Source organism: Lygodium microphyllum, chromosome 20 (assembly GCF_053477565.2).
Source record: "Lygodium microphyllum isolate KBCC chromosome 20, Lygodium_microphyllum_v1.1.10, whole genome shotgun sequence".
In the NCBI taxonomy this organism is placed as follows: Eukaryota; Viridiplantae; Streptophyta; class Polypodiopsida; order Schizaeales; family Lygodiaceae; genus Lygodium; species Lygodium microphyllum.
Genome location: NC_141154.1, coordinates 136,621,810 through 136,682,757, shown reverse-complemented (window position 1 = coordinate 136,682,757; position 60,948 = coordinate 136,621,810). Strand labels below are relative to the sequence as shown.

Here is a 60,948-nt window from a genome sequence, read left to right as displayed (position 1 = left end):
AAGAACTCTGGTTTGGCTGTCCAAGAAACATCAGTCAATAAATCTACTGATGATGATACTTCAGCCAACTTTGTAGAGGAGGACTATGCATTTCTCAAATGCAGTTATGATTCTTCAATGACTGCTTCAGCATTTAATGTTGCTGAAACACAAGAAACATGGTATTTTGACGGTGGGGCATCAAAGCACATCACTTCTAGGAAGTGTTTGTTTACCTCTTTGCATTCAGCCCCTACTGGGAAGTGTGTTACATGTGCTTACAATAACAATTATGATGTATGTGGCATTACAAAGAACTTGTTGTCTATCTATGCTTTTAATAAGCATGGCTCATCTTTGAGGATGGCAAATGCATTATTAGAGATAGAGAGATGGATTATGCACTAAGGCTGCCAGACACCCTGCATAAGGGTTTATTTTTGTTGGATACATATGACAGACAGTCTCATGATGCTTTTGCAGTCAGTACTCTTTCACCTGTTATGTAAAATGTGGAGCTATGGCATGCCCGCTATGGACACATGAGCTTTGGGAGTTTGTTGACCCTTCAGAGGTGTCATATAGTAGATGCATTGCCTCTAGTGGAGACTCCGCCTCCTCATGCATGTGAGGGATGTATTTTGGGCAACATGCATAGGTTTGCCTTAAAAAAGGATGATGAAGTGCATGTTGTCCAAAAAATGTAGCTTATTCACTCTGATGTTTGTGGTCCCATGAGGACAGGTGCACTTGGAGGTCATTAATACTTTGTTACATTTATTAATGACTACTCTCGATATGCATGGGTGTATGGGCTGAAGGCAAAATCCGATGTGTTCATGCATTTCAAACATCTTGTTGCAAAGCTTAAAGCTGAAACTGACTTAAAAGTGTAGATACTTCGCACAGATAGAGGGGGGGAGGGGAGTACATGCCTCGTGCTTTTGAGACATATTTGCTTGATCATGGCATTATGCATCAATCCACTATTAGAATGACTCCTCAACAAAATGGTGTTGTTGAAAGGAAGAATTAGACTCTTATGGAGATGACTCATTGTATGCTAAAAAGCAAGGGGCTACCTCATAAATTTTGGCTAGAAGACCTTTAGTGTGCAAATCATGTGTTGAGTTGTGCAGCCACTAAGGCATTGAAGACGATCATACTGTTCGAAGCTTGGCATGGCAAGAAACACAAAGTAGACTACTTTTGGCTGTTTGGTTGCATAGCCTATGCACATGTTCTGAAAGAGCTTCATGGGAAGCTTGATGACAAGGCTATAAAATGCATATTTATTGGCTACAATTTAGAGAGCAAGGGCTATCGCTTGTATGACCCATGCACGAAGAAAGTCTTTGCCAGTAGGGATGTCCTATTTGTTGAAAATGTTGCATTTTCACATGATCAATTTTAAATGCCAGCCACCCATGACATTGGTGATGTCTTTGAGGGTCTTTTGCCACTTACTTTGGAGTCTATGCCTGCTGTAAATGGTAGGATAGACTTAATACAACAGGTTGTTGCTACACCATATGCTCTCAAACAGCAAGGTATCAATGATGGTTTGCCACATGCAATGGAAGAAGCGGTACATCATGAAAGGGCTATTGTAAATGCAACCAAAACAGTCCCTCGGGTAAGTTACTCACGACTATATTTGTGCATCACGTGGGCTCAAAATAAGGCAATTTTAAAATACCATTTTTATATATTTTTACATGCACAAGGGTGTAATATAAAGGGGTAACTTATAGATTGAATTGAAAAGGGTTATGCTTTATGCAAGAAAATTTTACAGATAAGGATATTTATAAATAGGCCTTGAACACATGTGATGTAGAGGATATACATATAGTAACTTCCTCGAGAATAGTCCCAAGATGGTTGCTACAAACTCTCCAAGAGAGTAAAATGGATGCTCCTATACCTCAATGCACTAGAAGGTTTGCCAAAAATGCAGCAAATGATGCAGGGGGCACATTTGATTGATTTTATGGAAGTAGATGATTGTGATGAGCATGTGTTTATGAGCTTACTATTGGATGATGATGAACCTACTTTCTTGGACGAAGCTTAGCAAGATGTACATTGGATGCAGGCCATGCAGGATAAGTTAGACTCTATTGCCACTAACTCTACATGGGATCTTGTGGATTTACCACCTCGCAAGAAGGCCATTGGCACAAAATGGATTTTTAAACTCAAACACAAGGCTGATGGTACAATTGATTAGTACAAAGCATGGTTGGTAGCAAAAGGCTATGCACAGAAGAAGGGCATAGATTATGAATGCTCCTACATCCCTAATGAGTACGGTGAGACGTGTGATTGCTATGGCTACAAATTATGGCTGAAAAGTACATCGGTTGTACATTAAGACATCATTCTTGAATGGGGATTTGCATGAGGATGTTTATGTGTCACAATCTCTAGGGTTTGTGGTTAAAGGGAAAGAGCACATGGTATGCAAGCTACATAAAGCTCTTTATGGTCTCAAACAGGCTTCTTGTGCATGGTACTCCATAATTGATGCTTATTTGGCTAGCAAAGGGTTCAAAAATAGTCCAACTGCTCCCATTGTATACATTAAGAATGAGGGGGGGAACTTGCTGATTATCATTCTTTATGTAGATGACATGTTGCTCACTGGACCTACAAAAGAAAAAATTGTAGATTTTAAGGCTAAATTAAAACATGCATTTGCTATGCCAGATATGGGCTGCCTACACTATTATTTGGGGATTCAATTCACCCAAAATTAGCATAGTATCATCATGTCATAGTCACAATATGTGGATAAGCTGTTACATAGGTTTAGTATGCAAGATCGCAAACCTATGTGGACTCCTATGGAGCCAGGCCTAAAGCTTTCTATGCATGATGGTGAAGAGATGTCTGATGTTGCATACATTGGTAAGCTATTAAGTGGATCTTTAGATATTTGCAAGGCACTCAGTCATACACATTATTATTTGCAAGGGGGGAGACTCGCACTTATAGGCTTACAGTGATTCACATTGGGTTGGTGATGCAGAAACTAGGCAGTCTACTAGTGGACATTTTTTCTTTCTAGGCCGTTCATGCATTTTATGGCTAAGCAAGAAACAACCTACAGTGACTACCTTGTCTTGTGAGGTTGAGTACAGGGCAGCCTTCACGGCAATAGTGGAATATGTATGGTTGCGCAAATTGTTGGCTGATCTACATTTACCTTTGGAGGGTCCTACACCCATTCTTTCTAATAGTCAGAGTGCTATTGCAGTAGCACAAAATCATAGATGCTATTCAAGATAGATCAACTTGATGTATGTACCCACATAGAAAAATGTTGCAGACATTTTCACCAAGGCACTATCACGTGAGAAGTTTGAGGCTTTTCGAAAGTCCTTAAACTTGTTACCCTTTGGTGATTGATCATCCTTGTACTTCATCACATTGGCATTGCAAGGGGGTGCTAGAATTTGCCGATTCTATGGGCAGTGCCCAATGTAATTTGTGTGGTGTGGACACTTATGAAAGTGTCAATGTAAGGTGTGTACACCTAGTGTCTTAGAAACTTAAAGTAGTGACACTAGGCTTAAAATAAACCTAACTCTAGTTAGTTGGTGGAAGGCTGGTTAGGTCAACCCTTGACCTAAACATAAGTTACACTTTCACTCTATCTTTCATTCTTGCAAGTACACTCTTCTCTTTTTGCTTCAGCTCACTCTCTTGCTATCATTATCTCTCCTCTCTCTCTCCATAGCTGGCTGCCATTTTCCAACAGTCTCGAATGGAGACTAAGGTTCTGGATGATGGATCTCGGATCCAAAGCAAAGATGGAAAGAGGGCTGTCCAGTTCATGACCTTTTGTATCAACCATCAGCAAAATAAGGATTCATTGAGGGATTCCCCATCTTCCAACAAGAGAGCCAGATTTTTGTTAGGTACCAGTGTATTGCGAGATGATGGCGGTACGAGACAAGGGAAGCTCTTGCCTCATGGTGGCAGTGGCAAATTTTCCTCATGTGTTTATGGTGTATCTACTAAAAGTACTTTGTGTTTTCAACATATTTATGATATGCCTAGAGCTGCCAGGTAGTATGTGAAGGGAAAAGAAAAAGAATTGAAGCTTGCAGGTGTTTTACAGGAAGAAGACAGGGTAGATGGTGATGGGCTTTCATGCTTAGATACTATGGAAGAACCTTTAGTATTGCTAAAAACTGACAATCAAGAGTTGTCATATGTCTTACAAGTCCATTCTCTGGCGATGTATTGCGAAATTGTTGATTTCATGCTTCAAGAAAATTTGGGTTGATTTCATGCTTCAAGAAAATTTGGGTGTTGAGAATTCTCAACAAAAAGAGTTGGATGTTGTTGTTTATACACAATAAAATTTGTGTTTACCAGGGTATTTACAACAAGGGCTAAAATTTGCAGGTTGTAGCAAAGAAGCCAAAGTATAGACAAAATATAAGACAGTTGATAAGAAGGTTAGACCAATTTGAGGACCACTACCTTTGGATAGTGATGAGATGATTAGGAGAGCCGCTATGCAACCTCCTTTATGAGATCCTGTAGGTATTGGACAAGTTTTCAGCTGAGACACTGAAAGAGATGAAGATTGGGACTGAAGATTTTCTGCTTTCAGAAGAGGTGAGATGTTTTGAAGAGATGTTGTGCAGACATGGGAAAGCTTTTGCTTTTTTCCCACATGAGATTGGATGCATTGATCCTAGGATTGTGACACCTATGGTTATTTTTACCATTTCGCATGTCCCTTGGAATATATGACCTATTCCTGTGCCTCGAGCTCACTTACCCAAATTGATGGAGCTTTTGAATGAGTGAATTAGGATGGGAATTCTAGAACCATCTTCAGCTCCATATTCTAATAGATGGTTCATAGTTCATAAGAAGAATGGGACACTCAATTTCATATAGGACTTACAGTCGATGAACCGGGTCACTATTCAAAATGTTGGAGCAGGACCTATTGTGGATGTGTTTGAGGCTTTTGCTAGACCTGCTATCTATTCACTTGGAGATCTTTATTCTAGATATGACCAGATTCAACTTGCCCTTGAGAGCAAAGATTTGACTACGAATAAAGACACCTTTAGGCCTTGTCTGAATGTATATGCTTCCGCAAGGAGCTACTAATTCGGTTGCTCATATGATGAATGGGATGAATAAGGTCTTATGGGATTTTATTCCTGAGCTTACCATGCCTTTCATTGATGATCTGCCTATCAAGGGTTGCTTAGAGAAAGAAAGGATGATAGTTTAGTCGATCATGGATGTAGGTTCTTTGTGGCTGCTCATATTATAGATGTTGAGAGGATTCTTTGTAGGCTAGAGGAAGTGAAGTTGAACTTGTCAGGGTTGAAGTTTATTTTTGGTGCTAGAGAGGTTTTGATTGTTGGACATATGTGTGGATATTACGGTAGGAAGCCTTTCCCTATGAAGGTTGATGCCATATAGAAGATTGCAGAGACTTACTCTTCTACTTTAGAGGTTCATAGGTTTCTTGGAGCTTGTGTGTTTTATCTTATTTGGATTCCTCATTTTACTCATATTGCGGATGATCTCTACTTGCTCTTGAGGAAAGGGTAGCGTTTTTCTTGGGAGATGAGACATACTAAAGCTATGCAGAAGCCGAAGAGATTCTTGAGAGCTGCTCCGACTCTTCAACGAGAAGTAAATTATGAGTGTGGGAGACCTATTGTTCTTACTATTGATATTAGTCCTATCGGAATTGGATGGGTTGTTGGCCAAGACAATGTAGATGGGAATAGGTATGCTATTCAGTTTGGGGAGAAAGTCCTAAACAAGAGGCATCACATGTATCCACAGATTGAGAGGGAGCTCTTGGGAGTTGTCATAGCTCTCAAGAATGATAAAGAATACTTCATTGGTGTTGCTATGGTGGTCGAGATTGATTGTTTGCCTCTTCTAGGTATGATCATGATTTGTTCTACTCCAGATATTGCCATGCTTAGGTGGATTGGGTACATAAGATCCACGAATCCTGAGTTTAGGCATATAGCACGTAAAGACAACCCAATAGTTGATATGCTTTCATGAGAGGGGTATGATTATATGGATTTTTCTTGCATTGATGATGTTGATGATGGGGCTAATCTTTCAGCCATGCATGCTGATCATATTTTTCATGTAACTGCTTTGGAAATCTTTGATGAGTCTTTGTATACAAGAGAGTATTTACAGATTGGTTGTTATTTGAGTACCATGTCTAGACAGGATGGATGGATTGATGCAAACTTCAAGAAGATCAGGAGAAAAGCTTATGGTTTCTTCTTGTGAGGTAGGCTACTTTGGAAGCATCCATGAAAGTGAGGAGGACAGTCATTGAGAGTTGTATGTGACAGAACTTCATAGGTGCGGATTATGAAAGAGTTTCAGGAAAGTCTTTGGGCTGGACATCGAGCTGTTTGGGTGACCTATGAGAAGATTAAAGAATGCTATTGGTGGAGAGACATGTACATAGATATCTCACAGTTTGTTGAGACATTCACTGATTGTCAGTTGTTTTCTTCAGTGAGACATAGATATGAGCTTCATCCTACCTACCCGCTATGTATTCACTATAAGTGGGTTCTTGATTTGATTACTATACATGTTGGATTATGGCAGATGCGTTACATTGTTTTGGCATGAGAAGATCTCACAAATCAAGTGGAAGGAAGAGCATTGAGGACGAAGACTACTTCAATGGTTTGTAAGTTTCTATTGGAGGATGTTATTTGTAGGTATGGATGTGGTATTGATGCATTGGGAAATTTACTGTAGATAGAGGTGAGTTGGATGCTGATGAGGCTAGGGAGTTTTTCTCTTGCCTTGGCATTAAACTTGATTTGACTTCGGCATATAATCCGAAGGGCAACAGAAAGAGCAAAAGAGGCCATCCACTGATTGTAAAAGCCTTGGCCAAAGCATGCGGTGGACGGATCAGAGAGTGGCCTAGGTTGTTGCCTTACGCCTTATGGGCTGATCGCACTACTCACAGTGTGACTACATGATATATACTAGTTGAGTTGATTTATGGGCAGAAGCTTGTCATGCCTGCAGAGACTTGCACACTTACTTGGAATGCTTTACCATGGCAGTAGGAAGAGATGACTAGAGAGGATCTTTTGGCTCTTCGTATTTGTCAATTGGAGAGAAGATCTGAAGATATTGAGAGAGCTATTCCAAAGCTCAAAGAGGCCAGAATTCGCAACAAATACCAATTTGACAGTAGTCACAGATTGAGACCTAGAGAGATTGAGGAGGGAGATTGGGTGTTGGTCTATGATAGTAGTCCAGACAATCAGTATAGTGCTATTTGCGCAAAGTTTCAAGATGATGGTTTGGACCTTATTTGGTATAGCATATCCATGACAATGCTACGTATTCCTTGGTAGAGCTTGATGGTACGGCCTTGCAGATTCCAATTGCAGGAAAGAGAGTCAAATTTTCAAGAGAAAATATGATGTAGCCTATGCAGTTGAGGAGTTGGATGATGAGTTTTGTGATGGACTTGAGCTAGGAGGTGATGTAGATGAGGATGTGGATATTGCATATGATTTTTCAGAAGATGAGGAGATCACATTGACCGTCGAGCTTGGCGATGATGAGGATGGGTAGTCGTGGCCCATTTGGAGGATGTGCAGGTTTGGAGGGGCCAGATGTGTGACACTGTGCATTTACCATTGTGGACCTGAGGGCGGAGTTTTTCGCCAAGAATTTTATCACATTAGTCAACATCATTAGGATTTTGTTACTCGTTGTGTGTGTCTTTTTGTTTGCATTTTGTATTATGCACGAGCACATGTAATTAGCTAGGCACATTCTTTTCAATGCATTCATAATTTTCGTGTGGAGCATTGTTTGATTGATTGCATCGTATGGATCCAACATTGCATAATTTCTCAAATCATGAGTGGATGAGCACAAAGTTCTATTTCAAAGCATATGTTCTTGTTAGGGCACAATGCATGAATCAAGGCAGGAAGTGATGACAGTGTAGCTTCTTTGGATACTGTTGTTCTTAGCATAGGCAGTGAAGGAAATAAATGGGAGAAACATTTGAATCTTGGATAACCCTACAACAGACTTGGACATTGGCTTGCAGCTTTTTGTTAAATGATTTTCCTTTTGGTTTATAAAAAGTGATTTATAATGTGATGGATGTTGTACCGCTTTCAAAGCAAGAGCAGAGTACGAACTTGGATACTTTTTTCAGTCAACAGCTGAATGTATCAATAGAGTCTGTTGGGGAACCACTACATTGTGTGGGAAGTCTTCAAGTTCAATGTCAATTGAAGCTAGAATTTCTATGTGATAGACTCCCGGTTACCACAAACAATGATGCTATAACTTGTGGGATCTCATCAAGCTCGCATGCAACAAATGTTTCTACAATAAGTCTCCAAAATGAGAGGAAACACTCTTCTCTTGTCATGGAAATGCATGGGAAATGATGTTTTGAAGAAAAGCAATGCCAGTGACTCAAGCAAAAGCTTGAATATAGGTAGAGGAGGTTCACAAAAAGATCATTATCATAGGTTTTTGAATTCTTTTTATCCCTCACTTTACAAGTCTAGTATGATTGGAAGAACAACGGAATAGGATAACAATGAAGGAAAATAACTTTGTTAAAGCCTTAGCTTTAATAAGAAGATAATATAATTGCTCTTCTTCTTTGTTTGTCTCTGTCAACGAGCCCTATCATGGCTTCTATGTTAAACCTTTCGCTTTTCCTGCTCTTACATCTGAGGCTATTCTGAACCTGTTCGAAGGCTTTTATAGCCTGATCAAAGGATTATCAGCCACACTGATTGAATTTATGGCCAAAGACCACCTGGACCACACCTCCATCCGATAACAACAAGCACAAGTTGATTCCGCCACTCTGAATTATCACACCCGTATGATCACCATGTATTATTAATCCTTCCCCCACAGATTGTTGTCACCCGAAAAAGTTTGGAGATGGCTGACTATCTTGCCTTTCTCCCCTTTGAATTCAAGGGGCATGCTTATGATATAGAGTTTTAAGGTTTCATGTGCAGGCTGTGATAAGAGATTCAACCTTGTTTCCTAGAATCTTCAACGTCCAAATAAGCAACCATTGAGATCAAGGAGTAGTCCCACCCTTCAGAGTGGACTAATGGGTCATGCCATAGCTTGGAATGCTGGAAGTGGTCTCGGAACAAGATCATCTATAACTCACATTCCTGCCGCCCTATGTTACCCTTTCATTCTATGGGATTTATTGGACTTGCAAATATCTCTATAGGTGACTTTGACTTGGTGATGATTAACACAGCTATGTTCAAATCAAATCAAATCGGGATCCTGAGTAAATGTTGCTAATGTTGCTATAATAAAATTTTTAAATGGTTTTGGAGAATAGGATTATTTGGATGAGACCTCCTCACCCTTTTGGAACCTTATTACTTGGAAATACCATATCTACATTGTCAAAAAACTTTCAAATCACTTCTCTTTTCATGCATATTCACGACAAATTATGCTCTCTTGTGACCAAATTTTGAACAACTCTTGTGAATTGATTCATTGAACTTCTTCTAATCTATCCTTTGCGTGCATCAATCAAGAAATCTATGTATGAGAACATGTGTTATGATGTATTGTGAAGATTGAAACCCTTGTATTCCCACTTCTTTTTCTTATTTGATCGAATATGAAACGCAAGCATTCTATTTTATTGATCTTGAGATGAGTACTCAACATCTTTTGCTCCCATCTTGCTAAGCGTCCCTGCGACGAGTGATTTTCACAAACCCCTGCACGAATCCCGTGTGTCAATGTGTGCATCCCCTTGACCCCAATTTCTATCTTACATGACATGACTCCATACAAGGCTTTCTTTGGTCAAAAGCCTTTTGTTTCTCACTTTCGGATCTTTGGATGTGATGCATTTGTCCATGTGCACAAGAAGAAGAGGAAGACAAAGCTTGACTCGAAGTCTAGGAAGCTCATCTTTGTAGGCTACAACACTACCATAAAGGGCTATCGTCTGAGGTGAGCAAGGATGTGAACTTTGATGAGGCTACGGCCTTTGAGGATCCTATTTATGGTTCTATTTCAAGTAATTCTTCATCATTGACTGACCCTTCCCCACCCTTAGTTCCTCTCCTTCCTTCCATTTTTCCTCTTAATACCCCTTCTTCATCTTTGGCTCCTCCCCCTCCTCCCCTCCTCCTTCTCCACCCTCTACCCCGACTTCCCTACCACCTTTGACAAATGAAATTACTTCTTCTTCTTCCAAGTTCTTCCACCCTTTCAACCTCCACTCTGAAGTCTTCCAGGGGTGCTCACCATCACAAGGGGAGCCTTATTTAGATGAGGAGGATTTACCTTGCCATGGTGAGGAGGAGTTCCTTCCATCCATAGGTGCAATGGAGGTATCGAAGGCTACTCAGTCTCATAGTAGGATGCACCTATTCAGATTTCTAATCGGTACGGATAGCTCATGCAGGATTCAGGTGTCTCTCACTTTCCTGCTTCTCCTATAAGTCCACCAAAATCATATTGCTTACATGCCCAACAAAACAGTTCTTTTTGTGTGAAATATGCTCTTATGTCATAGATTCTTCATGACAATGAGCCTTCTATAGTTGATGAGGCTCTTGCATAGGATATTTTGCATCAAGCCATATAGGAGGAACTCAATTCTATTGAGCACAATTAGACTTGGGAGTTGGTTCCACATTTGCTAAAACAAAAGGTGATAGGTGTGAAGTGGGTCTATAAGACCAAGTACCTTATAGATGGCTCCTTGGAAAAGCATAAATCTCAACTTGTTGCTGAGGGTTTTGCACAGAGAGAAAGTTTGGACTATTTGGAGACTTTTGCACCTACCACTTGGATATCTACAATTTGGGCTATCTTGGCTCTTGCAGCCCACCACCGCCACTAGCATGTTTACAAGATGGATGTAAAGTATGCCTTCTTGAATGGTATCCTTAAGGCGGAAATTTATGTTTCATAGCCTCCAAGTTTTCTTATACAGGGGAAGGAGGACTATGCCTATAGACTGTAGAAGGCCCTCTATGGCCTAAAGCAACCTCCTTGAGCTTGGTACTAGAGCATTGATCGATACTTTCTACAAAGTGGCTTCCATTGCTCTGCTCATGACCTCAATCTATACTACAAGGTTGAGGGTGATATATGTGTTTTACTCATATTGTATGTGGATGATCTTATCATCACAAGGAACTAAAGTCAAGAGGTTGATCATACTCGGGAGATTTTGAGACGAGTTTAACATGACAGATTTTGGGATCCTACACTTCTTCCTTGGATTGGGGATATGTAAGCAATGCTTTTTTATTTTCCAACACATGTACATTTCTAAGCTTCTTTTGGAGTTTAGTATGGCATATAATTGGCCTATTTCATGCCCCATGGACCCAAAGTCCAAGCTTTTAACAGCAGGAGCTTCTCTTACATATGCCAACCATTATAGGTGTCTTGTTGGCTCCCTCATCTGGCTTATTCACACTTGGCTAGATATTTCTTTTGTTGTGGCTTTGTTGTCTTCTTTCATGAAGAATCACACTTAGGAGAATTGGAGAGCATCCTTGCCTGTTCTTTGTTATATTTACATGGGACTCGATTTTATGGGATCATGTATGGAGAGGGGTTACTCTCTAGTTGAAGTGATTCTTGGCTGGGCAGGTGATATGGATTCAAGACACAGTCCACTGCAGGTCATGCCTTCTCCCTTTGATTGGCTCCTAGGATCTATAAGAGGGGGTACTAGTGTACTTATGTTAGTCATGTCAATCTATCATCTCCCAGTTATGAGACATAGGAGCTTTGGTAGTTTTAGGTGCATTTTCTTTAGTTGTGAGCTTACTATGTGCATTCCTAGGCCAATTTTTGCTTTCCACAATTCGCCTCTACTTGTCGGAAATTGTCCTTGCTATTTGACATTTTATCTTGGCCTTTCCCTATTTTTTTGCCATTTTCTTCAAAGTGACCATAATTAAATGTTGGTCAGCCAACTTTTTGGGCACTTACTAGTGTAGATTGGCCATATTTGGGAATTTATGGCTATTTATAGCTAGCTCCCCACTTGGAAGACACACACTCTTCAGTTTTCAGTCTTTCATTTGCAAGTGCACACTCCAATACTTTGTGTTTGGTGTTCCTATCATCATCAACTTGATTTGGTCCCCTAATTAGCATTGTGGGCTATATGCAGGGACTAATCGGTCTATCCCCATTGATTTGTATTCTTCTTTAGTCAGTGTAGTATTCTTCCTTCATCTTCTACTTCCTCTCTTTCTCACTCTCTCTATTTCTCTTTGTGTTTGTATTTATCTTCCATTGTGCACACTCACAAAAATATGAAAAAATAGAAGTGTCACTTAAGAGAACCCATTGATTTGCATTCTTCTTTAGTCAGTGTAGTATTCTTCCTTCATCTTCTACTTCCTCTCTTTCTCACTCTCTCTATTTCTCTTTGTGTTCGTATTTCTCTTCCATTGTGCACACTCACAAAAATATGAAAAAATAGAAGTGTCACTTAAGAGAACCCATTGATTTGCATTCTTCTTTAGTCAGTGTAGTATTCTTCGTTCATCTTCTACTTCCTCTCTTTCTCACTCTCTCTATTTCTCTTTGTGTTCGTATTTCTCTTCCATTGTGCACACTCACAAAAATATGAAAAAATAGAAGTGTCACCTAAGAGAACCCACACAATACAAGGGGTCCTCCTAAATTAACATTCTGGGTGGAAAATTTGGCAAAATTGATGGTGACATTGCATCCAAAATGGCCCAAAACCTCCATTTAAGGTTGAAAAACACTCAAAACAAACACGTGAGTCCAAGATATGAGGGGGGAAAAAATCTTCCTCCCTGAGTGGCTTCTTCTTCCTTCATATCTTGGCCTCTCGGTGTCCATTTTAAGAGATTTGAAAGTCCTCCTTGAGTAACTTCTTTTTTTCTTCATATCTTAGCTTCCCAGTGTTTTAAGAAATTTTTGATCCTTGGCGGGAGTTTTGGATTGTTCCAGATGCAATGGCACCATTGGTTTTGCCAAATTGTCCACCTAAAATCTCAATTTGGGAGGACTAGCGCAACTTGAGGGGGCACACCACCAATTTCGGTTAGGGGGCCCCTCATGTTGTGTGGGTCCTAAGGATAATTCTATTTCTTTATATCTTGCCCTCCCGGTGTCCATTTTGAGCATTTCTAGATCCAAGATGGGTTTTTGGGCTGTTCAAAACATAATGGCATGTTCCATTTTACCAAATTATCTACCCAGAATATCAACATGGAAATTGGTGGGTCCCACCCTCTCGCGTTGTGTCAATCCTCTTGGATATATTTTCTAATTTCTCATGTCTTACTCTCTCGATGTCCATTTTGTGCATTTTTAAATCCCAAATGTGTGCTTTGAGCCGTTATGATGCAATAATGCTATTGATTTTACCTAATTCTTTATCCAAAATGTTATTTTTATATTATCAATTGATTTACATATCTAGAATGGCTCAAAATGAAGACCTTTTCAAACAAGATGATGGATGCCCTTTGCATTGTGTTGGTGGGCAAAACGTGAGAGGGGACCCTCCAACAATCTTGGGGACCCCTCTTTGCATTGTGCTAACTCATGTCCCCCCTCATGGAATCCATCTTTGGTCATCCATATATAAAATATATTCTCTTCATTGAAATAGAAAACAAAATAATTGAAAAAATTAAATTAAAAGTAGAATTAAGAAGGTCAAATCACATGCAAAATTTTAGGACGTGTGACACTTCATTTAATACTCGTCGAGAGTTTCAAGAAAAAGATAGGGGTACTAGAATTGAGGGAGAGTACTTTGATGTAATTTTTGAGAATTACAAGAAACTAATGGGAAGAATGGAAGGGTGTATGAGAGTGACAAAAAATTTCATTATCTAGCCTCTTAAATTGTTTGGGAGCCTCTTTATTTTTGTGCCTAAATGATGTTTTTCCTAAAAATACCTTAAATTTTTTGTGTCGGCAATTTTTAAGAATGAGCTAAGAGATTTTTTTAAAAATTCCTATTTTTACCATAACAGTAGCTCTCTCTTTATTGGTTGAGAGCCTTTCTCTCTCTAAAACTAAAAGGCCCAAACGTAAGTCTAAATCTCCCCTAATGTATGTGTCCTCTAACATTAATTTGATGCAAGCACATGAGTCCCATGTAGAAACATATGTCACCAACCCTATTTTTATAAAATCAGATTGAAAAGTAATGGCATACATAGACTCTAGAGTCTGAAGTAGACTTGGAAAACAAAGATAGTCATGTTTATAATAACTAAGGAGTCATAAGAACATGCCATGTTATGTTCACTTTACTGGCAAGAGTCCCACAAAGTCTAGTCTAAGCTAGGCATGGTAGGACCTTCATTGTATCCACATTTGATTTCCAAATCTAAACTATGATCCTGCATTAGATAGATGTTGTGCATGATGATTCATAAGTAAATGTGTGTTTAAAGTATAACCAATGTATTCACCATGATGAGTGTATATGTATATACATAACTCATGCACTCATCAAGTTCGACCCACACTCAAACTAAATTAGCTACCTCATAAGGGCATTAAATTGTCCTGGGAGACATCTCACCAAGGCTGGGGTTGGGATTGTCAAGGTTGGGGCTAAAAGGGGGATTCAAGGGCCCAAGGGCTTAGTATATTGTGTGGAGCCTATATGGTGGAGGTGTCTGCCTTTGAGCTTATAGTGGCTCATGCTTCTACTCATTTAGGAGTCATAGCATCTCTTTGATCGCATTGCCATGCTGATGAAGGGGTCCATCCTCATTATTTTCTTTGTTCTAGCAATTTTGTGGGGTTTTTAAATACATCAAGAAATCTTAATGCTAGTAACCTTTACTCGAACTTAAAAAATACGCATAAGAACTTCTAATGAAACTTTTACATTCATAGCACTACAAGCCAACATCAACCTTCCAACACCCTAGTAGATGGCTATTCCTAATGACTCTATTCTAACACACTCTTGCTCCAATTGACTCTCCTTGTCATTTTTTTCCTTTCTCACTTATCAAAGGTGCAAAAGCTAATTTTTAAAATGTGAACACAAAGAATTGGATCTAGTGATGGGTTTATTTCTTTGTACTTATTAGGAGGCTAGCTTGAGAGCCTCCCAATACCATGCTCTCCCAAGTAGGTATAACCTTCATCTTCTTTAGACTTGATAACTATTTCACATTCTTTCCTTGATGAACAACTTCATCCCATCAATTGGGATTAGAATTTCCTTCTTTTGTAATGGTATCAACCATATGGCCTATGGATGCATTGGTACCATGGTTCCAACCTTGCAAGCACTTTCTATCTTCTTTGAGTCCTCCTTAATACAACCCCATAATGGAGGTTCAAAGGGTATTAAAAAAAACACTTTCTTTACATTCTATAAGGCCATAAAATGATCCCTTTACTTTTCTAAACTTATGGATTTTTTTCAAATTGTAATCAAAAATCCCGTTTTGTAAATATAATCCTATAAATTTCACTAAATAAAATACCCTTTCTTTTGAACTCATGTGGTATCTTACATGTTCTATAAGGTACACCCCTCGAGCATAGAACTTAGAGGAGTCAATTTTGTTGTTTTTGAAAATATCTAGACTATATATTTTGCCCAACACCCATTTGAATGTTGCATGCCATGCTGGTCTCTTTTAAGCCCTAGAATACTTATAGCCACCACATATCTTTCTCTATTCATGTACTAAATTGCTCAATACATGGTCATCATGGGCATGCTTCGAATCTTTATCCATGGGTGTGATTCCCACTCACTCTTACAAGTGTCCTTTGATGAGTGATCTATCCATCTTTATTTATATTACACAACTAACTCATTAAATAACATGTAGGAAATAACAGATAAAAAATTATACAATACTATATATAGTATGCATTGCACTTTGTGGAAACCCACCATTGCCACTTCTGGTTGCTGCAACTCAAGGAATATGTTATTAAACTTCATAGAACAAATACACGCAACATTCCTAATCCCTTGATTAAGCACTACCTCTCTTTCGATGGAAGGCATCTATATAAATGTAGAATCTACTAGGTTTGTATTTGTGAACCTTTTTGAGATTTCCTGAGTGATAACTAAAAGTCGCACATATATATAGGTTGGATTCAATAAAGACGCATTCTACTATCCCCCACTAACTCAATTTTTGATAACCTTCGTGAAAAAACTCACCCTTAGTATTGGGAGATCCAATTTGCATTATTGTAGCAATGTGATTGACATGGATTTTTGTGAAACATAAATTCTAGTTCATGTCACAATATATAAGTATCAAAGAGGGGTATGCTTGTATGTATATATATGTGCTTACATACATAGTTGTGAGCAAGAGTGTATGCTTGTGCTCAACCTCTGCATTAGAGAAAAAGAGATTCCAACTCCACTAATCTAGTCTAGCAAAGATTGTACAAGATAACAGCTCTTTTAATAAATTTTGAACAATTTCACACAGAGAGAGAGAGAGAGAGAGAGAGAGAGAGAGAGAGAGAGAGAGAGAGAGAGAGAGAGAGAGAGAGAGAGAGAGAGAGAGAGAGAGAGAGAGATTTACTTGGCATGGTTCTTTGTAAAGCTCACATGAGTGATTGCCATTCATGTAAAGAAGGAATGCAAAGAGAGAAGCCCAACAACCCACACACACACACACACACACACACACACACACACACACACACATGTTTCTATATGTATGCATGTTTGTGAGTGAGTATTTTATAATTGTGTATCTATTCTCTCTCTCTCCATTTTTCCTCTCCCATATATGTTTATGTGTATATGAGCATATATGTATATGCATGCGTATATGTATGAATTCATGTGCATATGTGTTTGCACATATGTGCACCCATACATGTGTGTGTGTGTGTGTGTGTGTTATTCATGTGTTTTTATAGTCTATATATATTTGTGCATGGTTTAGAATATGTGTACATTGCATGAACATTTTCAACCAATAAAATTATTGTCTCATCTCATGAGTTCAATTAAAAAAGAAATTCAACTCTCTGTTTCTAATGTTTTTAGAGTATGTACACATTGCATGCACATATTCAACCATTAAAATATAACATCATTTCATATGTTTAACTAAAAAATAAATTCATCTCTCTTCTTCTTGGAAGAGAAAGAGAGAGAGAGAGCCACACACAATTTTGCAAAGGCTCACAAGTGATCTTCAACCTTTTCAACATCATATCATATGTTCAATTAAAAGGTGTGTGTGCGCACACGCGCGCGCGCGCGCACACACACACACACACACACACACACACACACACACACACACACACACACACACACACACACACACACACACACACACACACACACACACACACACACACACACACACACACACACACACACACACACACACACAGTGTGCGTGCGCATATTCAATTTTGTGTGTGAGCATAAAAATTAAATATAATCCCCACTCACCCTTCAAGACAAGCTATCTTTATTTATTGAATACCAAACTTCTCCTTCTATCACATAATCTTGGGCCTCTTCTGGTTGGTTCGAGATTCCCAAGGCAAAGCTCTAAATAATATGGAGAAGATAAAATATAAAATATAAAAGATGGTTGTGAATGTCAAGAAAATGTGATGTTTTCTCAAGTCATGAAACATTTACAAATGTCCAGCATTGATTTGATGTAAGCATAAACACAATGGGACTTTACATTTCCAAATTGGGCATAGACATATTAGTCTAGGAAAACCATAGAGGACTTGACTTTTAGGATAGGTCCCATGTAGAAAATTATGTGCCACCAACCCTAGTTCTATAGAATCAAAGGGAGTGCCACACATAAACTTTGAAGTCCCAACTAGACTTTAAAAGTCAAAATAGATGGGTACACTAACTAAGGAGGCAAGAGGACATGCCATGCCATGTTCACTTCACTTGAAAGAGTCCCACAAAGTCTAGTGTGAACAAGGTGTGGCAAGATGCTCCCAGTCTGATTTGCGAATAGATATTGTACATGGCTAATAAATAAATGTGTGCTTCAAGTGTAGCTAATGGATAATTACCAATGACTATTGTATGTGTGTGTACATAACTTATGCACTTGTCAAACTCAACCCACACTCAAACCAGTTGAGCTACCTCATCAAGACATCAAATTGTCCTAGCCATCTCACCAAAGCCATACATTCTTGAGGATAGGGTTTGTATTCTCAAGGTTAGGGTAGGTATTGTTAGGGTTGGGGCTAGCAGGGGGATTTCAGGGCCAGTATCTTGTGTGGAGCCTGTGTGGTGTAGGTGTTCGGCTTTGAGCTTTGAGGGCCTCATGCTTTCACTTATTCCCATAACACCTCTTGGGTCGCATTATCTTGTTGGGGAAGGGGCTCTTCCTCTTCATTTGCTTTGTTCTAGCAATGTTGTGGGTTGCTTAAATAGAGTAAGAAATGTTAATTTTACTAACTGTTACTCAAAATTAAACAATTTCATGTAAGAACTTCTAATAAAACATTTGCATTCGTAGCACTGCAAGCCAACATGAACCTTCTAGCACCCTAGTAGATGGCCATTCTTGATGATGCCATGCTACCATACCCTTCTTCCAATTCTTTCTCCTTGCTTTTTGTGCCTTCATCATTGCTCAAATGTGCAAAAGTTGGTTTTGTTAATGTCAACACAAAGATTTGGATTTAATGATGGTTCCATTTATTTGTACCTATTAAGATGTTAATCTTGAGGGCCTCCCAACACCTCGTTCTCCCAAGTAGCTATAGCCATTGTCTTCTTTTGACTTGATAAATTCTTTCACATTCTTTCCTTGGCGATCAACTTCATCCCATCGATTGGGATTAGAAATTCCTTCTTTTGCAATGGTATGAAGCATATGGCTTATAGATGTGAAGTATTGGCACCATGATTCCAACCTTGCAAACACTTTTTGTCCTCTCATCCCTCCCTAATACCACTCAATAATGGAATCAAATATACATAGGACATAAAGGAGTTGCACTTTGTTTTTGGACAATATATGGGATACTTATTTTGGCAAGTAGCCATTTGAGTGTTGTGTGGATCTCTTCTCAGCCCTCGAATACTTCTAGCCACCACATGTCTTGCTCTATTTATAGACAGAATTCCTCAATCGCATAGTCATCATGGGCATGCTCTAAATTCATTAGTGTGATTCCTATTTGCTTTTATGAGTGTCCCTTAATCAACTTGTGCTCATCCATCTTTATGATAGAAACCAACTCATCACCGATAATACACAAGCAAATCATTATATAAAATGTAGGAAATAACATATTAAAAATCATACAAGACTCTATATATGATGCATTGCACTTTGTAGAAACCCATCATCGCCACTTATGGTTGCTGGAACTCAAGAAATATGTCATTACATGTAATAGAGCAAATACAAGCAACATTAGTAATCCCTCAATTGAGAACTACCTCTCTTTCAAGGAATGGAAACTCTCCTATGAGCTTTGCCACTTTTCTACATGTAGAATATCTGACAATCCCTATGCTCCAAAGCGGTGGAAGGGTTGAGAGATGTATACATTTCTCCCCACACACAAGCTCGAACTTTTTAATAGTCCATAATATACTTGCTAGCCAATACCTAGGAAATCACAACCATTTTGTATTATTGAAGGGTTGACTATGTTTTCAATATCCTTAACCGCCTTATTTAGTACCTTTGATCGATCATGCCTTGGTTACTTGCTTAGCCCTTTAGTGTTTTCTGCATTGTACAAATACTCTTCCTTGAGCTTTGTAGCACAAGGTGAACATTTCCACCGATTGGGTTACTCATTGCATCCCTTGTAGCACACACACACGTCTTGAGTGCTCACCCTCCTTGCACCAAATTGTCCATGGGAGAGCTGCTTGTAATTTCTTCTATATCTCATGGGGACGATTCCTTTGGAGAGGGTAGTATCTTTCTTCAATCGATCTGTCTGCGCGATGCACTCCCAACCCCAATGATTGACATCCTGAAGGAGGTGTTAGACTAGAGCTGAAGATACTCACTCAGCGCTTTTCTTTGGATGCATGCAAATTTGTCATCTACGTACATGTGATTCCTCTCGTCACCCCAGTACGTCGTCAGAAAACTGGCCAGGTCCCGGATCAGACCCAGAAATGCATGTGTCTTTGGGTCGAGGGGAATAAGCTCCTTCGGCCTGTATGCTAATGTACTTATAGCCTTCTCTTCACAGCATGTCTGCATCCACAGCCTCAAAGGAACATGCATATAGACACAGACACAGACATCAAAATCATAGTTATTGTGACTGTTGTCACTTAAATGGTAAGAGGAGGCGTGGCCCTGAGAGAGGCTCAAAGAAAAGCAGGTAGAAGAGAGGAGCAGCAATGGTGGAGACTACAAAGAGAAGACTGTAGGCAATAACAAGGGAAGCCTGAATAAACCAAGATGGAGCCACAAAGGAGGTTGAGAAAGGGGGGAAGATTACTGGTGTGGCTTGGGGAGGCTACCAAGGCCAAGATGCTGGACAACTACCTCCAAACCCACTTTCCCCCCTTTAGAAAACAAAAGATTCCCCACCTAAGCCCACTCTTCCTTCTTCAGGAAACAAAAGTTCCTCCCCTCCTCCTGAAGACCCACTTTTGTCAAACTCTAGACATTATTAACAATTACTCAAAATTTCATTGCAATCTTTTAGTTCATTTCACCTATAATTCTGACAAAAATTCAGACCTTAGCCACATTCTTGGCAACAACACCTAAGCGTTTACCTAGGTGTTTATTGATGCTCAATAGCATTGCTAGTATCAATGCGTGCAAGTTCCTTACAAAGTATGGCTCCAACTTCCAAGCACATCCTCGACAGCACCACCACCTAGGCTAATTTCTCTATTCCTGTGTCTCCACTCAACCCGTATAGATGGATTCCCATGTATATATAGGTTAATATCAACACCCACTCTCAATGCTTTGTCAAGGATTGGGTCCTTGCCGATTGATGTTTGTGAGAAATTTGACCAGAGGGTTCCAATACAATTGATAAACACACCACTGAACCCTCTCCATCTTCCGGAGCTCACCCTCTGTTACCGAATGCCTCATGAATGCCTAGAGCTCACCCTTGGTCAGTGATAGATGCATATACTTCTTGGCAAGCATTGCCCCTTTTGATTTCCTATATGTAGCAAAATAATATGCAATGATGAGAGAGAGAGAGAGAGAGAGAGAGAGAGAGAGAGAGAGAGTCTGTGTTTGAAGCCTATCTGCCAAGATGACCTTTGACACCAAAATGGTGATTATAATTGATGCATAGCATGCTTCAAAACGTGGTCACATGCATGTACAAGAGTTCACCATGACTAGGAAAATGCTAGCATGGTTCAAAAGTAGTCACATACATGTACAAGTGTGTCACTATGGCTAGAAAATTTAGCTTTGGATTGTTATAGAGGGATTGTAATATAGCTGTGTAGTATCTCTGAGGTGAATTTCCCAGAGAAAGAGGGCACATATTATCTCTGAAAGGCACATATTATCTCTGAAAGGCCAATGTGAGCAATGAGACCAGACCAATACATACAATGAAGTGTATCTCTCATAAAAAAAGGTAAAACAAATGCCTACTAAACTAGATGTTAGGCAATATTCTATGGAAGTATAAGTCTATGGTATAAATATAAATGATGCTACTAAAAAAGAGAAGAAAAAAATAGAAAGCTGGCTCTTTCCCTCATTGAAGTATCTCCTTCGCACAGGCGTGTGTGTGCGTGTGCATGTAAGAGAGTGCATAGTCCTTCAAGGATTCATATTATACACAAAGCAGCAAGATGCATAAAGAAGATATTCTGAATAAAATGTCAAGAATTCCAATATGACCATGTTTGCATTTGGGGGAGAAAGTAGCCAAAGCATCTAAAGGAAGACCATAGCCCAGTTGACAGTCACATGGAAGATGTCACAGAAGACTTCAACACATAATGCCACACATAACAGTAAAGTATGGGATTCAATGCATTTTACAGTGGTGCAGTTTTTGAGTCTAGAGAGAGCACTGGTAAGTTGAAAGCTGTCTTTTTCAACACCTTGATTCTCACCAGGGGGTAGTCCTTACCCAAGCTTTTGTGATGACAAGTACCAGTGCTTAATACAAATATAAACAATTACCATTTACTCATTTCACCTTCCTTGAGGACGCATCAACTGAGAGAACACAGCACTGCCTGTGGCATCCTCTGAATCCTGCTCACTAACTGCTAAGCTGTGTTCCTCAACTACACTATCTTCCCAGCGCTCATGAACTGGAAGGACCACAGGTAAATTTGAAATTCTGTTTGTGCTATCATCATCGACAGAAGTAGCCATAGATGTCTCCTGCAACTGCAGACAATACTCCAGATTCCAAAGAACATCTCCGATTGTTGGTCGGTAGATGCCCTCCTCAGCTAAACATTTCTCTGCAGTTTCTCCAAACTTCATAAGAGACTGGAAATTGATTGAGCCGACCAGATGAGGATCGACAATTTCCTCCAGCTTTCCCTTCCTCTGGTAGAGCAATGCCCATTCAGCAATATTCACAGCTTCCCTCGGAAGGGCCGGATTTATGGCTGGCCGGGCACACAACACCTCCAAGAGTACCACTCCAAATGAGTAAACATCAGACTTTTCTGTAAGCTGTTGCCTACGGAAGTATTCGGGATCCAAATACCCAAAGCTGCCCTTGACTGCTGTCGTTACATGTGTGTGATCTAAGGTAGGCCCAGTCTTGGACAGGCCAAAATCAGAAACTTTTGCCACAAAGTTCTCATCCAGTAGGATGTTAGTTGTCTTGACGTCCCTGTGAATGATGCTTTGAGCTGCTCCTGTGTGTAGGTAATGCAGCCCTCTCGCAGCTCCAATGCATATCTCTAATCGTTGCATCCATGATAATGCTGGAAGATCGGAACCATAGAGATGGCTCCGCAAGGGTCCATTAGCCATATATTCATACACCAGGATCATCTCCCGCCGCTCTTCGCAATATCCAATCAGTGAAACAAGATGGCGATGCCGCAGCTTGGAGAGCATTTCAATCTCAGTTTGAAATTCTACAATACCTTGTCCAGACTGTGGGTTTGCTCTCTTTACTGCCACTTTTGTTCCATCATCAAGCTCCCCAAGGTAAACCTTTCCAAAACCACCTACGCCAAGCACCAAGGATTCATCAAAGTACTGAGTAGCTTCCGAAATTTCTGTGAATGTGAACATTCGGCCCAAACTCGAGGGTGCAGTGGACAGCTGGCTGCCAGTACCACTCTTGCGAGAGCTTATGCTCACAGAGTTACCGCCATGTATTGCCAGTGGTATCCATGCTGGATCAGCCTGTTTCTTGGGTGTCACTCGTCGTTGCCTACAGAAGAGGCATGCAACAATAAATACAATTGCCAATGCAGTCAGCCCTCCCAAAGTGGCACCCAATATCACTGCAAGTTTGCCCTTTGATGACGATTGTGCTGATGTCAATGCATTAGCTCCCGTCCCATCCAGATTTCCATTTGTATCATTCAGCTTCCATATCTCAATACCATTCAATATGGCTTTGGTGAAAGCCACATCATTTGTGTACGGAGGTGGTCCTGCCTGAACCCAAAGGTTTCCTTGTGCCTGAAGTGAAAAGTCTCTGTGATAAGCTGTATCCCGTCCAAACTGTCCACCCAAATCTATCTCCGCAGCAGCAGTTTGATTCTGCAGGTAAACATCGAAGTGCCGTTTACCTCCCGTGCCATACACTAACTCACAAAAGTGAAGCCTGACAACATATGTATAATCTGCACGTTCCACTGGAAACAGAAAGGAGATGTTCACGTTCTGAGGGTTAGCTGTCTGTTGTGAGCTCGCCTCGAGGGCAGTACTGTACACAGATGCGGGGGCAAATGACCTGTATGAGTTGGAGGGATACGTTATAGCGGTTATTGACGTATAGATGGGATTGACACCTGCTGAAGTGTAAATGAAGGATTCATTCGCAAGCCACGTCCGATAGAGGCCTGAACTGTCATTTGCAGGAGACACAAAAGGGCCTCCAACATTCACCCTGTACATGGTCTCTAATGCCATCTGGGGCAATCCAATTTCCTTGGGAGAGTTGAAACCTAGTGGGCTGGTATCATCAGTCATGTGATCAGGAGGTACAGACACCACCTCCAGGGCATTTATGAATGCATAGGAGCCTTGGGCTTCATCAGGGATGAACCGAACTTCCAACGGCGTACTGGTAGCATTGATGCAATACTCTTTGAAAAGGAAACCTGCACCGATCGTGCTGCCGGAGACTGCATCCGTGATGTTGGTGATATGGAGAAGGGTATGCTGACCTGCTGTGACAGAGAAGACTGCTGAGGAGTTGCTGAATTGCTGGTAACGAAAAGGATAAAAGTAGAGGCGGATCCAGTACCGGTCATTGGAGGCCACCGGGAAGGAGTACGCGGAGGCACTGGTGAAGATGCGGGCGGTGGAGAGGATGGGCCAGAGGTGAGAGAACAGGGGGCTAATGGTGGTATTGGTGGATTTGGGGGCCAAGGCTAAGATTGGGGGGGAGGTAGGTGTTTTTGTGTCAACAAGCAGATGGGAGCTGCTGCTCTCACCCATCCATTGCCTGCTATCAAGGGTGATGTTCCCCTCATCCCCACAGTTCACCAGGTAGCTGTATGGGGGCTCGTAATCTTGTGCATATACATGCTCTAGCACCATAGCCACAGCCAAGGAGCAGCATGCCAAGAGCAGGCAAGTCCTCTTCATGCTCTCTCTCTCTCTCTCTCTCTCTCTCTCTAAACAGACACAACCCTCCTTTCACAAACCCCCTCCCCTCCCCCCTCTCTAAACAGACACAACCCTCCTTTCACAACCCCCGCCGCCCCCCCCTCTCTCTCTCTCTCTCTCTCTCTACAACAGAGACACAACCCTCCTTTCACACTCACCCACCCCACCCCACCCCACCCCACCCCGCCCCCCCTTTCTCTCTCTCTCTCTCTCTCTCTCTCTCTCTCGCAGGCACACACCTTCAATTCTTCAATTGCTTAATAAAATTAATCTCTCGCTGCCCTCCGTCGGCCAAAGCCCAACAAGCTCAAATCCACCTGATCGATCATTGCTTCTTGATCATGTCTTTGTAGATCTTCCATAATCCATGATTTGTGCCATATCAGAATGCTACAGAAATAGAAGCGTAATCAAGAAAGCCACGAAACGTAGGTGATCGGGCGAGGAGGGGCGGGGCGGGGCGGGGCGGGGCGAGCCGAGGCGAGAGAGAGAGAGAGAGAGATGGAAAAAGATGGCGATACCTAGGACAAGCAAGGGAAATGCCTCCACGTGTGGGTTAGATACAGAGCTTGGAAGAGGCTTTGGGAGGAATGAATGCCAAATGAACTGGGAAAACAAAGCCAACCCAAGAATGCCCAAGAGAAAAAAGGTCAACTCACCCTTGGGTCCAATTATTGATGGTCAATATTGACTCTTGGGTCCAACCATAATGCTACTGCTGGTGGTGGTGGTGGTGGTGATGGTAGTGGTGGTGGTGGGAGGTCACTCGCCAAAGGTGGATGTTTAGAGGTGGAGTCCTAAACATCGATCAAGTGTTCACATAAATTCGTCTTTTAGCATGGCAAAAATTTCCAAATCTTTGTTCAACTTTTCACCTATTTGATTGAGAATTGGTTGAAATTTTTGTCCAAAAGTCCAAAAATATGAGCACATCGGTCCAAATCTTCGTTCTCCATTGGTTGGGAAAAACATTTTTCATGATCATACCAACACTTAGTGCTCGTGAACACTAGCATTTAATGTTCAACAAACTTTAAAACCCCTTTTCGTCAACACGAAAATCTCCAAAGATACAAAAATGCAACTAAAGTTTTTACCTATTTTAAGACACTGAAAAAATATCATAACCTTCAATGAAGTGACGAGGTAGGGTTTGTAGACAATATGTGTGTGAGCCAATAGATTTACATATTTGAACTCACATTAGAGTGGAACTTCAATGTCTATGAAAATGGAAGCAAACCATCTAAGTATCTTACCCATTGAGACAGTCACATAATTGACTGCATTATCTGCTCTATATTGTGATCTACATTTGTAAAGCCATTTGTGAACGCCCCAAACAACGTAGTATGCTTAGCAATTAGGATATTCGTTGATTTTCGAGACTCATTATTTCAAGAAATGGAGAAACTATACTTAAAGTTGAATGTGTTGCAATGGATTTACAAGTCTGTTGTCTTCTAAAATAGCAACGAAAGAATAGAAAATATGGAGGCATTCAAAGATGATGGAGCAAGAGGATCATGATGGAGATGGATGGAGCCAACTTAAGGTTATTTCTGTTGTATACGAGTTTATACTAGCCAAGAAAACTAATGTAGAATGAGGAAATACAAGCTCTCTTTATAGGAGAAAGGGGAGAGCTAGTGTAGAAAAGGGAAAGTGGAGTAACACTAGATAAGTTTCCAACCACATGTCATGAGGTGTGACTAGTGGTAGGATACTTGGAAGCTTGTGTGGCAAGTGTCCTACCACTTGTCTCTTCTCTATGGCCTTCCTTTTTGGACTCAATACTATCAAGAATAGAAGTTGTCAAATTTAGTAAACATTGTCAGAACACCAAACTGACTATTTTTAGAATGTCATCCCTGTTTTTAAGGCTAGCATTTTTAGGCCAATTTGAGGCTCTAATAAATAAAAATTTTATTATCATGCTATCTTACTAATTGTAATTGTATGTTCTAGCAAATCTATCCCACACTTTCATGCATTTATCCTTTCTATGTGTGAACCTAACCTTGATATGCTTGAGCTCTAGTCACATGGATGCCTAATTGGGTCATATAGGTGAAAGTATGTACTATCTTTTCTTTAATCCATTGTGTAGGTTCACCATAACCTGTGACCACTCATCATCAATAGTAGCTAGCTCTAATGCATTGTACTTTATACCTAGTTAGTGCAAAGGAAAAAAAAATAGTAAACAATTAAATATGCAATATAATAGAAAGGATACAAATTCTTTTTATATTGTGTTAAAGGCATAATTAGGGCCATCAAGTTATCAGGTTTCTTACCATTAGGTTGCAACCTACTTCAAATGTGAAAAAAAGCCTCTAGAATAACTTGCAAATTGAAGGTTTTGTGTAGGCTCCCAAAATTGTTTTTGTGGAATACTGTATGCACTTGGTAGCACTATGGTAAGATGCATGCCACAACAAACAACCATCGAGCGTGATGCCTTGGCTTCTCACATTATAGGACCATGGGGGATGTTCCTCCCTAACGGTTAATCACCATGAAAGGACATGCAAGGGACCTTGAGATTTTGTCTCCCACCTCAGCTTCACCCTAGACATATTGATTAGCCCATGACAATACAAAACATTATAGACGAACAAGACCAAAATAGAATGGTACCAACAATGACAACAATGGAAAATGACAACAAGAGCAACAATATCCTTTTAGGCATTCAAGTCAAGGAGGAGCTAACAAGATATAGTTTGATTAGCTTCAATCAAGGTTTAAAATATATACACCACATTGAAAGCATATTGTCATTGTAGTAAACGTATAAAGATACATTGTTGTATTAGTTATTCTTCCATCCATGCTTAGAGCTAAATCTCAACAAAGGTAGACAAGCACACAACAACAAAGAAAAGAGTGTATCCACTTTATCTACTTTTAACCTTTTCTATCAAATGGGTTCCCATTATCCAAGTGGCTATGCATCCAAGAATGCGACCTCTTACATTTTCCCATTATCCAAGTGGTTATGCATCCAAGAATGCTACCTCTTACATTTTCCCTGCAAGCCTCACCTATTGTTAACAAATTGTGTGTGAGAGTAGCCTTACATGGATAGATAAGGGCATTGTCAAGGTCAATCGAATGAATACTAAGACAAAGGGTGTAAAGGAGCTTTCATCGTAAAAGGGCATGACATATGTCACCCCTAGCATTACTCCACTTATAATACTATTTTGCCCTAGTTTAATATATTATGTGTGCTAAGGACAATGTTCTAAATATTTTAAGCATGGGCCATGTATATAATGCATCGACACAAAATGGTTATGCAAGTAAAAGAAAAATGTGAAAAGGTTCTTTCATATAAAAAAGAAGAAAGCAACTAAAGTAAAGACACTTGTTACAATCTTAAAGAATGTAAAAAGCCAAAATATCCTTTATGCAACTTTGCAACTTTTCCTAGAGAAATCCATCCAGTATTGAGAAAATTATTAATAATAAGATCCCTTGGGGATGTTAATCACATACATTGCAAGGTCCCTTGAGAATGTCAACCACATACATCATCAACAAAAAGGTATATCACTCAAATAAAGCATATCATACTCAAAGAACTATTGTCTCACATTAACATATATCTAAGGCATGAAGCTTATGGTTCACCTAATAGAGGAAGCAATTAAAGTTCACTAATTGTAACCAATACTAGCTCCCTAAAAAATAGGTTGATACAATTTGATATTACAAACACATTTAATGTATTTGGAACTAGCTTCCAAAATGTGATAGTTGGCACTATCTCTTCTTGTAGTATATGTGTCTTTGTAGTATTTAGCTTTGCTAAGGAAATTTTAATTCAAGATTTCTAGACACAATGAAGTATATATTGGCACTTTTAGACTCACTAATTGGAAATCATTCCACATGTTTAAGTTAATAAAGCTATTGCACCAATACATTCTTAAAGTACTACACCATCACATATTATGATCTACTAACTCTTGTCTATACCTATATGTTAACCCTCAAATGAACAAGGTGGAAAATCCGGAAAATCTAAAGCAGAAGACAAAGCCAAAGGAAAAGCGAAACAGAAGATGAAGGCTCTTCAAGAAAAATATGGAAACACAAGAAGTGCAGAAAAGTCCTAATTCAAGGAGAAAGGCACACAAGAAAAAGCGCAAGTCACTACTCTTGTAAAAGAGCACAAGGCGCACCATGATTTATTTTAAGAGCGTGTGGCAAATTGTAAAGGTAGATGGGTGGTAGAAAGGAAGCTAGGAAGATAGGAGGACAATGGGAAAAAGGGCCTAGGCCACAACCGGCCATGTAAAAAAGGGGATAAGGGGATGACCGCCCAAAAGGGATTTAGGGTTTTGTATATAAAGTTGAAAAGTGAATGAGAAGCTCATTCTTATGTGTGGTCAAAAGGAGCTCTCTTATTCTTATTCTTATTCTCTTGCTTGCTTGAGCTTGTGCTTGAGAGAGGGAGTGTAAGAGTGTGAGGGAGTGAGTGTGTGAGGGTGAGGGACCGTGGTGGAGAAGCTCTCTGTCTTCTCCTCTCTTCTTCTCTTCTCTTCTCTTCTCTTCTCTTGCTCGCAGCAATGGAGCTTGGAGCATGGAGCTTGAGGATGGAGCTCGCTTGAAGCTTGCACTTGGATCGTGGAGCTACTGGAATCTACAGTCAGTTTCATCGCGAACAGTCAATACGGGTGGATTCCTAGCGGTTAAGAACCTCTGTCTGTAGCCTCTGATCTCGCAAAGGACCGGCCTGAGGAGGCGGAGGACCACTTCTACATGTCCTTCTTCAACACGTTTCTTTTCCACTGTCAATAGTAAGCTCCATATCTTCTACAAGTTCCAAAGCTTAAGTAAGCTTAATAAGCTTATTACAAAGCTTAAGCCCCCCCCTAAAATCAACGAATTCTGTTATCGCGGCATGTTGACGCCGTAATTGGCGCAAAAAATGGCCCCCCTCCCCCCTCCCCCCTCAAAAATCAACGACACGCAGATCAATCATAAGCTTAGTTACATAAGCTTTAAAATTTTCAAGTCTACTAAGTTCTCCAAGTTAACTTACTCTGCAAGTCCTGCAAGTTCCCAGAAGTCAAAACAGACTAACTCCAATTACTTCCATAAAGACTGTTCCTGCGTAGAAGCACATAACTACAAAATTGCTCCCTGGAAGACTCTGTTCACATACGCAGACTTGCTGAACCAGTTTCAGCAAACGCAGAAGTTCATACGCAGTTTCTACGAAGACTACGAATCCCGCAACCGCAAAAGACAAAGACCGTAAAAGCCAAACAAAAATCTATAAGCCTTGTATACCTGACTTTGAGCTACGCTCATCCCGCTAATCAGATTTCGAGAGTGTGAGGTCTTTTGGATTTTTACAGGATGACGGAACAAAATATGGATGATTTAATGGCTGAAGGTGATTTACCCGAACCTACGATGGAATAAAAATTGGATTTAATTATGATGCAGCTTGATGAAGAACGAAGAGCCCGACAAGCTTTGCAAGTTCAATTGGCCAATTTGCAACGATCTACCACCGACAAAGATGAACCGCAATCCGAAGATCTTATCCGACGTACCATCTATGTGACACTCGAAGCCCAATCCATCCGCAAAGAAACAAAGATAAGTAAACGAAACTTCAAATTTCGTACTTTCAATGGAACTCGAGATGGAAAGACTGTACTTGCATTTATCAGTCAGTTTGATGATTACTTTCATGAAGAGACATACGCTGAAAAAGACAAAATTAAATGTGTCACTAATCATTTAGTCGATCGAGCATCTCTTTGGTGGACTGTGGTTCGCAAGAGCATTGATTGTCCCACTACCTGGGAGAGTTTCAAAAAGAAGTTTTTGCAGAATTTCCTTCCTCCTCAATTGCATGAAAAAACCATAAAGCAATGGGATCTTCTACAGCAAAGAGAACGTGAGCCTATTTCTCAATACATCGAATGTTTTTGGAATGCCCTACTGCAACTCCGAATGCTAGAAGATGTACCTGAAGTAACTCACAAACGCAAGTTTATGTCTGGTTTACTTGGACATTATTATGTTGAAGTCAATATGTTCAAGCCTACAACCCTTGAAGATGCAATTTCTTTGGCTCATGACACTGAAGACAAGATTTGAGGAAGAGACAAGCGTCCACAACAATTTCAAGCAAATGGTAACTTTGGTTCCAAGCAATTCAATTCAAATTTTAGAAGATTCAATCAAAGTCGTTTTGTTTCATTATCATTCCGTAAGTCTTGGACACGACCACCTGCTTTGCCATCAAATACCAATCAAAACCCTAAGCCATCCTCATAGCCAAATCCCAATATTCCTAGACTTCCTGCCATTGCCAACAATGTATCTAAAGCCAAACCTATAATTTGTTACAAATGCCATCAACCTAGACATCTAGCAGCAGCCAATTGCCAATCGAAGAAGCCACTTGTCCATATCAATTATCTTGGAGCAATGGAAGATGAAGAACGTGAGGAAATGCCTGACTTTACGGAAGATGAAGACGACATTGGTACTCCTTCAGATACTTTGCCAGGTATGCCAACTCTACATTCTTTGTTGACAATGAAATGTTTAGTGCATGGTAAAGAAAAGATTATTTTGCATAATGATGGTAGTACACATGATTTTATTTCTGCAAAGTTAGTGAAAGAATTGAAATTACAAACTGCTTCTACACATTATCGCATTAAAGCAGCATTCTTAGGTACAAGATATAATGGAACACAAGAGGTGCATAACTTAGAAATTAAAATTGTTGAATACACTGAACGAAGGAATTTCCTAGTTGTACCTTTACAGTCTAGTGATATTATCCTAGGTATGCCTTGGCGTCGTCAGTATAATCCTAACATAGATTATTCTACGCATTCAATTAAAATTCATTTTCAAGGAAAACAAATTACATTGCATGGTATGCACGCTTCTAATAATTTTCCTCTGCTTACTCATAAGCTAAACGTGCATTACGTAAAAGTAGTAAATCTTATTTAATTTGGGTGAATGAACTTCAAGCTAAAGACAAACATATGCATCCTAGGCATACACAATTCCTTGCTCAATTCAAAGATTGTTTTGCTGATGATTTACCACTTGGACTACCACCTTCACGACCTAAAGATCACAAAATAGATTTAATTCCTAGTACACAACCACTATGTAAAACACCATATAGGCATAACTAGATTAAACAGAAAGAAATTCAAAATCAAGTAGAGGAATTGTTAAACAGAGGATTAATTAGACCTAGTAGTTCTCCATTTGGCGCACCTGCTTTATTGGTAAAGAAGAATAATAATACTTATCGTATGTGCATTGATTATCGTGCCCTGAATAAAATTACTGTTAAGAATAGATATCCAATTCCTAGGGTAGATGATCTTATGGATAAACTACAAGGTTATGCCATATTTAGTAAGATAGATCTTAAATCCGATTATCATCAAGTGAGATTAGATAAATCTGATATATTCAAAACTGCATTTAGAACACAATTTGGACATTATGAATTTCTAGTGATGCCTTTTGGATTAACTAATGCACCTGCTACATTTAGTTGAATGATGAATCGCATATTTTTGAAATATCAGCATTGTGTTATAGTATTCTTTGATGATATATTGGTATTTAGTAAAAATGAGAAAGAGCATTATGAACATCTGTCTTTAGTTTTCAAGTTGTTAAAAGATAATCAATTGTATGCTAATCCAGAAAAGAGTGAATTCTTTCAAATAGAAATTGAATATCTAGGTCACATTATGTCATCAGAAGGTATTAAGGTTGACCCTAAAAAGATAGAAGCAATATTGAATTGGCCCATACCCACAAATGTGCATGAGTTACATTCTTTTCTAGGTCTTGCTAGTTTTTACCCACAAATATTGAATTGGCCCATATCCACAAATGTGCATGAGTTACGTTGTTTTCTAGGTCTTACTAGTTTTTACAGGAATTTTGTGTGAAATTTTTCATTACTTGCTTTGCCTTTGAGACTAAACTTTTAAAGAAGGGTATTGTGTATAACTGATCTAATAATCAACAAAAATCTTTTGATTTATTGAAACATGCATTAACCCATGCTCCTGTATTACAACTACCTGATTTCAATAGACCATTCTTTTTAGTAGTTACTAATGCTAGTGGATCTGGAATAGGAGCTGTACTTATGCAAGATAATCATCCCATAGCCTATTCTAGCTGTAAACTCAAACCATCCAAACTTAAATATTCTACATATGATAAAGAATTGCTAGCTGTAGTACAAGCCTTACGACAATGGAAACATTACTTAATGGGTTCTGAATTTATGATTAAGACTGATCAACAAAGTATTAGACATCTCCTTAGTCAACCCCAAATATCTGACCGACATATCAAATGGGCAGCTTTCATTCAGAGTTTTCATCCCCTTATCCAATATCAACCAGGAAAAGAGAATGTAGTAGCCGACGCTTTGAGTAGAAGATCGACCATTCATAATATTTCTGTGATATCATTTGATTCCCTTATCCCTATGAAAGATACTTATTATCAAGATATTACTTTTCAAGCTGATTGGAATACATTAGTTACAAATAATTGGATTCCTATTGATTCACTGTCTTACAATAATGGATTCATATTTTATGAAAAGAGATTATGTGTTACAGTTCCATTTAGATCTTTTGTTTTGAATGAGATTCATTGTCTTCCATATCAAGGTCATAGAGGTATTATATCTACTTTGCGTACATTGACTGAAGATTTTTATTGGCCACATATGGACACTGATGTATCTAACTTTGTTTCTGAATGTTTAGTTTGTCAAAGAGTTAAGAGACATCATGGTAAACAGTATGGTTTACTAATGCCTTTATCTATTCCATCACGACCATGGGAATAAATTTCTATGGATTTTATTACTGGTTTACCTAACACTAAATCTAACCATGATATCATTTGGGCTGTTGTAGACAGGTTTAGCAAACAAGCATATTTCATTCCATGCAAGAAAACTTTAACTGCATCTCAAGGAGCTCAATTATTTTTGAAAACTGTTTTCACTAACCATGGTTTACCAAAAGTTATTATTTCTGATCGTGATTCTAGATTCTGTAATAATTTTTGGATTACTTTGTTTGCTAATTTAGGAACAAAGATTGATTTTTCATCTGCATTTCATCCTAAAACTGATGGTCAAATAGATTAAACTAACAGTACTATTTTAGATCTTTTACGTGCTTACACTTTTTCAAAACCACATACATGGGATACACATCTACATTTACTTCAGTTTGCATATAATAATACACTGCATACAGCTACAAAGAAAGCACCATTTGAAGTGATTTATGGTTATAGATTGCCTACACCTGTTGCATCTTTATCAAATAGAATTCAGACTACTGATGATATTGCTAACATGCACGCTACTATTTTTGATGAAGTTAAAGATATGATTGCCAAGGCCCAACAATCATATACAAAACAAGCCAATAAGAAAAGACATGCCATGAATTTCAAAGTTGATGACTATGTTTGGTTAAGAATAGAAAAACGTAGATTACAAAGTGTAGATAAACACCCAATTGTGAAATTAGCACCTAGATTCTATGGACCATTCAAGATCATGCACAAAATCAATGACAATGCATTTAAATTAGAACTACCACCACATTGGAAAATTCACAACACCTTTCATATTAGTTTATTACGACCCTTTAGAGGCCAATTACCTGTACACCCTCTCTATGAAAACCCACCTTTGTTAGATGAAGAGACTGAAATCCTTGAGCCTAAAGCTATTATAGATACTGACTTTATGACCACTAGAACTGGCCGTAGATATTCTAGATATTTGGTCAAGTTTAAAAACCATCCTGTTGAAGAGGCCCAATGGATGCATGCTAGAGACTTAAATGCTTTCCCCACTCTGTTAGCTCCACATTGAGCTAATGGCAATTGAGGACAATTGCTATCCCACCCCGGGGGTATGATGCCAGGAGGCATATTACACGGTGGATTCCGTGCCACGGTGGATTCTGTGAGGTTTTACGGTGGATTTCGTAAACTTTTATTATCGGGGCTCATACACAAAGTGGATTCTTTGTGCGAGAAGTCGATGGGGACGCCTATCCTTTTTGGGCGTTTCGTTAATTTAGTGTGTACATGGGTGATTCCATAGCGGGTGATTCCGCAAAATACATATTAAATTAATAAACGTTTATGAGTTTAGAGTGCGCACTCGTGATAAATTAAGGTTAGGATTGATTTCTAACCAATTGATTTATTTATGTAGCTGAAGACTACTAGGTATTCACTTTTGCTGGTTTAATTGTATTATTTTACTAACAATTGTGAATGCTTCAGTTGATGTGTATAGATAGTAGCAATGGCGGTGGAAAGCATTGGAGAATAGCATGTATTCGAGTTATCGTCAATATTTTGATGGGTGCATACCTTACGCATGGCGCCTATATTTTGTTGCGCCTATTTATTAAGGTGTTGGATATTTATTTATTATTTTTGTATGCGCATGGGCGCACGATTTAGATATTTGTATTTGGACATTGTATTGGGTATGCCTGACTTCTTGGGCACCCGTACATTAGCTTTATTTCTACTTGGCACTAAAGCAAACTCAAAAGCCAAAAGCGTGCTATTTTGTAATTTGGGCTATTATTTGAGCTTGAAGATGATTAATACATAAAATACATGCTTTGTGGAGTGCTCACACAAGGCATGGGGGGAGATTGCACCCAATTGGTCTCTTGTTCATGTCATTCATGCTTTCTACATTGATTGTGGAAAGGAAACCCTCCTAGGAAGACCTTTCAAAAGGGCGACAAAGTGCGAGGCCGATTATGTAGCACATAGGATACACTTGACACTATCGAGTGTGAGGATAATCACAACCTTTGGTAAGGGTGACCATAGTAAACCTCGAGGGAAAGGCAATGAACATTCTGACATACTAGGCAAGCCTAGTAACGAGAGCAAGGACTTGTTGAAAGAGTTGGTACAAGCGCATGTTGAACAGAGAGAACCAGTGAGCGAGGCCATGCTTGTAACAAGAAGATCAGGAGACAATGCCAAGGACAGGCTTTGAACTTACAAATATCATAGAAGACCACAAAAGAAGCCCAAGCCTTATAGAGGAAGGTATAGATCGAGAGCCAACACAATGCCGCAATGGATACCCAAAGCGTTGCTACATGCTCAAGGGCATTACGCAAGTAACTGATGGGTTTGGGTACCAAAATTCCCTGCTAAACCACCTCTGTCAGTCCGAAGGCCAAGACGTATCAAGAGCAAAGAAGTGCATAAGGAAATCTAAACGAAAAACCAAATCTCGAGTAAAAAACATTGGAGTGATCGAGCCCCTCACGATTGAAATCAAGAAACCAAATGGGACTTTTCGAAGGGTAGATCCTTAGCCTAGCATGCTTGACAAGCATATATTAGATGTAATCGTTGAGGGTACACCACTAGTGCCCAAGGAGCCTTTGATTTCCCAAGAGGATAACGAGCATCATTGCTCATGGTAAGATTTATTGCTCAGTAAAGCAAATAGCAGAATCATCTAACAGCCACGAGCAAATCTTCCAGTCAGTGTCAAATCCACCTAGGAGTTTCAAGTCTCCTACATCCTCTTTCCCTAAACGGACACAGGAAGAAGCACAATAGCAATCGTCAAGTGCAGTTGCTCAATCCCAATCTCTATCTCCATCTAAGCTTCCAAATGTCCAAGAGTTCGGACATGACACCACCCTTAGCTCTCAACCTAAGGATATGCCTGTGCAATCCATTGTGACTAGCTCGATTTGCACAAGTGAATGCGCAAAGGGCAACAAAAGACACAGCCACTTTTGATATTCTTAAGGACTTGACACCACAGTCTGCCAATAGTGGCCAGCCCACTGAACTAGCCGCTTCTACTTCTAGTCAGGAATCACAACAATCACAGCTTTTGGCCATGATGATGCCTCTTGCGGAACGTATCCTTAGCAATTCACCTGTGGAAGAGGTGTTGCAACCAACATCCTTGACACCTCTAGCACTACCAAAGCACCTAAATCCTAGGCTTGAGGAGAAATCTCTCGAAGATTTGGCCAAGGAGATGGGGCATCTGACCAATGAACCAGAGATGAAGTGCATGATGAAGCTTGGTCACAAATTGACAGCCATCACATGTGCATACGTCCATGTGGACATGGGAAGGCCAATATGAGAGCACACAAAGCTCATAGCCGAACCCCTAACTTAGGATGAGCTTTGTCACTAAAAGAATAAAGAATAAGTGACTATGACGGGCGCTCGCCACCTGTAGTGTGTAGTGGCGGGTACTGTCAGTGTAGTAATACATAGGCGGCTAGGCGAAGGCGCCTTTACCCCCAACAACCTCCCACTTAAAGGTGAATCTACCCCAGTGAGAGAGAACAAAAAGAAAATATAGTACAACATGCACACATGTATAGTAGGATGAGGAAAAAGATGTCATCTCATCCAATGTCCATCAATCTCCTGAGGAAGGCAAAGCGCTCAGTAGTGAGGCTCTTCGTGAGTAGGTTTGCAGGATTCTGCTTAGTTGGAATCTTGACAAGGTCAACAGACCTGTCCTGAACGACCTCGCGAATGAAGTGATACCTCACCTCAATATGTTTTGTCTTCACATGGAAGACTGAATTCTTGGCCAACTGAATGGCAGTCATAGAATCCGAATGCAGTGTAGGCATATCATCTGTCATACCAACGTCTGCAATCAAACGGCCTAACCAAATAGCCTCTTTGCAAGCCTCTGTGGGGCTGCAATATACTCGGCCTCTGTAGTAGAAAGGGCGGTACACTTCTGTGCCCTAAACATCTAAGAGATAGCCCCTCCAGCATAAGTGGACTCTGAATGTGTTGCATAATCAGAGTCAGTGTACCCCACGACTCGTGTATCCTAGCTGCCATAACAAAGACACATATTTGCTGTGCCTTTCAGGTACCTCATGATACCCTTCACGACATCCCAATGTTTCTGGCCAGATGTAGCCGTATAACGTATCACAAACCCAACTGCAAAAGCAATATCTGGACGGGTGGCTATCATGGCATACATAAGACTGCCCATGGCTGATGCATAGGGAATCTTGGCCATCTCGGCCCTCTACTCATCTGTCTGTGGACAATTGGCCTGTGAAACCTTCACATGAGAAGGTAATGGATAGCCAATAGGCTTAACATCCTGCATGTGGAAGCGCTCAAGGACTTTATGTATGTACTCCCTCTGTGACAGATAGAGGAGTCCCTGAGATCTATCGCGTATGATGCGCATACCAAGTATATGAGAGGCGTGTCCCAGATCTTTCATCTCAAAGCTCTTCTTGAGCCAAGCCTTAAGAGCATCGAGCTCCTCATGAGCTGTCCCTGCTAAAAGCATGTCATCCACATAGAGTAACAAAATCAACAAAGAACCGCCACGGGCTTTCTTCGTGTATAAGCACGGATCCATAGCATTGCGGCTGTAGTCCTGTGATTGCATGAATGCATCAAACTTATGGTAGCATTCCCTAGGTGCCTGGTTTAAGCCATATAGACTCTTCTTTAGCTTGTACACTAGGTGTTCCCTGCCAGGGTCTGCAAAGCCCTTAGGCTGCTCCATGTAAATCTCATCATGCAAGTCCCCATGTAAAAAGGCCGTCTTGACATCCATCTGGTACAACTCCAGGTCAAGCTGTGCAACCAAGGCCAAGACTAAGCATAGGGTGGTCATCTTGACCACAGGAGAAAAGACTTCATCAAAGTCAATGCCATACTCCTGCTTAAAACCCTTAGCAACCAATCGAGTCTTGTATGTTGGCTTGGGGTGTCCAGGGGTACTTTTCAGCTTGTACACCCACTTGCATGGCAAAGCCTTCTTACCCTAAGTCAAGGAAACCGAATCCCAAGTCTTATTCTTATGCAATGAGTCGAGCTCAGATTATATAGCCCTCTCCCAAGAGTGACAATCACCCCTGCGCATAGCCTAATCATAAGTAAGAGGCTCTCCTGCATTTGTAACTAGTACATAATCCATAGAGGGTGCAAAACGATTAGGAGGTCGTCTATCTCTAGTAGAACGCCTCAACCTAGGCTATGCTGCCTGACCGACATCCTATCTAGTATCAGTATGTCTAGCATCTGGGCCATGAGCATCGTGATGCTGCACGCTGTCTAGCTGGACATGGAGCGAGCTGAAAGGGAGCATGTGGATCCTCTTGAAAGATAACTCTACATACATCAGCCACTTTCTCAGGCTGCATATGCATTTTGTCCTCATAAAAGATGACATCATGGCTGTGGATCACTTTCCGTGCCTGCGGATCCCATAGACGATAACCCATCTCTCCTGCATCTCCATAGCCAATGAAAATGCATTTGACACTTTTAGGATCCAGCTTATTGCGTTTGTCCTTGGGTATATGGCAGAATGCCTCACATCCAAAGACACGCAAATGATCATAAGAGGGAGGCTTGCCTGCCCATACCTCCTCTGCAACTTGAAAGTCTATGCCACTACTGAGCGTCCTGTTAATGAGATGCACTGCAATAGTAACTGCCTCAGCCCAAAAGTATTGTGATAAGCCAGCCTGGCTAAGCATGCCACGGACGCTTTCCTGAATGATCATATTCATGCGTTCACCCATACCATTTTGGGGTGGGGTGTAAGGGGCGGTCAGCTGATGCTTAATACCTCGCTCATCACAAAACTACTCAAAAGCACGTGATATATACTCACCCCCATTATTTGACCTTAGGCATTTGAGCCAACATGATCCAATGTAGCTCCTGATACAAGTAAGGGATAGAGGCTGCCAGACTTGGAACCTCTTACAAGTACAAGCCTGCCACAAGTAATTTTCCATGTAGAGTCTCCAAAAGAAACAAAATACCCTACATCATCAAGCTGTCCAGCTGACATAAGGCAACACAGGTACATGGCGCACATCATGCAAAACAAAAGAACTGCCAGAAGGAAACTGCAGCCGAACATCTCCGATGCCCACAATGTCAAGAGACCTGTCATCACCAAGACACATAGAACCAGACTGCACTTATCATTGCGCATTTTATGGCACTGCGGCCTAGTATATCCTACTTTTCCACAATAATGACAAGTAAGATAAGACTTCCGTCCACGGGACTTACTACGACCATGTGACTTGGACCTAAACTTCTGAGAGTCCTTGCCCCCCTTATGATCATTATCATGCCTGCCATGTTTGCCATCTCTAACGATCAATGCATGTGAAGAGTGAGAAGCATCATTGTTTCTCCTGTTGATTTCCTCAATCAATAAAGCACTCTCAACATCTTTGATTTTCAGCCCATCAAGCTTATTCATGCATATGGTAGTACGGAAGACATCCCATGATTCAGGCAAGGTGCCAAGTAGAAACAATGGGTGCAAGTTGCCTTTGAACTCAATAGTCTGTGACAACAGACTCTTCATGATAGCATGAAACTGACTGAAATGAGATGAAAGGGAGGTCCCCTCCTTCATGCGAAGGTCCATTAACTGCTTCAATCAATACATCTATGACGTAGGACTCTGCTATGCATAGAGATCCTGAATCTTATCCCATAAATCCCATGCACTCTGATTCTCATCTTCAACGATGTTATAATGGACCTCTTCTGAGAGTGACAAAATAATGGTAGACTTGCATAGCTCATCAACTTCCATCCAAACATCATCATCCATATCCTCAGGTTTGACATCTTTGAAATGCAAGGGTTTAACTCGCAACTTCTGTACCAAAACTTGCCATATTTGGGACTTCCAATACCCATAGTTAGTACCATCCAACTTGGCAATGTTAAAGAGAGCTGTGTCTTTCAGATGAGCAGCCATATTGTCCCAAATCAATGCAAAAAGGCAAAATTGCAGGTTGCTGTAATTAGCAGAAAATGCACTAAAACCACTGCTAAAACTGGCTGAAAGAGTGGATTTTACCAAGAGAAGCACCTGTCCACCAAATATGACCAAGATAACATCAAATAGTAAGCATTGCCCTCAGAGAAGTGCTCAAAATCTGCAGATTTCAGCTTGTTGTAATAAATGACAGATTTCAGTAGATGAGAGCTAATTGTGCCAGAAGCAGATCCCAAGTGAATCATATACTTTCAAGACCATAAGCATCATCATGCGGGCATAACATAGGCATATGACAGTCGATAAGCATGAATCCAACACCCAAACATGTCATGAAATATCTACCAGTGAGTAGGCACACCCCCCAGTCAACGGAGCAAAATGTTCCTACCATTGCCAAGACTTGACACAAGTAGGTGTCAGCTCACAAAGAGAGGGACCCAAGTCAGAGAGTCAGCTCATAAACATTGAAAAGGAACCAAGACATATGAACCATGCATTATCCTAAAGGGTAAGAAATCCCAAATAGTCTCAAAAGCTCAAATAGCATAGACCGCCTGCTCAATGTCTGTCAAGCATTCAAAGACGCTCCCACTGGCACAAAAGCCATAAATATCAAGCAGCAAAGCTCGAAAAAAGCATGTACAAGCACCAGTGACAAGTGTTCAAGATCGAGTATCAATGAGATATCCCGAACATGTAGGCAGTAGAGCATCCATATTTAGCATCCATAGACATCAAGTACATCCCAAAATAAACTCTAGCAAGCCAATAAATAGCCCAAGTAAGCTTCGAGAGTCCAAAGTTAAGCCAAGACAAAGCTCCAATAGCAAAAGGCTCCAAATAATGTAACTAGCATGCATAGGTGACATAATCCATAATGGCGGTCAAGGCGGTCAAGCATAGACCAAAGCATGCCATCTTGCATCAAAGACGGAGCATCCAAATGCTTTCCAAAGCCGAGCTCAAGCTCAATCAATGATCCGGAGTGTAAGCCAAGCTCAAAGTTGGTCCCCAAATCACTTTTACTAGAGGTGCTATTTCTTGGATTTCCAAGGGTGTAGAAATGCACGCCCTCTCTACTATTGAGGGTGAGTATGTTGTAGCTTTACTGAGGTTTGCAAGGAGGCTCTCTAGTTAGGCCAACCTTGGTATTACTAATGTGGTCCCTATACTACATGTGGATTCTATGAGTGCTATCCACTTAGCCAAGAATTTGATCTTCCATGTGAAGATGAAACACATTGAAGTGTGCTACCACTTCATCAGAGGGATCATTGAGGATAAGTTTGTTGACCTTGTCAAGATCTCAACTAACCAAAATCTTACATATCTACTCATGAAAAGTCTCTCAGTGGAGCGTTTTTCTTTATTAGGAAGTTTATGGGCATAGGATGAGATGGCATCTTTTCTCATCTTATTGTACTTGTTTACATTTGTACTTTGTCACCTTTTTTTGTTCTCTCCTCACTAGGGTCACATTCACCTTTAAGTGGGAGGTTGTTGGGAGTAAAGGCGCTTGTGCTTAGCCATACGTATATAACTACATTGATAGTAGCTATACACCTATATATTGCAGGTAGCAGGCGTCTATCACTATCACTTCATTTCTTATTGTAGGTAGCAGGCGTCCATCACCATCACTATTGCAGGTAGCAGGCATCCATCACTATCACTTCATTTCTTATTCTTTTAGTGATATTTGAATATCAATCACACATTGTGACTATTGGAGTTCCTCTCTCTCTCTCTCTCTCTCTCTCTCTCTCTCTCTCTCTCTCTCTCTTCTTCTTCTTCTTCTTCTTCTTCTTCTTCTTCTTCTTCTTCTTCTTCTTCTTCTTCTTCCACCATAGCTCTTGCTTGCACTCGTGTGCTTCCACTCTTGGCTCACTCCCTTGAAGACTCCCATAGCAGTGAAGATCTTCATGTTGCTTACCTTCACTATAAGTTACATAATAATTAAGAATAAAATAAGGAACAAACAAATTGCATGAGAGAAGGAAACACCAAAATCTTGCACAACACAAGATTAGGTACAATCTCCCCCTATACATGGGTGAGCACCTTCCTCTTGCATGCTTTATAATATTGAATTAAGCTTTTGTACTCAAATATATTGAAAGCATTCTTTTTGTGTTTCTTGCTTTTTCTCACCTTACACGACTTGCTTTTATGTAGATAAATCAAAACACACTCTATTTTAATAGCTCCACAAAAATAACATTTGTTTTTCTAATAAATACATAAAAAAATGAAATTTATTGTGCATGTGCACGTGCAAATTCCTTATGCTAACACATGCATATTAAAAATATAATTCTTTTAGGAATATTTTTCCATAATGTAGAGTATATAAATTTTACGTAATAAATTAGGCACTCCAAAAATAATATATCTACTTAATTCCATCTGATTAACTATTTATCACAACACAAAATACATTAGTATCCTTCCATCTATCTGCTAGGCATAATGTGACCAGTATCTCACGTATGTCTCATGTAATAAGTCATAGATCATATAACAACTAAAAAGTCAAAAATAATAAATTTTAATAAAATATCTTGATAAATAAAATTCTATGAATTCTAGTAAAATACAATGATAAATATAATTTCATAACACTTGAAATGACTTTTCTCTTTTGGAATGGGTTAAGACCACCCTTATTCAGATTCCCCAAAGATTTTGTCAACCGAATGCAAGATTTTCTCTTCTCTATTTTAATTTTGATCTTTTGTGACATAGTGGTTTGATGGTGCATTGTGACTACTCCACAAGTTGATCATATTTTTAGTCTACCAATGATGCTTGCACATTCCGCTACCCAAGATAATTCAAACTTGTTCTAGTGATGTGCCTATAGAAGCCATAGTTTTCCTTTTTCAAGAAGACCTTAATGAGGTCCTATGATTTAGCATCTCCATAGAGTGCATCATTCTTGTGTATCCTATTAGCATAATCATGTATATCTATTCATCATAATAGTACAATTCTCAATTGAATGTAGTTTTAATCTTTATTTGCATACTTTAAGAAAACATAAAATTCTTTAGCCATATCCAAGAAAAATGAAAATTCGTCTCTTTTAAACTCACATCAACAATATTTATGAGTTTTTGGGTCTAATTAGATTTGATTAGGAACTTGTCATATAGCTTCACACGTTATGTAATTTGTGAAGAGCACCTTGCAAAACATAAAATGGAAAACTAGATATTTTCTTGATCAAAGTCTATGATCTATTTATTTTTATATTTTACTTTTTTAAAAACACATTTTTTGAGACTTTATAACTTTGTAAATGCAAAGTAGTGACAAAAAAGAGCACATAAACATGCTATACAAGTAGCATACCAAGGAACACTTTTCTTTGGTTTTTAACATTTTCTTTCCCTTGTAAATTACAAGGGAAGGTGCCATTCTCTCATCTTTTGAGAACATGAACACTTTTCTTTGCTTTTTTTAATTTTCATTTACTATTAAGGATGATGAAAAGTTTAAAAGATAGATTCTAACCTTGTGAAATATTTGTACGTATGAAGTTAGTAGTTGCCTTTGCTAAACTAAAGCTTGCAATGATAAGACAGAAACAAACGAGCATACTATATTGATTCCGAGTAAAACAACTTTTAGTTTCACATTAGGAAATATTAGCAACCAATCATGCATTATTTAATGATAATAAGCTACTTATTTAAAACTAACTCATTAACCCTCATACCTAACTACCCTGCTTATCATCGAATTAGTTTAATTAAAACTCACACATACTAAATATTTATAAAAAAAATAGAACTAACTCCCTTAGGCCCTAACATACACAAATATTTGAAATTAATCCCTTAGGCATAACACCTAACTAAACCGCTCATTTAAAAGTAACCTATATCACCACAATTAACTTTAAAAATAGCTACTAAAACAACTAATAAATATAACTAAAATTATAGTTATTAAAACCAATAATAAATTATAGTTATTAAACTACTAGTAAATATAAACTACTAAAATTAACATTGATCCCTTTATCCTAACATCAAACTAATACCATTATAACTGAACTAGTTTAACTAAAACTAATACTAATTGTCTTAATCGCTAATTAAGCATGTTATTTAAAAAATTTAAAACAAAACCTAATTTTATTAACCACTGCAATACCTAACTAATTTTCTTATTCAAAACTAACACTACTATTTAAATTATGTTTATTCAAAACTAACACTTGCTAATGGCTTAATTTACTAATATTAATTATACATATGTGTCAAGGAGAGGATTGGAGAGAGAAGATGATATGCAAAAGAGAGAGAAAGAGAGTGATGAGAGAGAAAGACTAGAAAAGGAGAGAGAAATGCAAAAAAAGAAGAGAAGCCATAGAAGATGTGAACAAGGAGATGAAGTAAGAGACAATAATGTATTAATGTTCTAAAAGATGTGAAAAATTACATGTCTCTCCCTTTTATACCTATGTCAGTGTGACAAGGTATTATTATTGTTTCTACACTAGACATATCTTCTTCCCATCTTTTTACAATCCATCCTATCCCAAAGGTTTTTGCCCACAAAAAAAACTTATAAAAGTTGAAAAGGATGAATAAACAGAGAACTACTCTGAAGACATGTGGACTAAAATGAAGGAATGAAAGTAAGCCTCAACTATACATGATTATGAGTTCTTCAAAAGAGTTTAGAGCCTTGAAGTCTTGAAGAAATAGACTCAAGATGAAGAAGACAGCTTACTGTAAGAATAGACCCTACTGAATCAAATTTGCCACCATAACTTCTGGTAGAAGTGTCCAAATGAAGTTTGCCACATGTCAAAAGGTAGCTCTTGAAGAGTACTTTGACACTATGTACATCACATAATTTTGAAAATCTAATAAAATAAAAATTGCTCTAAAACAAATTGTTGTCATAACCGTGTCTGCACCATAACTAGCTCCACACAGTAATTATGCTTTTGCCAAACACTAATGTGTCCCGTACGTAGGGAAACTCATCTAATATAGATTTGGGCCACCAAGAAGCTCTTCAAATGGTAATCCTCTCCATCTAATCAGATATTTAATGGTAGATTGAGAGCGAAGCTTCTTCTCATACTGACCTATGATAGCCTCACAAATGTACTGAATAAGACCTTCATCTATAGGTGATAGCTCATTAACTATATCAATAGGAGCACCATAGAAAGGCTTGAGTTGACTAACATGGAATACATTATGAATCTTAGTGGGAGAGGGTAGTTTCAATCTACATGCCAAGTCTCCAATGCACTTTAGAATCCTGTAAGATCCATAAAACCTGTGAGCAAGCTTTTTACTAGGTAGAATAATGAGACTTGGGCACTCTTAGCAAAACTAATTCTCCTTCTTGGAACTCTAAAGGTTGCCTCTTCTCATTTGCATACATCTTTATTTGAGCTTGGGCCTTCCTAAGATTCATCTTACACTTCTAGAGAAGAGTCTATATTCTTTCCAATTCTTCTTTCCCACGAGGATTGATGTTCTCATTGAAAATTATTGTGGGTAAGGGAACCTTATAACCATACATAGCCTCAAAGGGTGAAACCCCTATAATAGTATGAGTGGAGTTATTGTAGGCAAACTTAGCCAAGTGCAACCAAGAATCCCATGAATGCTACACATTATGACAGAAATAGTGAAGGTAAGTCTCCAACCACTTGTTTACCCTTTTTGTCTATCCATCAGTTTGTGGATGATAGGATGTAGAAGGAGCCAGCTTAGTGCCCATGGATGTAAATACCACCTGCCAAAAGGTACTCATGAACGTTGAATCTCTCTCATGAACAATCACTTGTGGTAATCCGTGTAATCTAAAAATTTGCTCCATAAACTGACTAGCCATCTGTGAAGCAGTAAATTGGGTCCTAATTGGAATGAAATGGGTTGCTTTGGTGAGTCTATCTACCACCTGTTTCATCCCTTTTTGGTAGTAGGCAAGCCAGAAATGAAGTCCCTAGTAATGTGTGTCCATTTTTCTGTAAGAGTAGGTAATGTTTACAACAAACCACCTGGCTTATGGATATTATCCTTATTCTGTTGACAAGGCATGCACTTTATGACAAAATCTTTAACATCTTTACAGAGTCCTTTCCAATAAAATCTTTTGTTGATCTTATCATAGATTTTAAAAATTCCAAGGTGTCCAACAAAAGGCAAAGAATGCAACTACTCCATAATTTTCTATGTAAAAGAAGAAGTACATGGAATAACAATCTTGCCATCTAGCCAGATTTGGCCATTTTTAAGCTGATAATGTGAGTTTTTCTCCATGAGACATTGCTATGGTTTTTGGAAAGTATGGCTGAGCTCTTCATGCAAAAGATAGGCTTCCTATAATTCTTCAATCCAGTCACTATGTAGCTCAGTCCTCACAGCTGAAACTCTACATGCCCACATATGAGAAAGAGAATCAGTCACTACATTGTCTTTGCCCCTTGAATGAGTGATATTGATATCATAATTTTGCAGAGTAGCTACCCACCTAGGTTGCTTAGGAGTCAGATTGGACTCAGTGAGAAAATACTTTAGAATCCTATGATCACTTTGGACTCTAACCTGACTGCAATACAAATAATGGTGCCATTTATTTTTTGCATGTAAAATAGCCAACATCTCTTGGTGATCGACATTCATAGTAGCCATTTCTTTATCTGTAAGCTTACGGCTTTCAAAGGCAATAACTCCATGCTCTTGTAACAAAACAGCCCCTATGCCTTGACCACTAGCATCACCTTGTATGGTAAACCCCCTCAAAAAATCCAACATGCTAAAATAGGAGTAGAAGTAAGGAGTCTCTTTAACTAGTTGAAGCTACTACTACTTGCAAGTGCATCCCAAAAGAAAGCTTCCTTCTTCAACCTGTTAGTCAAAGGAGTTGCATTAGCCACATAGTACTTAATGAATCGGTGATAAAACAAGGATAGACAAAGAAGCCCTTTAAGTGAAGTAGTGGTAGTACAAGGTGTTGGCCAATCTTTAACACACAACAGCTTCTTGGTGTCAGCATGGATCCCTTTTTCACTGACAATATGGCCCAAGTTCTCCACCTCAGTTTGCATGAAAGAACATTTCTTCTCCTTAGCAAAGAGTCTGTGATGCCTCAATACATCAAAAACCTTCCTTATATGTGATAAGTGGTCCTGAAGAGTCTTATTGTAAATCAAAATGTCATCAAAGAAGACTAGGACAAACTAAAAGAGGAAAGGCTACAAAATCTTATTCATCAGACTCTGGAAGGTAGTTGGAGCACTAGTAAACCCAAATGGCATTACCAGAAAGTGGTAGGAAATATATCTAAAAATAGGATTCTAATTTTGAAATCCGTTCCTCTAGATCAAATGGTGAAGATGACTGCCTATTGTACTATGCCAAAATGATTTTATCCTTCAAATCCCTTTCATGAAAGGGTTGCTATCCCAAAATGGATTGCTCATGGTTAGTAGGCATTGAATCTCTAAAATAAGATGGTACTCTTTCAATAGGTGGTTGAGAACTAGTGTGAAACCTTCCCAATGGTAGAGGACCTCTAGGGGGTCGAGGATTCAATCCATAAGCTTGGGAATTAACACCATTCCTACTACCCAAATAGTCATCATGCCTTTGTGAAGTCTCACCCACTTCATATTGACTATTGGGAATGCCCCTTCATCCAATGATTCCATGACCTTGGCCATTTTGGCCAGGTGGCTGAAGTGGAACTAAAGGATCACTGTTGAATGAGCTTTCTCCTTAGCTTCCTTGGTTCCCATTTGCATTTGAATCCATTATGAAAATTGAGCCATTATTTGAGCATTTCATTGTACTAGTTTGTTAATTGAAGCCTTCATTTGGGTAGTGGAATCTACCAATTTCTCAATGGAAAACTTTGTTTGATTAGTAGACAATACCATATGTTCAACTTTAGATAATAACTCCATATGCCTTTGAGCATGCCTATTCTCATGTTCACACATGGTATTATTAAGTGCACTAATTTCTCCTTGCATATGAGGATCTTCAGGGCTCTCTTGAGGTGTATTTTCTAGTATTCAATCTCTGATTTACTAAGCATATTCATCCTGGGTCTTACTCTTTCCTTTATGACCTGCTATAGTAGTGCAGTCCTGTAGTACCACCTGTCGAAAAATTGGCTATAACTTGAGCTAGGAAACTCTGATTTCCAAAATTTTGATTCAAAATGGAAATGATGCCCTCTTCAAGATGAGCTATAGCACATCATAACAGGTGTAGGACAAAAAATTTTGCAATTCAATTTTTGAGAGGTTGAACTGTCTAGGCATACACCCTGTTTTAACCTATAAGTACAATGTTTCCATCTATAAGATCAAAATGCTAGTACATAATGGCTACGAAACCCTATGAGGAGCTAAATAGGACCTATGGGAAACCTCTAGTACCTACAACTATACTTCAATGATGAAGATGGTACCTATAATAAAATGTATATATCCTGTGTAGTCCTATAAAATCCTTGTTTCACCTTGTTTTGATCTTCAAGGCACTTGAGTCTTTGAGAGTGCTTCAATATTCAATTCTCCACTTGTTATACCTATGTGAGGGATAAAATGGCAAGAAAGAATCCCTACATGGGCTCAAAATCATCGGGAGGTGTGCAAAATTCCCCTCGGGTTAGTTTATTGCATCCCTTTTAGATCTTTAATAGTGGGGGAGAGTCACCTCTCTACTATCCCACTATCTCCCTTGGCATCCACCTTTTTCCTCAATGGGAATATCAACATGGTAATAACATGCTACTCTACTCAATTAGCATGATATGCATTACTGGCATTTTCATTCAGATATTTCCATGAAATGCAAGAGGATTGAAATTGGGCAAAATGAATAGGGAAAGGATCTTACCACGTAGTGGCTCACTACTGAATTACCCTTTTACAAAGGATTATGATTTACTTTTCCATTAATCAATAATTATCAGTAGCAATTAATGGATTAGAGTAAGCAATGTAATCAACCAATCGGGGTTTAATCAATGGGATTGAGTGTTATGCTGAAACTTCAAGCAATAGATTCTAATTCACTTATTGAATCCAATATGAATCAAACAATGCATTCTATGAATGGAATGATTTAAGCAATAATTGGATGAAATTTGATGAAAATTTTAAAAAATTTTAATCTCTCAATCAATTGGATGAAGCTCAACAATTGGACGAATGAGAGAGATTAAGAATTGATGAGAAATACCTTTTGTTTGTTTGATGAAGGCTTGAATGATCCCCAAATGCTTGATGAAGACTCCCATTGCTCAACGGTACTAAAATGATATTCAATTCTTGTGCATTTAATGCTTAGGATCAATCTTGAAGCTTCTGCGATTCAAGCATTAAACTCGTTTCCCCAAATTTTGACTCTGTAGAAGCCCTTAACGATGAATCCTTGACCATTATTGCTTAATCCTTGCAATTTCTTCAAGAATCTTTACAGAAATATAAGGCTACAATGATGAAGAATCTTCAAGAAATTGATGAGAACTTGAAGCTTGAGTTGAAGGTTTCACGGCTATCCATGGATTGTTCATTTAGGGTTTTCAAGAGAGTGAAAGGATGAAGAATATGCAATTATCTTGATCAATGTGACCTCCAGAAGCAAGTGGAAAGTAGCAGAGATTTCTTAGAATGGGGTAGCAAAGAAGAAGAGTAACATCTCCAACAACAAACAAGGTTGAAAAATCAATGCAAATTGCACCAATTGGTGGTTGTTTACATGGCATTAACTACAACAAGAAATGGTAATGAACATACTCTGTGAAGCATAAAGAATCATCTTGAAGCAATGGTGGTTGCTGATGCCCTTGATCTACATAGGAAGAGAAAATTTGAGAAATCCACCATGGGAGCTTCAGGCAAGGTGAAAAGAAGAAGAAGAAGAAAGCTCTGCCCCAAAAAGTAACTGAGATTTAATTATTCTCCAAGTCTAGTTACCCTATTCTACCAAGTACCTTTAAAAATTGCATGAAAATTTGATGACAACATGGTATTTTGTCCATTTACCACCATATATGTCCCTTCAATCTTCAAGGATCTCCAAATTTAGTCTTCTTTCAACTGTAGATATTGCTACTTTAATAGCCCAATTTATTATTACTAATAGTTAACTTAATCAATTAATTTTTAAATAATCGATTAAAGTAATTCACTATAACTATAATTAATTAAGCTAATGATTTATAGTTAATTTTTGCTACTAATTAATTAAATGTTAACTATAAGTATACTTAACTAGTTAGACAATTAAACTAATTAATTGATTAAACTATAAACTTGTGGGAGCCTTCGCTCAACCGGCAAGACTCATGGACCGCTTATTGTTTCAAGTGTTTCAAGTCGAGCACTAATGGCTACCTCTCACATAGCCGACGTGCTACCTATCCATGAGTGCAGTGAGCTTACCTCCATGCCGATCGAGTTACCTTCTCTCCCGCGCACTTCGGTAGCTCCACAATCCAACTGCAAGCTTCAAGCAAGCTCCATCCTCAAGCACCACGCTCCAAGCTCCATTGCCGCGAGTAAGACAAGAGAAGAGAAGAGAAGAGAGGAAGAGAAGAGGAGATGGTGAAGAGCTTCACCCTCTTGATCCCTCACTCCCACACACTCACTCCCTCACACTCTCATACTCCCTCTCTCAAGAGCACACACAAGCAAGGAGAAGAGAAGAAGAGAAGAAGAAGAGGAGACCCACTTTTGGCCACACACAAGAATGAGCTTCTCATTCACCTTTCAACTTTATATACAAAACCCTAAATCCCTTTTGGGCGGTCATCCCCTTATCCCCTTTTTTAAATGGCTGGACGTGGCCTAGGCCCTTTTTCCCATTGTCTTTCTATCTTCCTAGCTTCCTTCCTACCGCCCATCTACCTTTACAAATTGCACGGGTGAGAGCCTGACGCTGTTTAAATTAAATCATGATGCACTTGCGCTCTTTTACAAAAGTATTGACTTGCGCTTTTTCTTGTGCACCTTTTTCTTTTATTTAGGACTTGTCTGCACTTCTTGTGCTTCCATATTTTCTTTGGCGCGCCTTCATCTTCCGTTTCACTTTTTCCTTGGTCTTTGTCTTCTACTTTAGATTTTCTAGATTTTCCACCTTGTTCATCTGACGGTTAACATTTTCCCCCTCCTAAACGAGTGCCAATCCCATGGCACTCACCGTTGTAGGTAGCAGGCTTTGGCCTGCACTGAAGATATGGGTGGAAGGGACATCAGTCGTTGTCGTGGAGGAATGTTGGTGGTGGTGTGGAGGAAGGTCATTGGGGGCACGTTGGTGGCCTAGGTGGCTGGTAGTAGGGTTGTTGGAGTTGGTGGTAGGGCTGTTCTTTGTTGGGGATTTCACTGATGGCCAGCACAAGTGTTGGTTTGTTGGGGATTCTACATATGACAATTCTTGGTGGGCTTGCAAGATGATAAAGGATAAGAATTCAGAGGTGAGTGTCGATGAAGAGTGAATGACACTTTCGTTGGAGTCTTCAATACCTGCAATTGAAAACCTCTCATATGTGGTCTCTCCCTAGGGGTAGTGCTAGTCTTCTTTATCGTGCACAAGACTTAGTACAATTAGTTTGGGAGACATGTCAAACTCTAAGTAAGCTTAGAGTATTATCCTGCACTTGAGAACCCAAATTGTGTATATATTTCGGTGCAGATATCATGTGAGTGCTCGTGCATACTTAGATATTATGTAGTTAGAAGTCCGTGGGCTAGTTTCTCTTAACAACGTATGGGTGAAGCAAAGTTGTCCATGTTGAGAAGAAGTACACGTGAATGTGTATGAGACATTCTTTGTGTTGTGATTGCACAACGTAGCATAATTGAACATAGGAGCACCACACTTTCGGTAGTAGCTGGTAGCTATTGGACCTGCATGATGAGGACAATGTACTTTTCATTGCCATTCGTGTGGTCCTTACCATGATTGATTGCAATGGTACTAAGGCAGAGTGCAAGAGGGAATCATGTGAATGGGTCAGGGTGTTAGGTCTAACCATAGGCGAGAAAAGCTCCCTAGGTATGTCCTGCCCTTATGTGGCTAGAACAATTGTGGGTGATGTTAAAGAGCTAGGGGACTAGGGGCAGAGCTAGCCGACCAAGGTCACTGGATGTACCTAATTTGAGGATCCCTAGGTGCTGTGTTGTGATCGTGGGTGCTTCTTATCTTTTCGTTCTTTTTTTTTCTTTTTCGTTTTCTTTTTGCTTTCTTTTTCTTGTTCTTTTTGTTTTTTTTGGACTTGTCTTAGTACAACCATTGCAATATGTTGAGGCTATTAGCCCTTCAATGGGTTGGAAAATGTCAAGCTTCGAAGGCTCAGGAAATGGATATTATAGTGGTGAGTGTGTCTTAGCCTCGTTATTGAAGAAGCAGTTGTTGAGATGGGGAGATACACTTGAGATTTTGCAACGCTCTTTGGAACGTGCGATGTTGGTACAATTGAGGTAAGAGTTGTCGTGAGTGCTCGGTGTAGAGTGTAACCCAGAAAGAGAAAGTGGTTATGATCATGCTTTGGGCCATGCGATGTGGGTGATCGGCAAGGGTGATTTTCGCTTTTGGTAGAGTGGCTTTGCAGGGCTCTTCGTGGGGTTGGTGTTCTTGCGATGCCTTGGGTATTGAACACTTTCGCACAAAGACCTGCGTCATCTTGCATCCACTTGTCACTTCATGAGAGTACATGCACGGCACATGTCGCAACTATAATAAACCAGTGCAATGCAAGGAGACATCACTTATCTGAATTCCAAGGTGTTGACTTAGATACTTATCACCTGTGCTTGATTATCTTTTTCTTTTGCTAAAGCTATGAAATATATTAAACGCAGATATGAAAAGTTTGTATAATTGGGGAACCTGTCAGTAGTTAACCATTTAGAGACAAAAAGTCATGGCCAGGTAGCATTTGATAAGCCTTTTATACAACACGGGGCTACTCTATTTGTATGAGGCGGGGTGAGTCTGGGTAGTCAGGCGACTGAGGCTCTACTGGTGAGGGGATCCTGTGAGGCTGGGTAGGGAAGATGTCGGCCGAGACCTGAATGGTGTAGTCCCTGGCCGCAACTGTTTCCAGAATGCTTTTGAACAATGCATCAAATTCCTGCTTGTCTTGAGCTACCCTCTTCTCTTTCGAGCACCTGGTGCCCGAGCGTCTAGTGGGGGCCCGCACGACCGGTGTTGCCATGCCTCGTGTGCTCCCTTGAGCTTCTATTCCCCTGGCCTAGGGATTTTTTGGCCTACATCCGGGGCAGTGTCACTTGGGGCCTCGTTTCTTTGCATGCCTTTTAAGGGTAGGTACGTAGCGTTCCGACAGAGGAGGTTGTGCTGCATGCTCCCTCCGACGGCGGATAGCGTCCTTGCAAGCCAGCTGCATTGGGTGCTCCATGTCGGATACCGCAGGGGGACCTGCAAAATGCGAATCAAGGATTAGGCCTTGAGGAAGGATAAAAGTATTCGCATGGAGGGGATTATACAGTGGGTTATCAAGCGCATATGATGAGGGGAGAGGTGAGGCACATAGTGTTTGTTGTGGAGGGATGGCCCATGTGATGATGTTCATTTTGCCTCCATCCATTAGCAGATCTTAGTTTATGCTAAGTTGCATGGATTGGTTGTCATGGAGTGGGGCAGGGCTCATCCTTGGAAGGATAGACCGAAAAGGGAAAAGGTGTATAGAAAGGAATGATGTCCCATCTACACCATTAGAGATATTGGTTAGGGCTTCCTATGGCGATAATGAGGGTTGCATGCCCTCCAATTGGAGGCATGAATGGTCACACGACTTCTAAATGTGTGGTGAGAGGAGGACCTGAGGAGCTTAGCCTATCAAACCCAACTCTTTTCCCTGTGCTTGACTATCATTGCTTGTGTGTGTTGATATTGTCTATACAAGGTCACAAAATTCATTGTTTATTTACGTACATATTTACGAATATATGACACTTCATGAGGATAAAAACCAACTGTAGAACTCCGGATTGTACTGGAGTGTGGCACACAAATCCAATACTTGTGGCAATATACTCAATAATGATAGATATTTTGCAATATCGAGTAGCATGGCACCTTGTTCGAGTCTACTGGCAACATGTAACTCCTCCTCGGTGAGAACCTTATCGGCTAAAGAGTTCTCTTGGCTAGTTCCAGCTAAGTCCGTACCCCGAATGATAGTTAGCACTTGAAAGGAAGTTGGTGCCACATAGGTTGGGTCTCTTTGAGACCGCTATTTGGCCAATCGCTCCTCTGAGACTGCCATAATTTGGGCTCCTAGTTTGGCCATTGCAACATGGTTTTCAAACCAACGTTTTTCAAATTGACTTCGACCCTCTAATTTTCACTTTAGTTGCTCTATCCCTAAGATATTTGGTTGGTAGAGCACATCATTGAATGTTACAATTAAGCGTAGTTCGTCGGCTTCCTCGTCAGAGGTGAGTCGCATACGTTCATGCAGGAGCCTGTCATAGTGCTCATCAAGATGTTCTTGCTCTTCCCAGGATAGGGGAAATGGCAAGTATTCTTCAAGCTGCTCCTTAGGGAATGTGCCCATGCCTGCCAGGACATAGACACATACGAACACTTTGAGCTTAGCATCCAACTCAATTAAGCATTTTGCGACACTTCTATGTCCAATGAGGGCTTGCTCGATCGCTATCTCATGCAAGGTTCTAGGAGTTTCCCTAGGATTTAGCATAGCTAGGGGCTCAGGCCTAGATGAGCAAGATTGGTCAACGCTAGGGTTGCTTATGCTCTCGGGGTTTCCATGTTTCCCCTGAGGCTTTGTTGTTGCATCATGGTTCTCCTTAGATGTGAATGGTATAAATTTGTCACCCTGTTATGATAGTGTTGTATCCACTCTTGATTGGTTAATGTGAGTTTTGTTGTGGGTGGATTGAGTGTTGCAAGCAACCGTTGATGGTAATGGCTTTGATTTTTCAGAACACATGGATGTGTCTGAAGTTTCACCGCTATTAGGAGAGACATCAATGGGTTCATTGGTGGATGGTCTTGATGCTTTATTTCTAAGCTCTTTGGCACTCTTGATTTCAATCTTCTTGGGGTCTACGGCCACTTGCAACTGCTGTTGTTGTTTTCGTTCTTTTCTCTTCTTTTTCTTAGGCAATCGAGGTGTATCCCTTGAAGACTTGAGACCTTGAACTAGGTCAGTCTCGTCGATGTGGTTGGCTGGGCCTCAACATTCTCTTTCTCTAGTGTGTCCTCATGGGACATAGCCGTGGCCTGTTGAATAGCCTCGCTAGGTTGTGAGGATACAACTGCCTCTCTTTTTGGAGAGTCTAGCTCATTAGCCAATTCCCTTCTATTTAACTCCTCCAGCGTAGGCTTTAGGCGCTTTGGAAGTGCTGGAGTTGTCAAGGATGCTGGTTGCAGCACCTCCCCCACAAGTGAACTGCTAAGAACACATTCTGCAAGGGGCGTTGTCACGGCTAGGGGTTGTGACTGCCGTGATTCCTGGTTGGAAGTAGCATAAGCTATTTCATGTCAAGAATCGCGTGGTGGGGGGACTTGCTCAAGATGTTGCGCCGAACACACACAAAATGCACAAGGAGAAGCTCACTCAAGAGACAAGAAGAGAGATGGAGGCCAAAACGTTTTCTTGCTAATTTCTTCTTCTTCTTCCACACTCTTTACAATGTACACAAAGTATAGATAAGATACAACATAAAAGAAAAGTGGCCTACTAAGTCAAACAATGCATAACCGACTACACTAGTTGACTAGCGCTATAACTATGCCAGCTGTAAATAGGTGTAACAACCTGAATATAATAAGTAATGAGTCAGTGGCCATGTGAGAGTCATAATGACCACCGACGTGCTAAGTGTAGACGTGTGGACCCATCTAACTAGGCGGTCTATCACTCATCAATGTCCGCATGTGTTGAGCTTGTCATCTCAACACTCCCCCTCAAGCTCAACTGCATCTCTGTAACTCCAAGCAAGCTTCGAAACTTTTGAAGCTTCTCTGTACCCAATGCCTTCGTGAAGATGTCAGGTATCTGATCCTGTGTGCTGACATACATCAAGCCAATCTCACTTGCTAGTATCTTCTCTCTCACAAAGTGGTAGTGTACCTCAATATGTTTTGTCCTGGCATGGAACACAGGGTTCCTAGCCAACTGTATACTGCTCATGTTGTCACAATAAATGACAACTGGACCTTCCACCTGCACATCCAAATCAGCCAATAACTTTTACAGCCATACTACCTCACATGCTGCAACAGCAGCACCTCTATACTCAGCCTCTGTACTTGACAAAGCAACTGTAGATTGCTTTTTGCTGCTCCAAGCAATTGCTGCACTACCAAGAGAGAACATGTATCTGCTGGTAGATCTTCTATCTGACATACTACCAGCCCAATCTGCATCTGTGTATCCAAACACATGTACATCTGTACCTGCCTCATAGAAAAGTCCATAATCTAATGTGGACTTCACATATCTCAATATGCGTATGACTGCATCCAAGTGTGACTTTCTAGGTACTTGCATAAACTGACTCACAAGACCAACAGCGTAGCTCAAGTCTGGCCTTGTAATGGTCATGTAGATCAAACTCCCCACTATTCTCCTGAACATAGTAGGGTCTTCTATCTCATCCCCAACATCAGCACTCAACTTTACATTCTGCTCCAACAGAACTGAAAGTGGTTTGCATGCTGTCATACCATACTTGGACAACATATCCAAGCCATACTATCTTTGGGACAGCCATATACCATCATCACATCTGATCACCTCAATGCCAAGGAAGTATCTTAGCTCACCTAAATCCTTCATCTCAAACTTCTTCTTCAAAGAATCCTTGACTTCAGCAATCCCACTATCACTATCACCTGTAATAATCAAGTCATCCACATAGATGACTATGATGACCAAACCTGCATCTCCCTTTCTCACATAAAGTGAGTGATCAGCATCAGAAACATAAAAGCCAATATTGACAAGATACTCTCTAATCTTGTCAGACCATGCTCTAGGTGCTTGCTTGAGCCCATAGAGCGCCTTCTTCAACCTGCACACATACGTGGGATGCTCTAAATCTTCATAACCTGCTGGCTGATCCATATACACTTCTTCCTGCAAATCACCATGCAATAAGGCATTCTTCACATCCATTTGCTGCAACCTCCAACCTTTGGCTACTGCCAAAGCAATCACACATCTGACAGTTGCCATCCTAGCAACTAGACTGAACGTTTCATCATAATCTATGCCATATATCTGGGCATAGCCTTTTGCAACCAGCCTAGCTTTGTACCTACTAATAGAACCATCTGCATTGTGCTTAATCTTATAAACCCACTTACATCCAATAGCTTTCTTGCCCTTTGGCAATGATACTAGATCCCAAGTCTTATTGGCCTCTAATGCAGCCATCTCCTCATCCATTGTTGCTGCATCCCAATGAGTATGACCAACAGCCTCCTCAAAACATGTGGGCTCAACATCCTCAACTAGTTTCACCATATAAGCATAATGGTGAGCTGCATAACCTTCAAAACCAAATATTTTAACAGGGTATCTCACCCTGCTAGACCTACATACCACTGGATCACTCAATGGAGTCTTTGCATTAACGCGTGCTCTCTGCACACCTAGAGTCCTCACTGAAGGAATGCCAAGCATATCATCCAAGCTCTCTGAGCCACTAGAGTCTCCATCAAGAACTGCATCAATGCCTTCTGACACTTTATTCTTTCCTTTGTCTTTACCTGTAGTGCTACTAGATGCACCCGAAGATGTAGAGGTACTCCTTAGTCTCCTAGACCAAGGACTACCAGATGATGTCTCTGGTCCACTAAGAGTTCGTGATTCTTACTTTTCAGCCTGCACATGAGTGTCATGATCATCATCATCATCCAATGCATCACCACTAGATGCATACCAATTGCTCATTTCATCAAAGATGACTGCTCACTCTGAACTTACATGTGACAGGGTTAGAGTATCCAATAAAGACACACTTTTCAGCCTTTGGATCCAGTTTCTTCCGCAACTCATCTAGCACATGAACATACGCAATGCAGCCAAAACACTTTCAAGTGTGAAACATCAGGCTTCTTACTTGTAAAACATTCTTCGGGAGTCATACCATGAACTGCAGCTGTGGGAGTTCTGTTCATAATATAAACAATAATATGAACAGCCTCAGACCAAAAATGCTTAGGCATATTCTTTTCAGCCATCAAGGCACATGCAACTTCTGCAATATGCCTGTTTTTCCTTTCTGCAACCCCATTTTGCTGTGGTGTATCCCTGCATGTGAACTGTCTCTTTATCCCATGATACCTCAGAAAATCACTGAACTCATTTGAGAGGTACTCTCCCCCTCCATTTGACCTCAAGCACTTTACTTTCAAGCCTGTTTCTCTTTCAACTGCAGCCTTGAAAGTTCTAAAGTGCTCAAACGCTTCACTCTTTTCCTTCATAAAATATACCCACAGCTTTCTAGAACAATCATCAATGAATGTGACAAAGTATGAACTGCCTCCAAGAGACACATTTTGTGTAGGCCCCCAAATGTCTGTATGCACAACATCAAGGATATTTCTGCTTACATCTCTATCATGTGAAAAGGGTTGTCTTGCCTGCTTACCAAACTGACATGCTTCGCATACCTTATGAAATTCTGCAACTCTAAATGTAGGCAACCCTGTAACCAACCCTTTGGACTGTATTAATTTCAGCCTTTGTACATTTGCATGTCCAATGCGTTTGTGCCAAATTTCAATATCTACAACAACACCTTTTCCTTTAGCATACATAACAGTATTCATAGAAGGAATTCCAGCATCCAGAGTAAACATACGTCCAACTCTACTTTCCTTTGCTACCAACCTCTGCACTTGTCATTGAAGTCTTCTACAAAGCAGCCCTTTGCATTAAATCTGACTTGCAGCCCTTGCTCTACCATTTGACCGACCGACACCAAGTTCTTTGTAATAGATGGCACATGTAATACATCTGAAAGACTCTTTGTCTTACCATCATGCAAGGACAAGGGAACTTTTCCAATGTGTGAAATTGGGTGGCATGAATCATCACCTGTCTGCACATAACCTGCATTCTGCAAATCCTGCATCTCTCCAAACCATTCTGCATGGCTGGTCATATGATTGGATGCACCTGAATCAACATACCAAACATCTTCATGTGTTCCCTTTCCTGTAACAGCATTCAACATATGCTGCATAACAAACAAACGTTCATTTTTGTCTTCATTTTGTCATGAAGACGATGCATAGTTTCCTTGCTGCAACTTACCACTCCGAATATCATCTTTCTTAGCATAACATTGGGCTGCAATATGACCTGTTTTGCCACAGTAGTGACACACAATACGAGAGTTGTTAGAGCCTCTGTTCTGCCATCCACCTCTTCCTCTAAAGCTCCCCCTGCCTCTAAAGTTACCACGACCTCCTGAAACCTGCATATCGCCAAATTGCTGATTCAATCTGTTTTGCTGATTATCACTACCACGTCCTGTACCACGGCCTCTTGAAGAGAACCTGCCACGTCCCCTTCCTGAACTAGAGTAGAAAGCTTGGACCTGTTCACCGCTTCTTTCAGATGTCTCACTCTGCATGTTGATCTCTTCAGTGATGATAAGGGAGACCAACTCATCGAAATCTGCATCATCATCGGGCATTGCATCAATCGCTGTCAATGCATCTGCAATGCTTCTTACCTTTAGTGCATACTCATTGATAGACATCTTCCCTTTCTTTAATGTATTCAACTCTTGCTTGAGTTGAATCTTTCGTGCCTTTGTATTTACAGAAAACATACTTTCAAGTATGGTCCAAGCTGCATATGAATTCTCTGCATTTCTGATATGTCTCAGCATATTATTGTCAATTACTGCTGACAGCCAATACATGACCTTCTTGTCTTTTGCATTCCATTCCTTCTGTGCCTTTGTCTCTTCTTCCGTTGGAGGATCACTCACCTCCGGCTCCTTTTCTTCACCTGAAACAAACTCGTAGAGGCCTTTTCCAATAAGGAAGTTCGTGACACAGAACTTCCATGAAGGGTAGTTGTTCTTGTTGAGCTTCTCAATGATGGGGCTTCCACTGTTCTCTGCCATTATCAAAAAATCAATACCAACTGCAAGCAAATCTTCTGCAACCCTCGACCTGTAGTGCACAGTAATACACTAGACAGCCTTTTTCACTGTCTGCTCAACAATACATGTAATCT

At 40.0% G+C, this 60,948-nt stretch overlaps 1 protein-coding gene across 2 annotated transcripts; it reads right to left on the bottom strand.

Moving 5' to 3' along the window:
- Positions 1-19,404: 19,404 nt before the first annotated feature.
- On the bottom strand, positions 19,405-24,853 carry LOC148019452 (receptor-like protein kinase THESEUS 1). Of its 2 annotated transcripts, XM_087661087.1 has the most exons (2): positions 24,448-24,571; positions 19,405-24,367 (listed from the first exon to the last, which is right to left on the bottom strand). In XM_087661087.1, the coding sequence occupies exons 1-2, from the start codon at positions 24,452-24,454 to the stop codon at positions 22,194-22,196; spliced, it is 2,181 nt and encodes a 726-aa protein (XP_087517213.1). In that variant the 5' UTR covers positions 24,455-24,571; the 3' UTR covers positions 19,405-22,193. The 2 variants fall into 2 exon arrangements, with proteins under 2 accessions (XP_087517213.1, XP_087517212.1); XM_087661086.1 differs by having other exon boundaries at positions 19,406-24,853.
- Positions 24,854-60,948: the final 36,095 nt, after the last annotated feature.

Excerpts from the sequence above, each read along its gene's own strand:
- LOC148019452 (XM_087661086.1), bottom strand. The coding sequence starts at position 24,791 with ATGAAGAGGACTTGCCTGCTCTTGGCATGCTGCTCCTTGGCTGTGGCT.